Below are 72,089 nucleotides of genomic sequence, written 5' to 3' on the forward strand. Positions count from 1 at the left end.
GGCCACTGGTCAAACCACAGCCAAATTTTTGGTGAAGGTAAGATTCGGGCACGTGTTCTGCGTTACAGAGTTTCCTATTCTGGTGGAGTGAGAAGGATCCTTGCCGAGGGTTAGGCCCAACGTGGAGATGCGCTCCGCCAGCTTTTGTCCGCGTTTCTCCTGTTTACGGTAGTCCCAGAGAGGACTGGAGGCAATGAAGTCCCGAACTACCTTATTCTCATCTATGCCGCTTACCCCAATATTGCGGACAAAATCATCAGTGAATTCGCCCTCAAATCTTCACACAGTACGGTGCCCCTCGTCGGAAACCTGCGTTTGAACTGACATGACACCTGTTACGGGGCCGTCACCTTCCGAAGCAACGACACTGACGACGTGCTCCGTGAGTGCTTCTACTGGCGCGACGGAGAAATCCTTCATATCCGGAAATTGGGCGCTTCAAAGCGCGGCTCGACGTCCCTGCAAATTGAAGCCAAAAGATGTGTACTACGGTGCGTTACTGATTCCGCTCCCAGCTTACAAGAAAACTGTGCCTGCCTGTAGCATGTCTGGTGCTATCCGACACCATCGGGATGCGTGCCCAGGTCCCAAAAGCCCAACACCCGTCGCGGTGGCTCAGTGGTTACGGCGCTCGGCTGCTGACTCGAATGACGCGCGTTCGATACCGGCCGCGGAGGCCGAATTTCGATGAAGGCGAAATTCTAGAGGCCCGTGTACTGTGCCATGTCAGTGCACGTTACAGAACCCGAGGTGGTCAAAATTTCCGGAGCCTTTCACTACGGCGTCTCTCATAGCCTGAGTTGCTTTGGGACGTTGAACCCCAGTAAAAAAAGGAAGCCGAACTGTGCGGACTTAGCGCCTCTGCCGCTCAGCTAGTCGACGATGTGCGTGCGCCGCATCAGTGTGCGCCACGGCTCTCATTGTGCGTCGGTGCTCACGTCACCGGGGACTGTCCGTGCAAAGTCAGGTACCATGAACCTCCACCACCGCCTGGGGCTCCACCACCAGGGCCAAAAAAAGAAGGGCAAGAAAAAGAAATCGAAACGCTGCGAGAAGCGCCCCTACGACGTCTCCCCACTCAACTCGCCTCCAACCCGGGACCCGCCGCCAGGCGCGGGCGCCAAGGAGATGGCTCAGCGCTGGCTAAACCATCGTGGACCCACCCCCAAGGTGACAGACGGGAGACAGGGCCCACCTGCACCCTCTCAAGGACTAGGGGGTGACACCAACAAGCCATGAAACCCAGGGGATCAGCAGTCATCGGCAGCTGAAGTAGATCATGGGCCACAGGTAAGCGGTACGGGCAGGGTAGCCCTTTTCTCACCCCCCCCCCCCTTCCCAAAACGCCATCCAAAACGCCAGAACAGCTTGAAATCTGGCCACTACGTCAACAAGTCGAATATCTAAAACGCACATTGCCATTGACCTAACAACGCCAAATGAAATCCGGCACACCCTCTCAGGCAGCTGAGGAAATGGACAGCGCCCCCGCGGAGCAGGTGGCTCCTCTACCAGATCAGGGCACAATCGAAGCGAAGTTGAGCACCGCGATGGAAGCCCAGATCACGGCACGCTTTAGCGCCCTGTAGGCGGAACACACAGCTACCTCTCAAAAGGTATTGGACAGGCTTCCTAGCCTCATAGCGGCTGAGATCACAAAACCACTTAGAAAGGCTCGCAAGTCAGGTTCTGTTAAGCCCCTCTGAACGAACAGCGCGAGCAGCAAAATTGCCAGACTTCAAACCCGCTCTGAGGACGAGGATTTGACAATAGAAGACGGAGTTCCACACAAGGCAATGGTCGGTCAGGCAGGTGGTGCCATCGGCTCCCCTCTCTTCAAAGGTGGTACGCAAAATCTAAGCGAGCACACTGGCGGGCGACACTAGCAAACGCCAGTACTCGCACACAAATTCGGCCTCAACCACAATTCTTCAGTTCAACTGTCGGGGTTTCCGCGCTCACACTAAACGTGCCGCTCTCCGACTCCACGGAACAACACTCGCAGAACTGCCCGTAGTAGTAGCCCTCCAGGAGCCGGGAGAGAGTGCCATATTGACCTTTTGTACGATCTCTCAGCCGGACGCGCAGACCGCACTCGGCGTGTATGAAAATTCTACGGCTACCCCTGTCGATCTCGCGTTTAAAGCGACCTATTCATATGTTATAGCGACCCTCTTTCCGTTTAAGAAACAGGACCCCTCACTACATGTACTCAACATATACAGCTCACCCAAACTCCGTTATGCAACATACAATGACATATTTAGCAAAGCCCTCATAGCGGCGGAGCGGCGGTGGCAACGTCAGTCCGGGGCCAAGGTCCCAGGGTTCTCCCTGACGCGTGCTAGCGGCACTTCGTACTCCCGCTTTTTCCGACAATTTGCCGTGCGGCTCGCTACAGGGCTTCCCCCACTAGACGATTAATTGGTACGTGGAGGAGGCACGGGCATCAGCAATGTGCAAAGGGGTGAAACAAAGCGCTGGCCAATGGTCGAAAGAGCAATGCAGGGCCGAGCTTTAGGTAGGCTTTCGGTAAGTGCTCCCGCCCTCTGTTCTATCTCCAATAAAATAAAAGAAACGGAATTGCATATGCTTAGTTTTAAAATTGGGCTGTCATGTTTGTGCTGAGTTGTTGCGCTGGTTTCAGCGGAAGGGCGAGGCATCACGTAGTCTTCGTGTTACAAGAGGGGAGAAACTGTCGCGGAATCCAGATTATGAAATATATCGGAACTATTTGGCGCAGTAGCGCGTAAATGAAGTTGAGTGCCGCGTAGAAATCTGCTCAAGCAGCCGAAAGCCTGGAAATGTAGCCTCCCGGTTTCCACAGGTATGTTAGACAGCGGATAAACGCCAAAAAGGCATAACTGTAATAATCAAATGGTACCAACGTCCAATGTGGCCCTTGGCTGCGGTATATCGCTAATTTTATCCTCTTACTGAGCGCATTTCAACGATATTGGCATTTTTTTTTTACCTAAGCCTAAAGTTCAAAAATTAAATTCAATGCATTCCTTGTGTTCAAAATTAAACACCCAACCTCCAGATTGAAGGGCGCTAAGCGTAATGCAGTGGTTATTTCTTGCCAGTGTCTCCTGTTTTTAGCGGCGGTGCAAGAAAGTAGCTGAGATCACTTGTCTTGGAATCAATTAAGAGCCGTACCTTTTGAAATGAATTATCGTAAGCCCTTCGTCTGGCGTGCCTTGTCCACACCGGACGTCGCTGTTGAGCTGTGATGTCTTTTGGTCAACGCGGTAGCCGGTGATGAGAGGAAGCAAACAAAAACGGGTACTCACAGAGCAACTGCTTCCGCGAGGTTTTTTGTGAGTGGGTCGCACCGGCTTCAGCGGCTATGAGACTGGTCTAAATATTCTAAATACCTCTATTCCCTCTATCAAGGGCACTTTTCCCCAAACCAGTTTTCTAGCTGCTGGAGCCAATACGGGCCGCAAGAAAAGTGGTCGTGCGTTGGCGAGGCTGTCACATTCGGTTCGTGCGCTGGTATTCGGCCATGTCGCAGGCGCTCGGTGTCGTGCTGAAGGCTTCCTCAACCGATATCTGAGGCGTACTAAGCGCTAGGTAGATAGTCCTTGGTCTACACGGTGGCCCATAGGTCTGTGTGCATAGGTCTCTGCGCATGCGTAGTCCTCGCCGCGGAGTCCGGCGACGAATCTAGAAAGCTGAGGCATTACGAGCCGGTGCTGTGACAAACCGCAGGGGAGCGGCGAAATTCTTTGTGTTCGGACTCTTAATTATAAAAGGTTACAGCTATACGGTAAAATCAAGTGCACCTAATTAAAGATATTCATTTTTTTCAGTAAAATTTATATGAAATTTGTTTGCCAATGTTTTGGGACTAGTTTACAGATGTACAAAATTCGTGCATCTCCATGCAAGTCGGCATATCTGAAAAGAACGGCACTGGCGAACTCAAGTAGGGCGGAGCAAATGGGTCGTTCTGCTGCTTCTATTGGCTGACTATCCAACAGAATATTGACTATTCGAGGGAGGTCTCAAGAAATCTGCCGGCTGAGATTTTTTGTTAGACTTTGCGATCGCCTAAAACATTTCTCTTGTCTTTGAGCGTTGGGCAATGCAGAATCAAAAAATCGCAAATTGCGACAGTCCTCGCAATAAAGATAACGCCAAGATCAACCGTACAGCTGTACTGGCCACACTACGTCTGCGAAGCTGCAGCAAGAGTAGACTAGTGAATGGTTTTCAAAAAGCACATTGCACTAAGACGCAACATGGTGTAAGCCTGGCGCGTGGCGCAGAACTTACAGCAGTGCTTATGTTTCTTGCAGTTGCGCAGTGTCCCCAGGACAAGAACAGCGGCTTATAATATTCGCCCTCCTGCTATTTATCAAGCACGCCAACCTGACCTATTGTTCATGCATGTACGCGCTTTTTTATATCTTACATTGACATGTGCAGCCTTCGATTTCACAGTGAATTGCTTAACTGGGTCATCAGAAACGTAACAGCGATTAGCCCGTGTTTCAAGCACTATCCTTAAAAGATCTGCGCAGTTTCAGTCTCTAGCTAAGTGGTTTTGGTTCTTTTTATTAAAAACGACAGACAGTGCTTAGGCAGAAAGCCAACGACCCTTGTGCTGATGTCGGCAATAATATACACGCTTGCGCAAGGTGTAGAATTAGTAGATATTTACCTTGCGCGTAGTCTGATGACGACACTCCTTCCCTCGCCTTCCGCACCGCCGGAAAGCCAAGCAACCATGAGCTGCTCACTTCTTTTCAATAAAATGTGTTTACTCAAACCTCACTCTCTAGTATTTCAGAGATAAAAGAAGCCTCTCTGCCACCAACGTCCTACTTTCTTTTTTACTTGAAAGAACGCTTTAAAACTCACGCGCCTAGCTTATGCATAACAGATGTCGGTGCGCACTTCGTCCGCGGGGCTATAGTTCTTCCAGAAGGCGCTTACGGCAGCTCAAGAAGACGGATTCATTATTCGGTAATGCAATGACTTCCAAATTAAACGTTTCGATTGCCTCTTAGACTGATTATAAAAGTAGCTTCGCACAGCCGTGAAGCGGGGCGTGCGTTTGATTTGATTCTTTCATCGGAACAAAATTATCTTAAGGTACTTTCGTGCTGTACTGCGACAGCACTAGTGGTGCCGTTTGGAGCAAATTACGGCCTCATCTTTGCGAATCTCGGAGAATGAGGCCTCCACCTTCCAGAAGCCAGGCACACCAGCCACTGCCCCACATCTCCTCTTTAGCTAGAGGGTATAGCTGTTCATTTCTTATTGATAACCGTAATTTGTTTATGCCTTGTTTCACAGATTCGTCTCTTGCCGCTCACCTCGTCCCGACCGAAATGCCCTCACGCGAGAACTTCCAGAATGTCACCCTCAGAATTACCGGACACCATGTAAGTACTATCCATGTTTAACCAGACTTATTTCTTCGCACATAACTCGTAAAAATGAGCTTGTGTTTTGGGTCGAAGATTGAAAAATGTGATGCCGCATATTTTTTAAAACTCAATTAGCACGAAAATCCAACCAGCAAATTGTCAGTTACTCACGCATTTCATTGTTAGCACACGTAACTCACATGAAGCCTGCCCTCGTATTAGCTTTTCCAAGATAAATGTAAGAGTGGGGAGAGACTGCCTTGACTTTAAATTTACATGGCCGTTTTCAGTACCCACTTGCAGAAAACATGTAATTTAGGGGGGTTGAAATTGTAAATACTGGAACATCATCGAACGTCGAGAGTGGAAGCAGGGTGAGAATGTGTGTGAGGGAGTATGAGGGTTATCGCACAGCTTCCACCCTCGACGTTCGAAGACGTTCCACGTCGCACCAGCGGTAACTCAAGACGTACTACGTCCGCCGCTTATGCACGTGGGTGGCACTTATGAACACTCTCAAGGTTAGATCGCTTGTAAACATAAATACCCCGAAAGCAGAAGATCTTACAGCCGTCGCCATAGCTCAGTTGGTCGAGCACCGGACGCATAATTCGGAGGTCGTGGGTTCGGTTCACACCGGCGGCAGGTGGTTGTGTTTTCTTCTGGTTTTCTAATCAATTATATTTAAACGATAATATATTCAGTAGTATTGTCCATTTATCAACCCCACAAAATAAATAAATATAAATAAAATTCCCTGTGTTGGTTTCTGTGGCTGTTGGCTTCTCTCATGACGAGAAACCATTTGACTCAGTCGAAGCCACACATAGTCATTTAGACATTGCGTACCATGGGCGTAGAAGATCCAAATTGTAGGGTCGAGCAAAATATATCTGTTCCATAGCAACCATATTTGTTCACAGCAAAAGTGATAACTTATCAATCAAGAAGAGTGTCAGCGAAGGAGCCACTGTGCTGAAAGAGCTGCCTCAATGAGCTGGACCGAGAATACTTGCGGATAAAAGTACATGTGAAATACCTTAGTTACCGGCCATTAGCCGATGACATCGCCTTGCTGAGTAACCAAAGGGAAGATTTCCAAAGCATGATCGAGGTCTTCGACACGCAAAACAGAATTGTTTATCTGAGAATTAATTAGCAGAAATCTGAAGTAATTAGTTCTGCGCGTGGTGTTAGAGAGCGAATAGCCCTGGTCGTGCAGTTTATCGTAGCTCTAACACCGGCTTATAAGGTGGGCAACAGTGCCCAGTTCAGTCGACAGGAGCGTCTGAACTGCTTCAATTTCAAAGCTTTATTATACGTGCTGCATCAAGTGAGCTTTTAATATATTAAGGTCATTCCCTCTTTCATGCTAACTTCTTTGAAGTAAGCTTCATATTTGCGTTCCACTTTTGTGACCAAGGGCCGAAGTGTTCGGCGCGAAGAGCTCGCACAGCAGGATGACCGAATATACATTTGCGTCGTTCCGTTTGAAGTGGGAAAAGTTCTGACGTTCACTTCGTGGTTAATAGTAATTGGCCATCAGGAATAAAAATACACGGTGCTATCTCGCTGAGTGTTATCCTCGGAATCACATAGTGACAAAAGACACGGAGAAGGGAGTGAAATAGTGTGGAGTGGACGAGTATGCAGTTATTTGTCGCTTTTCATTTCCAGAGACATCATGGTGGGTTATTAGGAACGACCTACTAGAGGCCTCGAGATTAATTTCGACCACTCGGGGTCCCTTTTTAGACCTGCAATTGCAGATCACACGGAGGTGTTTCAATTTCTGTTCATTCGAGGTGGTCTGCCGTAGCCACGATCCGATTCCACCGCCGAACACCATAGCCGTGGAAGCACCGCCGCGGCTTGCCTCGTGGTTTCCGTACCCCTAGTTTGTTGGGCCGGTCAGATTGAAGGCGCTGTTAATGCGCACCACTTTCACATCTCACATATTGTGGGTGCTTTGCAGGTGGTAGGACGTTAGCCATTCCTCCACCGTTGGGAAGGCCGTTCATCCCAGATGGCTTGTTTTGGTACTGTTGGAGTGACACATAATATATGACCGGTGGCATCGCTGGCCTCGCTTGTTGGTTGCTGTCTTCATTTATTGCGGCCCTCTGACAAAGCGTAGCTGCACATTTTGCACGATTGTAACGTACTTTCCACCTTCACCATTTTCAGAATGAAGTCTATGGGGGCAGTTTCAAAGGGAAGACAATTCAAGCTGACTTTCGTGTCCAGCTGCGTCATAGTACATGAGAAAATACGTCTTAATTCCAGCTTATAGAATTGTCAGCAGATAAACTTGCTACGGGAAGCCTTCATGAAAGAAAAAGAGTAGATCGCCCACTGTGACTTATATCACGAGGAGCATAGGCCTGCTATGGTTTTTTCACCTGCTGCCTTCCTGCCCACAGATGCCACCCATGTCGACCGTGGTGATGCAGGCCGACGGCAGTCCGAAGTTTGAAGGCATAGCGGGATTCGTGCTTGACCTGCTCGTCGAGGCAATGCGATTCAAGTAAGGACTCTCCCGTTCTGTTGTTCATGGCACCCACAAAGCAGCGCCAGCTGCCACACTGTGTGTTTATCATTCTTATGTCTTGCACCAAGAGAGCACACATTATCAATGTGAAGACAAACTCAAATATATCGTGGAGATATATTGCAAGTTAAGCCAACTTAAGCTGTGATTAAGCTATGATGAAGCCCAAAACTTGAATAAATTAAATTAAAGAATGTTCGCAATTTTGTCTTCATTCCCTGTTAGATACATGTGAACATATACATATAGATACATATGCAGTTCCTGAAGGAGTGATTTACGTGTCATGGACGCAAAAATGTAGGTTTGCGTTTTTAGTTTTTTTTCCACTGGTAACTATGTTTACGGAATGTAAATATCGTGTAACTATTGCATAACTTAGTTTTTTTTTCTCTTGTCCTTGTGCAGTGATGAAGTTTTAATCTTTGTATTATTGTGTTCCTGTTATCACACGGCGCTATTGTCTTTGTTTTAAAAACATTGCAGTTAAGCCGCAGCCAAGAAAAAGGGGGATGCGGTTTTGTCTAGTTCTATCTGACAACTTTTCCTGCTCCTCCTCTGTATCTAAAAGACAGAAAGAAAGAAATTAAGAACTTCAAATAAAGAATGCATTGCTTCGAATAATAGAAATAGTGAAAAAAGCCCGGTTATGGAACCGCAAGCTTTGTTATGCGTGGTTATGCTGTGTTGTTAAGCCAGCTTAGACTCATCTTCTTTCTTCGTCGCCCAAGCCGAAGTCGTGGCGGAGACTCATCTTCTTTCTTCGTCGCCCAAGCCGAAGTCGTGGCGGAAGCAGACGCAGCAGCAGCTGCCTCAGAAAGTCTTTCCTGCTGCCTTTCGGCATCCTTGAACCGCTGCTGAGCCAGTAGACACTTCCGTTATTTTCGATATGTGCCGTAAGCTTGGAACTCCTCTACCTCTAGCTAATTACTTAACATGATTGCCGTCAGCCGGATGACCAGACTCAGCCCGTCGTCTACATGACCATCCCGACGGCGTAGACTGGCCTGGCCGACTGGCTTCAATCATAGGCAGAAACTGCGAGGCCGCAGTGTGTATGCTCGCGAGATCGGCGCCGTTTCCCTTTCAAGCGAACGACGAGTCATGGGGTTAGTCACGTGGACACAGCTGGCGAGGCGGCGTTGGATGGAGTGGCGGTGTTGGTGGTGAAAACATTTATTAAGAAGGGACAGGAGGTATGTTTGGATCAGCCCGTAAGGGACCGATCCTTACAAACACTAGGTGGAGGTTCCTAGTATGGGACCCCAGTGGCGGTGGCCGCCGCCCGGGCGCGCCCGACTGAGGCCTGTTGGGCCTGTAAGTCGTGACAGCCGAGCAGGGTCGCCTCCCAGTCCTCCCGGGTTGGGTTGGGGATGGAGGGTATAGCCGGTTTGGAGCAGCCAGTCACGTGGTACATCACGTGGCTGACACACCACTACTCCTAGGCTTGACGGTGAAATGTGCCGAGCCGATGGCCTTGGCTCGACAAGGCTAGTACAGCTTTCGCTTTAAAAAATTTTTCGGCTGAGAAACTTATACGGTCAACGCATTTCAATTCATTCATCTTGTGCTGATCAACAGCCTCATTGTTCTCGGAAGTCGACACTTGCCAAAATGCTCTCATTGTTCTCATTTCGGTGCTTATTCTTCCGGTACTTGCAGTGTGACAGAGCGCATTTGAAAAATGTTGGGAATTATTCTGTGTTCGCACAGACAATGCGAACTTCCAGATGTCGTGCGTTATGAACTCAAATGGGGCAAAGGAAGCTGGGAGCCGCTAGTTGGTGAGCTATTTTAAAAACAAAGGCGTCATCGAAATGCTGACAGTTGTTTCCATAAAAAGATGGCGCTTATGAGCGTCTTTTGAAGCACATGAAGGTTGCTTGTGAGGGATATCTTAGTAATAGGCATCTTTTATTTTATATAATACTGATTTTCGAATAGTTAAGGGAATGTAAACCTACGAACGCTAAAGAGTTATGAGTTTATTATTGCAAACTTGAAAAGTCGACATATGCAAGAATAGGTCTGCGTGTTCTAATCATTACTGAAAAGGGTCCAATGAAGCTCGAAGCCAACTCATACCCAGTAATTCGTGGTTAAGCTTCCGATTATTTTGCGCAAACTTAGTAGGAAAATATAACAATTTCACAGGGCACTCTTGGACATTCATTTTGGAGTAATCTCTTTTCGCTTCCGTAATGACGTCACCATCATTTCATCCTGCTACTATTAGCTGGTAGCTGCTTCATTTTAAAGCAGTGGCGCTAGGAACACTGGCTGTATGGCTATCACATTAAATTATTATCTGTGCACGGCAGCATTAGAATGGCAACTAAAATTCAGCGCTTTTGCAGAGAAAAACGTGCAGAAAGGTCGGATGAAGATATATCTGCGCAGTTTTTCTTTGAAGCAATGAAAGGGTTGTGCATTGCAGATCCCTTATTATAGTTTTCCTACAGTGCAAAGAAAGCTGAGAGCAAGACAAAATAAAGCAGGCTGCAGTTACTGATTACTTAGCATACGAAACGTAACTCTTAAGCAGTCGGAATACTATCTCCTATTTATTTCAGCTATGGAGCCTTTTCCTAAACAAAATGCTCCGGCATGCCAGAAGCATATTTGAAGCGGTTCTCGGGAAGGTCACGTCAGGCCACAGTACGGCACGCAGCCCTTCTCCTGCCTACCTCGTTGACCCGCGGTGAAAGCGACAGACCCCACGCGCAGACAAACCAAGGCCCAACGCTGCAGCTATACTCAACCATAATATCCGCGGCACTACTCAGCCGCGAAAGTGTGCGCTTCCTGGACTACTTCGTTTCCATCAACACCATCAGTTAGCTTTTATGCGCCCTCTCTTAATAGCTTTGTGCTTTGTTAGTCCCAAGCTGAGGCGCACATGGACGCAACATTGATATCTGAGCCACTTCCAAGCTGGCGGGAGTCACCGCTGGGGAGAGATGATTTTAAAGAGCCGTGTCACGCAGTGTTACGGCGCTACTCCCGGCAACACGATCTTCGCTCCCGCTCCTTTGCGCCAAATTGACCACCCTCCAACCAGAAAATCTTTGGAAAACCGCTTCATTGCATCCTACTACTTCGCCCAGTTCCCAGTCGTCTTTTGCCTATTTATCAGAGCGCAGCCGCTAAATGGATTTGAAGCCTTAAAACGTAGCATTGTGCGAACACATCATACACCGTTGCCGTGTGCAGGTACGTGACCAAGCTCCCGCCTGACTACAGCTGGGGTGGGCGGGATGCCCAAGGGAGGTGGATCGGCCAGTTCGGCATGGTGGTCCGCAATGTAGGTATACCTCTATGTTTTGCCTTTCTCCCTCATTGAGCCTTCGTATTTGTCTTTATATAAGGGTTGCAAAAACTGCACGGCGCATACAGGACCAATTAAGACTGTTGTTCAGTTCGTGGCAAAAAGGTTGGCTTAGATATAAGGTCGACGGTTTAAAAAAAAATGCCCTAATTGTTTGCTCAACCCTTGAAGCTATTTAATTAAGCTTGTTACAAGATGCCGCCCTTCCTGCCTTTTTCACGCACAGTCCGCTGCCTATTTATGCCTTTCAAAGTGAAATCCATTAACCAAAAACTAGCTTTGCGGCAGGCTTTAAAGATTGATGACAAGCTGATATGATTGAAATTTTCTTGCTAAAATTTCGGTTCTCCTTGCGTTCAAGAAAAACTCTTACTCTTGTAAGGTAGTTTGTAAGTGTCTGTACTTCAAGAAAAGTTGCCCAAAAAGTGAACGTTATCTAGAAATGAGCTGGTTAATTTTATTTTGAGAATACTTTAGGTGTACACTCACGGTCAATCAATGAAGGTTTTCTTATTTCGCCCTCGAGACAGGCTTAATACTCGGAAACAAAGCAGTAGTGATTGGTTTTATCATTATTTTAAGGAACATTTTGGGCTTCCTGGCAAGGAAGATTTGTTTATAATAATTCCTAATGAGAGAACATATAGTTTGGTGCAGTACGTGTGCTGGCATGTGCTAATATCCGTCGGAAAAACTCTGGTGAGACGTCTCACAGTTGCGTTGAAAACGGTCGTTGAATGCACTAAAAAGTGGCTGTTGGAATAATAGGTTGTCTGCTTAGGAGCGAGGACAAAATTCTGAAATACTCTTTCTACACCTGGGGCTGCCGTGGTGGCTCAGTGGTTATGGCGCTCAGCGGTTTCGATCCCGGCCGCGGCAGTCGAATTCCGATTGAGGCAAAATTCGAGAGGCCCGTGTACTGTGCGATGTCAGTGCACGTTAAAGAACTCCAGGTGGTCGAAATTTCCGGAACCCCTCACTACGGCGCCCCTCATAGCCTGAGTCGCCTTGGGTCTTCAAACTGCCATAAACCATAAAATGTTGGCCTTCATTTCGGTGACGGTTCCTTTGAGGTGCCTTAAGAAGGCATTCTTCGCAAATTAGTCTACATTCCATGAGCCTTTCCCCTCGGCACCGAACCGAAAGTCGGCTGGAAATAGCGTTTCGTATCGAGGTATTGTTCATGTGGCTAAGTGCCACATCGCAAAGCCCAATTGGCATCACCTTCTGGTTTCGTTTCAAGGCGCTCTTTTTCTTAGCAATCGCTGCAAAGTTACCTATGCTGTGTTCGCAACGGTAGCACAAAAACGCTGCAGTGCTTCATAAGCTTCATATCCCAAGATATATTATTAGTGAAACGGCTGGTGGTAATTTTCAGTCTCAAATAGCACCCGTTTGCGCAACGGTCATTAATTCAAAAGCGTGAATATTCTCTTTAAAGTTGGTTTTATGATATCGAGAAAAGAAAATACGTTTTCGTCACTTCTTCAGTTTTGGGGACAAACGATGTAAACGATGCCTCCCTGGATTCACGCCTAATGCGATGGCCAAGAAACACGCCTGGTCGGCGTGATTTTTAAATGCTTTCCGTTCCTCGCACTAGCGAACTCCTTTTGGCGAACTCAACACCTCTTCATGCGCCCCTTCAATGTAGCCTGCTTCAGTTCCCACGCAGTAAACTCTAGCTCGATGGTTCATCTTTCCGAGGAGGGTTCCAGGACAGGTGATTGATTGCGCCAACTGCGCTACATGCTAGAGGAAGGGAGCGGGAGACAGCTCGAGAGTCAGCTCGCAACGAAGAATGTAGCGCACGCAGGAAAGCATGGCGGAGTGAAGCCAACCGTTTAGAACGGTAGAATTCGATTAAAATGAGACAACAGAGCAAACGCAGCGTGGGTGATTGTAGCGAGTATGTTCTACAGGACATTGGAATGAACACTACTGATGAGAGTAGTTTATGATTCTGGCGATACTACTAATATAACTCTCAAAGCGAGCATATCACATTTCAGAATGGAAAGTACTGAACTGTAATATATTTCTTTCAGTTCGGTGAGGTTACGCGCGACGTATGTATTTCAGAGGTGCTAAAGGTGCAATTGCAGTATATCACATCATTATTACCTAACAGATCACAATACACGAGTAAAGCAGGGCGTGCTCAGCACATCCTGGTGTTGGTTAACCAATGTGTATTGCCTAGCTACTTTAAAGAAGATATATATTCACCTGTATATTATGTTAAGGCCTGGGTGACTTGAGCCGTTTCTTAATGTATTGGATTAAAGTAAAAAAAAAATGCAGGGGCCTCACCACATTTAAACAGGCACTACTCTCTCTCTTCCTTTACCTACTGTCCTACTTTTTCTTGAGAGGACTGATTTCAAACACGGTTGCATGCAAATTAATGGCTTTGAAGAAGGCTTTTGTCACAGGCTATCCTCTACAAGAGCAGACCTCCAAGTCCAGCTTGCTGCAACTTTTTCTAGTGGTACACGCTGCATTACAGATGAGCTTTGTACCTTTCAGTTTACACTCCCGCTGCAGCAACTTTCCAAGAAACATATTTGAAGTAAGCAATCCCGCGTGTCTGTCACTGCAACTCCATTATAAAAGGGATCCATTATAAAAGAGATCACGCAAGCGCCGGCCAATCGGTACCGGCTCTGCGAATGGGGCTGATGTAGACAATGAAGGCACGTGGTGATGCGTTTGCTGCGGGCGATATATGCCCGCATCGGCCATGTGCCGATGGTTTAAAACCAATGCCCGTACGTGTCCAGCGAGCACACCAACGGGTATTGCCGTTCTACCCCTAAAGCAGACTAAATCAGAGCGCCATCAGCCGTGCCTCCCAATATAAGAAGACAAGTGCGTTATCAGCCTCCAAGTTCGCGCCTTTGGTTTTCCCTTCCGCATGTTGAACTCTCCACCGAAGAATGGGAATGTGGAATGATGGGAAGCCTGGAGTGGCGCAGGAAACGAGAGTGCAATGCACAAGGATGAAGCCGCAAGCCGGCTACGGCACTGCACTAGTCACAGTCATCAATATTTGACGTGTCCACCGGGGATAACAGCAAAAAAAAGGAAAGAAACCAGCCATTTGCTACTTCTGCAGCTCTTTTCCAGGCGCCAAGAGGCCAGGAAAGACGACCCTGGGCAGCTAACCGGAGCCGGTGTGGCGAGTGAACTCGCTGGAGCAGGAATTTAAAGCGTTTCCTAATTTTACAGCGAAATTTTGACAGAGGGACCTCACTCGCCATAGACTTCAGAAGACGCAAACAGCACAGGGGAACAACCGAGGAGCAGCAGCTGGCAGTACAGACTCCGTCAAAAATTTACAGTCCAAGTGGTTTGGTTCTAACCGTTTCAGCGCGGCTCCCTAGAACATCTAGCAGGCCAAAGATTGGGATTATTCAAAACACAAAGCCATTCCTTTTTCGAGAGATTACGGTCGCGGAGGATGCATCACGAGGCTCGCTGCAAGCCTCGCAAGCAAACCCCTTGTGCTGTATACTTTGACTGGGGCTGTACATTACCGCAGAACTAGCATTCAAAGTCCGTTCATGGCAGACGCGTGAGCTTCGGATCAGCTTCAGGGTGTAGCTGATCCGACGTTTTCTTTCCGTTTTCTTGGGCGCTAAAGGAAGGTTCTGAAAGGGAAAAAGCTAGCTACACCTGAGGGGGAACGCCAAACTTCTAAACTTTGTGCCCAAACCAAACATCGCCGCCAGACGACGCTGCATATTTCCGGCACTATCGCGAGCGTTAGAGGGAAGCATACAGACTTGCTGCCTCTTTAAGCAGTTGAATTACGAATGGCATCAGTGATTAGATTTCCCTTATTGAAATTGTAATATGAGCTACAGCCGGCCAAATCGTTAGCTAGCGTGCGGGACGGCCGCTTTTTCTGCGTTCCTGCGCTTTACGAGGAAGCAAACTTGCGGAAAGTTCAATACTCAGCACTGGCTTAGTCAGCCTGTGCTTAGATAAGATACTTTCTCAAGTTTGCTCCGTCATAAGCTGCAGGAGCACGGAAAAAAGCCGCCGTCACGCACGCCAGCTAAAGATTTGGCCGGCTGTACTTGCTATCAGTACACAAAAGCCTCCGTGAACTAAGTGACGGTTAGCCACCGAGTAGGACGCAATTTTACTTGAGTATTCGAGGTCTGCGAAACTCACAATGGCTAGTGCAAATACAGGCCCTTAAGACAAGACTATCAGCTCAGATGAATTTTTCACTGTCCTATAACCACTCATATGCGTGACCACGGGATGATCAATGCTGGTGCGCAGGAGTCTGACTTGCTGGTGGGTCCCGTCGCCCCGTCCTATGACCGATCATCGGCGCTGGATCCGCTACCACAGTTCTTCTACACCGGAAGCATACACTGCGGCGGCCTAACTGAGCCATACGTCGCCAACGTGTTTGGCTACGTAAACTCGTTCGACGTAGAGGTAAGAACCGGCGGAAAAAATTATCGCGAAACTTGGACGCCTGTTGTTTAAAAATTCAGGGGGGCACTTTGTTGACCTAAAGTGCGGTGAGGCGAAAGCCTTAAGTGCCGTTTTGCTGCTTGTCTCACTGATGTGTGGATGAGGTGTTAAGCTTTGCCTCTAAGAGTGGAACGCGACAGCGTCTTGCAGTGCTGCCAGGGAGTCCACAGAACGCCATCCCTCGTGTGGCTCTACGCCTTGCTCGTCGGTAAATTGGTTTTTGAGAAAAGGAAATGTATCTGTCTCGCAAATCTCGGTGGACGCCTGAACCTCACCGTAAGGGAAGGGAGTAAGATGGGAGCGAACGAAGACATAGGATTCACTAAACGCGCCTTTGTTCATTCCGAACCATCGAGCTGGCATGGCGGAGTGGTTAGCGTGCTCGTGTCGCACTCCGGAGATCGTGGTTCGATTCCTCAACTCGACGAATTTACTACTCAGTTTTATTTATTTATATGGCCTGACTAGACAGGTTAATTAGGATAACTGGTTAATTAACTAATTAGGTAAACTCAGTCCCACTTATTCGGAGCATCGCTATACCATCCCTTTAATTCGTTACATGGTTACTAGCTAAAGTACAATTTGCCCCGTTTGAAATTCGCGCACTGTGACGTCACGACCATTTCGACCAATTGAAAAGCGTGACATTTCTGTCGACAACTTCTGCTTACAACGATCAGGCATTAAAGGCTTCCGCCTTAAAACTCTGGTACTAATGCTTGATACATGAAGGCTATTTTAGCCGACGTGCTAACGATAGCAACCACAGAGAAGGGTACCGCCTATTTTAATAGGGTGGTTATATTAGCGCGATCGCGTTAAGGTTCGCGTTTAGCGCAGTAACTGGCGGAGGTGTTGGCGAGTCGAGAAACTCGAGTTGGTCGAGAGCGTTTTGCCATCACAAGCACATTATGACGCGCGTGTAATTCAAGCATGCTACAACGATCCCACAGTAAAACAGCGATGAAGTCCCTATGCACTTCCTCATTGGTCGACAGGGTCATGACTCCATTTCACTACTATCGCTTAGTGAGAGAGAAAGCCAATTGCGATGAATATAAACCTGATATAAACAGGACTCGGACTCCTACCCCTTGGGCCCTGAGTAAGGCGTGCAACCCCTTGACCTTGAGAACTTTTTTTTCTTTCATTGTATTTATTCTACATGGTTACGTACAGAAAGGATTATATATATATATATATATATATAAGAAGGGGGTGAAGATCGGATGGATCCGGTAGAACATAAACGTAATTCGGTTGACACACGGTAGAAAAACAACTTTATTGACACACGGTAAATTGACACACGGTAAACGGTAAAAGTTGTTTTTCTACCGTGTGTCAACCGAATTACGTTTATGTTCTACCGGATCCATCCGATCTGCACCCCCTTCTTATCTATATATATGAGTGTGTGTGTGTGGGTATACGCAAAAAAAAAACAACAGAGCACCTTGGTAGGCGCTACATGGCACAAACTTGACAGAAAACATAACAGAACTAAAAGGCCGGCGGCGATGTTATGCAGCGCATCGGGAGAGGAAACCAATCCGTTAAAAAGTCCAATCTTTCAAAGTGTCCGTTGCCTCGTGGTGGAGCAGCGCAAAGGAGGGGACACAAGAAACAAGGAAGGACGAACACAGGCGCTGGCTATCAACTGAAGTTTTATTTCGAAATACAGAGAATATATAGCAATCATGAGGGGGTGCAACATAGATAAAAGGGTTGCTCGGTCACCGGAATCCAGAAGACAGTCACGTCAGTAGATAAAACATATTGGTAAATGTGGTGGCGGTGAAAGGCGATAAAGAGAAGCGGAGGGTGTATAGGGCGAAGGCGCGAAATAACGGTTGATCGGTAATGAAAGATGAGGTCGCCCAAAAGGGGCTAAAAGCTACAGATAATCAATAACGGAAATGATGGCATTTAAAAACATATAAAATCGTTAAGAATAATTAAAAAACACTTTAAAAACATTAATAACTGGTAGGCTGCGAGGTGTGAAGGGCCGGCAATCAACAAACACATTAAGGCCTCACAGAAGATGAATTTTTAAACGAGGCAAAAAAAGGAGGCTAAAAGCACGAAGCAACTAAAAGAGGAGTAAGGCCTGCGACGAATAAAAACTAACCCCATGTCACAATTAAAAACCCGGAATAAACAATAAAAACATGATGGGCTAAAATCAAACAACGCAAAGACTCACAACGCATGCCCTGCTGTTCTCAGAAAATCCAATTCTTTCTGAGATAAACTAATGGAAGATGTGCTGACACAGTGGTCTTTCACACGACGGATGTGGCAAGCCTCAATTATTTCTCTCGACGTACGATCTCGTCCTTTCCCAATGATTGCACATTGGTCAAATATTGGGGCGCAAGTTTTGCTTTCACATTTTATACAGTGCTTGGCCAGATTTCCAGTGACGGCTATACTACCTACACTGTTATTATTTTCTTGAAGTCTGACATCGATGCGTCTTCCCGTTTGACCAATGTATTCCTTCCCGCAGGATAAGGGCACAGAGTACACAACACCAGAGGCACAAGGAACATGGGGATTACTGTGCGTTTGCCCACAACCACGGTGAACTTGCTGGTTGTTAACTCTCCCACAGAGAGAGGCGAGCTTGTTGGGCGCAGAAAAAACCACGTCGACGCCTGCGCGTTTCCCAACTTTCTTAAGACTGTGGCTAACATTGTGCAGATAGGGCACAACTACAACATTTCTGCGGTAATCGTCCTTCCGGGTGGGCAAATGTTTTTTCTTTATGCTGCCTGCAACTGATATCAGGAGAGGTAAAGGATAGCCCGCCGCGAGGAGCCGACCCACCTGCCCGTGAAGACAGTCATGAAGCCGATGTTCGCAGGTTGCAACAGTTCGCAGGATGCAACAGTACCAACTAGCCCAGCAACTTGCTCGTCCGTTACCTGCAGCAACATTCTGCTAAAATGAATTCTGGGCGAAACAACAGGTTCAACGTTGCGGTCTGGCATGCGCGGTTTTAAAAGCTATGAAGTCCAATAAGAAGAATCATATCATAGGTTTTCGAGTCAGGTTGGGAAAAAACGAGGTAGCGCACACTGTAAAGAGCTTAGGAGAAAATATTTCTGTAGTGTCATCTCCAGCACTTCCCAAAACAAAACCGCGCATTTGCAGACTATAAAACATTGTTCAATTGTTTCAGGCGCATCGCACAAGCCGCAGTTTAGAGAAGACACAAAAGTGTTTTTCCTATCAAGCCACGTGTTGTCAGGTAGAGTTTCGATGTGTAAGTTAGAGAAAAATGTTTTCGTGCAAGGAGAAATTGGCCTTTTAAGCATTCGCTTTAAAACGTTATGATCCGTGAGCCCAAAGTAGACAGCACGATACAAGGGGGGAGGGAAGAGCGTAGTTATCAAATGCCTGTAGAGAGTTTTGCGCGAAACGTAGTATAAGTACTCGTTCGAAAACCGAATTGTCAAAAACGGCACGGAGGCATAAGCTTTCTGCATAAAGCCTAGTAAACAGGGGCGCTCAGTAGAATTTGAAGGAACTGCTAAGTTCGGAAGTAGATTCATGAAGTTAACCTGCAAGAATGTTCTAATAATCGGATCGGAACAATCACGAAACAACTGTCTCACACACTGTCTCACGCACAGGCGCTCTAGACCCAGTCCTCTTGCACAAACAGGCTTGAAAAGGTTATCACGCCGCGTGGGGTCAAATTTAGACGACCAAATAAACGTCGCAAATATACGATAGAAACGCATGATGTAATGTCTGGCGCAGTGGGCGACCTGAAGTACGTAATAAATTGTTGTTGCCAGAAAGGTGTTGTAAACCTGAGCTCAACCAAAAATTGAAAGCTGATGCGGGACAAAAGTCTGAGCATAAAGCTCAATGGCCGGAACCCGCTCTCTCTAGTAATGCGCACTTGATTTGAAGGCATGAAGTGGAACACCAAAATATTTAGGAGGCACACAAGACCAGCGTACAGGGGCGGAGTAGAGCCCCATGAACGAAACCAGAACGTTTGGAGCGATTCATTTGAGCACCAGAAACGATGCCAAACCGATCTATCTTGGGCAACAAATCGGCTTCTCATGCAGAAAAATGCCAGATCATCAGCATATGGTAGCAATTTTACTTCATTACCCAAAACAGGGAACCCATGGATGTTACTGTTATGCAAAACACTCAAGCAAAGCGGTTCCTGGTAAAGAGAAAAAAACACAGGAGACATCAGACAGTCATGCTTCACGGAAGAGCGGATTGGCACTGGGGTTCGAAAGCTGTCCGTTAATAATTAATCATGTTGAACAGTTGCTGTAGCAAAGATGTACCCCCTTAAGTACAGTCTGCCCCACGTTTGCTCGGTCTAGAAGTGAAAACATAAATAAATTGCGAACACGGTCAAATGCTTTCGCGAGGCCGATCTGAAGCTGAGCAAACTGCTTATGAGAGCTGAAGGAATGTTCAAGAATTGTACACGCAGTGTGAACATTACATTGAATCTCACACGTCTTGTGAGATCCAACGAGTACTGACATTGCGAATTGCGGGCGATTTGATAAGACTTTAGCAAAAATTATGTAATCCACATTTGCCAATTTATGGGCCTATAACCTTCTACGGAGCGCAGTTTTCTTTCGTCAGTATTTTTCGAAATTAGCACTGTGTAACTTTGAGACCCTTCATTTTTGGTTGTTTTACTTCTAGCTTTTAGTGCAGAATGTCCAACTTCAAACATGTGTTATGTACAGTGCTAAGAAAAAAAATTGCTTGGCTTACTCAAGCACACAAGGCTGGTAGCGTTTAGCAAGGGGCGAAGACAAGGGCCACTACGAATTAAGTAAGAAATGAAAAACATATGCAGGCGTTTCAGATTTTTTCGCACGTAGTGAAATACTCTGAGCGTTTCCCATGGACAACATTAGGTTTAAAAAGTAACTTTTGCATGCAGCGTATAGACGTAATCGTTTCAACGTCACCATGGCTTCAGGCAAATGCTTAAGTTCTACTGAATCCGGCGGCACCTAAACAAAGCTTAAAAAAAACCGTGCGGCTGGTTTCGTTTCAAGCTTTTCAAAGACACTGGACTAAACTGAATACACTAAGCATCGATTACATCATTTGCATAAGCGGCTGTGTAAAAGTTAGCTCTTTAATTGATATTTATATGCGTCAATGACAGAGTATTGAGTGTCTGTATCGGAAGCGGATGTCGATTCTCTATCTTGTATCAGCATTGAAAACACAATTGTAGTGGTTATGGGATACTGACCTCAAAGTTAGTTGTTTGAAGCATGCTGCCCAGCTCTGCGGCCCCATTTATAAACTCAATTTCCCGTTGCCCGTTTCGACTCAGTTCGGTCCTCTGTCACGGGTCATTCAGATATAGCCGCGGCTTTCAAGTGTCTGTGCCAAGCGTCGAGGCCTTTGAGTTGTTGGCTAGCGGAACCCACCATCTGCTGCAGGTCACAGCCAACGGCAGCCAGTGTTCAGATCCGGTCGCCTTCTGTTGATAATGCTGCGACGCACTTCAGCACTGGCTGCATATTGCATCTAATTTCAGCTATTGGTAAGGTCCAGATGCGAACAACCCAATGGTCGGGTCGCTTGTCACAGATATTTCAAACCCGCGAGCATATATGCCTGACTGACCACTAACAGGGATCTGAATGGCCGTGAAATGAAAAACTGAAAATAGGCAGCCTTCGGAATACGGCCCCTGGTCTATGTCGTCACTTATAACCCAACGGTGTGAGACGGCATGCCGTTGGTGGAAAACTTTCAACGCTTGGTAAAATTTTTCTTCGTTTTCAGGAATACGCCTTTTATTAATGGAGAGGTGAGTTCCTTTTCTAGCTATATATTCTTCGAAAATAGACTTTTTATCACATAAAGTCGCTCCACATTTTCAACCTTCGTTAGAGCCCATACTTTGAACTGTCAACGAACATTGAACAAACGTTAGGCTAAGCACGAAGACGTCGCTGGTTTTGAAGTGCGGGATATCACTTAGATGTGGTTAAATTGCGTGGTTTCTTAATCTGCGCGATTTTATATAAGAAAAATTTGACTTCTTCAATTAAAAGAGCATACAATGCAAGGCTTGCAACGCTAGCTAAGGGCTGTCGCAGATTCCAGGTAACGCGTTTAAAATCCTTACAATCCCGATAGCACACTACGGTGCCTTCCTGCTAAAGCTAATAATGAAATCCTTATGGTGGAAAAATTAGAGAATTTCTTCGCCAAATTCACCCTGACAAAAAATGCATTCTAGCTCATTGCGTATTTTCACGATTGCACTTCCTTTTCCAAGTCCTTAGTGATAATGATGCACTACCGTCCACGTGTATGATGCTAAGCTTGTGGTCACCTCACGATCTGTCTTGATGCAAAGTTTCTGCTTTAGACACAAAACCTTCGCGTGCTTTTAGTTTTATTTGAAATGGAAGACTGTGTCCATGTGCAAAAGAGCGAGTTTTATTGTTCAATTTTTTGGCAGCCACACTTAGAAGAGGCTGCCTTTCAGTTTTACAGAAGGACAGTATAAGCTGGAGGATAAAGAAACAGCCTGTGTAAAACAAGTGATAATAGTGCTGTAAGACAAAAGGAATAATGGCTAGCTCACATCATGCTAACAGCTCAATTCTCTGCTCCCTTCTTTTTCTTATTTTCCAAAACATTTCTAAGCATAAGACGTGGAATAGGCCCCAGTTCGTTTTTTTTTTCAGCTTTAGGAATGACAAAAAAAAAGCAAAAAACGTGAAAAAGAAGTCAGGTATTAACGCATATAGAACCATGTCACTAGTAAACGAACGAACAATTTATAACCCGTGCGTCCTCGTCTGATAAAACAACTTTCACAGTCAAAAATAGATAAAGGAGCGATAGTATATTCGTCAGATTTTTGTAGCTAGGATAAAGTTCGACCCTCTTGCAAAGAAGCACATGCCTTTGACAATATTATATCATCAGCCTGACTACGCCCACTGCACGGCAACGACCTTTTCCGTACCTCTTATAATAACCCTGTATAATAACGCTGTACGAGCTGCAGCCACAGTATCCCTGCAAACGTCTTAATGACATCCGCCCATTTAACTTTCTGCCGCCCACTACTGCACTTGCCTTCTCTTAGAATTCACTCGTTAGTCTTAAGGACCAGCAGTTACCTTGCCTTCGCATTACACGCCCTGCTCAAGCCCATTTCTTCGTCTTAATTTCAACAAAGATGCAATTAACCCGCGTCTGTTCCCTACTTACTCCATCTGCTTCCGGCCTATTAACGATAGACCTATCATATTTCTTCCAATATCTCGCTCCGTTGTCCCTAACAATAAGCTCAGCCCTTTTCGTTAGCCTCCACGTTTCTATACCATAGGTGTGTACCGGTAAGAAACAAAAGTTGTATACTTTCTCTTGAGGAATCGTGGTTAACAGCTATTCACGATCGGAGAGAACCTGCCATATGCGCTGCACCCCATTCTTTTTCTTCTAGCTATTCATGATCCAACTCATCGGTCACTACCTGTCTTAAGTAGAATTCCCTTACCCCTTCAGGCGCCCGGTACCAATTGCGAACTGGTGTTCGATTTTTAGACTGTCGAGTATTACTTTGGTTGTCTGCACGTTCATTTTAAGACCTACCGTTTTCCTCTGCCTGCCTAACTTGTTTACCATGCTTTGCAGTTCATCTTCTGACTGACTTAGCAAGGCAATGCCATCAGCGATTTGCAGATTACTTAGGAATTCTCCATCATATGCGCATTTCGAAAACAAACAGTAGACATTTCATTATGAGCCTCAAGAGCTGCAAGAGTGTCCACGTATCACGATTTTAAATGCCTGGCCTACCCTCGGTATGAGAACAACATCGAAGCCTTTTTCGCCCTCTTCGAGGTACTAGACCTCTGTGAACGTAATATCGAAGACAGAAGTGCCCAGAACGCGCAACCTTTCGCTCAGATCCAGCGGTGCGGCACGAGTTTGTCCTAGTGGTTCGGGAATGGCAGATCCAATTGCGCTCTAGGGGGTGGTCATAGGGAAGCGTCTGGTGTGGTTTCCTTGGGCTTAGTGCTAAGAGGAGCCCACTAGACCCGTCAACAAGCTGGCATTCTACCCGACTTATGCCCCCACTATAATGAGGCGTCGGCAACCGGCATTTCTTTAAGTTATAAACCACTACTGTACAGGGTCAAACACAACCAAGAATCTTGTGGTGTGCCTGACCATGAGAGTCCAGCAATAAAATAAATATTGCCACATTTGGGTTTCGAACCCACGGCCGCGCGAACAGATAAGCTGCGCTGGCCGCTGCAGGAGAGCACTATTCTTTATTATTATTATTAAGAATTGCTAAGAATTATTGTTTCAGCTTAACAGTCTATTTTTGAAAATGCCTTAAAATTTCTCGCGAAGTACCGCTATATTTTCTCCATGCACAAAAACGATACCAAAACAATATGAGATAAATTGATACAAGAAAAAGAGCCGCCTAAAAAATAGTTTCCAGGCACTCTTGGAGAATGGACAGGCAACTGGGTTAGAAAAAGGAAGAAGCCGAAAAAAAAGACTTGAAGGGAAGCAACAATTATATTCGAATGGATGTCCTGCATGGCGCAAAATGCAGCCGGGTATACGAAACCGTAGGTCTTAGCGATTTCAAGTGCAATTGAACGCACCTGGTGACTGGAGGTGAAGCAACGTTTAAAAATGAATAAATCTTGCGCATGCACGCTGTTGGGATCCAGGAAGCGTGGTTGCCAAGGGGAAGGGACGAGGAAGTCGAAAGCGTGGTTACGAAGAAGATAGGAAAAACTTTGTACGAAGTATTTACCTGAAGGTCAAACTAGGATCAATATGAGAAGAGGAAAACGATGGAGGCAAGAGAGCTCCAAAAAGAGCCGCGTAGCACACAAACCACTGCTCGTTGTAGTTTGTCTCCTGCCTAGGTCCCTCGATAGGGACAACAATTTCTTCGCAAGTGTCCAACAAGCTGGATGCAGCTGAAGTCTTGAGGGGAAAGGAGTCAAGTAGCACCCCTGGAATCAGGCTACTCGGAAGGATGCGTGGCCCTGATAATGTCGTCGTCTTCTGTCTACAGGAAAATATCACAATCTTCTCCTGCCACCGCCCGTGCGAGCAAAAGGAATAAGGCGTTTGTCCACCCCCGGCGTCGTCTGCCTCGCTGCCAAAGTGGCTCCCCGAAGAGATTGGGGCATGCTCAGATGCTTCATGCAATGAAGACTTCCTTCTTAAGTCTTCTTGTCTTCCTTCCCGTGCGGAGGAAGACTTAATGCCGCAGTTCGGAGGCAAGAACTGCGTGTTTCACGATCTCGTTAAGTCTTCCTCCTGGTAACGTGATAGAAGTACTTATTAATGAAGGCATCCCCGTTCTCGCGCTCGTTGGCACGGGTGCTGCCGTTTCGGTGATTAATGAGGCCCTTCGCAGGAAAATCCATAAGGTAACGACGCCTCTAGCTTACTTTTCGCTCCGGGCTGCCAACTCTCAGTGCATCCACCCCAACGCAACCTGCACGGTCCGAGTTCCTATCAACGACTTCGCCTATACTTTACAGTTTCTGGCGCTCAACGCCTGCTGTCGCGATGTCATACTTGGCTGCGACTTCCTCTCTACCCATCGCGCAGGGATTGTGCCCGTGCTAAACTTGCGCTTTCTACTGTGTGTAACGTTGCCTGTGCGCTCCACTAAGCTTCTCGTAGCTGCCGACAATGATATAGCTCCATTCTCTTCTGCCCTCGTTCCCCCCTGACCTAACTCTGGACTCAGCAGCCCTGTTCTCTTCACACCCACCGCAGCCGCCAACCGCCATCACTCTCTTCTGCTTCCTTTCTCCTTTCTCACAATTTCCTTAGGGAATTGTGTCATCTATGCCTCCAGCCAATTTTCTTGCCCGGCGTCTACTTTTGGTGGTGAAGGCCTCGGCTCTGTTCAAGAAATTGACCCTGCTCTTGCTTACGAGTTCTCCGGTCATCGTGCCTATCCCAAGGTTAGGTTGCGGCCCTTTCCCGTTGTGCGACTTCGCTCGATTCGCGTCCTGTCGGCGTCTTTCATAGTACCATCGCGACCGACCGAGCTTCCGCCCGCTCATCGTGACCAGCTCTTGACACTTCTCCAACGCTTTCGCACTTCCTTCGACCTTTTCCAGCCTTCCTTGGGCCGCGCGTTTGCCGTCTCTCACGAAAATGGCACCGGTACGCACGCCCCCTTGCGCCAGCGACCGACCCGCGTCTCGCCCACTGAGCCCCGCGTCATCCGTGACAATGTCGACGCCATCCTTTAGCGCTGCTTTACAGAGAGCTCTCATAGCGCTTGGGCCCCTCATGTTGTCCTGGTGACGAAACAATATGGCTCCTTCAGGTTTTGTGTGGATTACCGCCGTCTCAACGAGATCACTCGCAAGGATGTTTATCCTCTATCCTGAATCAATGACGCACTCGATTGCTTGCAGGTAGCGGAGTGTTTTTCTTCCTTAGACTTTCGCTCCGGCTACTGGCAACTCAGGATGGCTGCTGCTGACCGGTAGATAACCGCCTTTTGGACCACGGACGGCTTGTATGAATTTAATGTGATGACATTCGGTCGATGCAATCCCCCGCCACATTGGAGAACGTCTTGTCATCATTGGGCGTCGTGTTCGGCCCTGAGGTTTGCGGCCGGCTGTTCTGTGTCGCCACTGGTCATCCTTACCTCTGCTGACTGTGCTCCCTTTAAGTTCCCTTTGGCCGGTTCGCTCGCTGGGCTTTGCGTCTTTAGGAGCTCCTTTATCGCTTGCAATGAAAGCACCCTAACGCCGACTTCCTTTCCCGTTTCCCGCTCCCATGCGATTCAACCTCGGCCTTCGAATGTACCTACAATTTCTCGTCATTCGACATTCCTGATATGCTCTCCGAACACACGAAGGAACCTTGGATCACGTCGCTCCTCACCTCCTTGTCTAATCCCTCACCGAATACTTTGTTCTGGACCCTTCGCCACGAATCGTTCGTGATGGCTTCTTATACCGCCGTAACTACTTCTCCAACGAGCGGAAGTGGCTGTTGGTGATCTCTCGACACCTCCCTGCTGCCACACGTGCCTTTTTCCACGCAGAACCACAATGCGGCCCCGCCGGAGTGCTCGAAACCTATGTTCGCATGCTTCTTCATACGTCATACTGCCTTCATACCGCTTCATACGTCAGTGCATTAGGTCATGTACACCCTGCCAACGTCGCAAGAATCCTCCCCGCCACGACGCCGCTCCGTTGTAATCGTTGCCCGGCCCTGACCGACCCTTTGACCGCGTCGGTATTGAATTTTATGGCTCGCTTTCAACCACTTCTGCTAAAAACCGCTGGGTAATCGCGACCGTCGACCATCCCACACGGTACATTGAAACGTCGGCTTTACCGTCTGGTAGCGCTCGCGTTGCTTCATTCATCCTACACAGTCTTCTTCTTCGTTACGGCGCACCCAAATAACTGCTCAGTGACCACGGCCTTAATTTCCTCTCGGTGAAAGCATTGAAAAATCATTCATCCCACTCATCAATCTTACCTTCAGTGACACGCTCGCTATACAAGTTGATAGCGCCCTCTCCAACTAGTAGCAAGAACTTCCTTTAGTCACGTACGCTTCTAATGGGGCCATAGACACGACAGGGTTTTACTCCTGCCTTTCTCTTATATGTCCGGAAGCCTATGTCTACAACGGACCTCATGCTTCCCTATCGCGCTGAGCCTTCCGAGACCACATCACTTGTCTAAGCTCACCTGTATGCCGAATAATGTTGGCAAGTTGCACTCTCTTTCACCACACAGCTCCAGTGGCACCAAAAGCACCATCGGGATACCTCGGACACTCCCGCATCAAATCTTTCCGGTGCACTCGTTTGCTTCTTGGTGCCTCTCTATACTCCCAGCCTCCCCACAAAACTGCTTTCTCGCTGTCACGGACATACTGCGTTCTGGAACAAACTTTTTTCTTGGAATACATAGTCTAGCCACTCGACCCTTCTTCGAACCGCCGTCGGCTGGGCTCGAAGCTGTGCCCGTACAGGGCCTCAACCCTTATTATAATCTGCCCAGTCTTTCCTCCCCGTAAGTCGCCAGGATGCCTCCTTATTCTGCCGGAAAGTAACTGTAATGGGACCGGCCGGCAGCTTCTCAAGCTGCGCAGCGAAGTTGTAGACGAAGTGCTGTCGGGATCCTGAGTGATGTCTTTGAGCGTGTCCGTCGTGACGAAGTGCATACCCGCCGGTATGCACTTCGAATAAACACCTTTACATTGCATTGATAGTATCGCTTCAGTTCTATTCATCTATAAATCTTACGCTAATAGTAAATTGAACTTCTAATTTTGGCTACTTTTTTCTCGAATTGTGCCATTTTTTAAAATGTTGTTCAACGAAATTGTCTGGGACCAAGGTGGCCCCAGCCTAATTACCGGCACTTCTTACGGAGATGAAAGAACTGTCTGGATATTTCGCTATTCGTCATGCTTTATGTCTTTTTAACATATATCAACCACGAAGACAGTGACAATTTTCTCTGCCACAGGTGTGGATCGGCCTCTTCTCGGCGATGCTGTTCGTCAGTTTTTTCGTGGGCCTTATTGACGCAAGATACCGGTGTTCTCATCTGGCTTCCTCCTACTACTTTGCGTTCCTCGACCTCTTCGGCATATTTCTCATGGAAGGTACAGGTTTCCCAGATATTATGCACCAGCACGACACAGTGGACAGCGAATCGCACCATTTTGCTTAGCACACCTCATGGATATTGCGTGATGCATAGAAATCTCGCTAAAGCCATATAATAAGGACCAACAGTGCCTTTTCAAATAAAAGAGGCCGCCGCGGTGGCTCAGTGTTTATGGCACTCGGCCGCTGATCCGAAAGACGCGGGTTCGATCCCGACCATGGCGGTCGAATTTCGATGGAGGCAAAATTCCCGAGGCCCGTGCACTGTGCAATGTCAGTGCACGTTCTAGAACTCCTGGTGGTAGAAATTACGCGGAGACCTTCCCTACGGTGTCCCTGATACTCTTAGTTGCTTTAGGACGCTAAATCGCATAAAACATAAACCATTTTTCAAAAAAAGGAAAATGCGCAGGGAAGGGCACATTTACTGGGGCTGCAAAAATGAGAATTATAATGAAAATCATGAATAAAATGAAGTGTGCGCTTCAAGAGTACCTCTTGCGTACGTTGTCATGAGGCCTATGAAAAGAAAAAAGCTCTCGTTGACAACTCCCTGGACCCAAAGTGGACGAAGCCTGAAATAAATTTAATGGCCAAATCCCATTTGGACAGGAAACGCGAATCTTTATTTGTGCCTTATGTGGCACATTACCAAAAGGAATTGACTGCAGAACGTAACCTGCACAAGATCCATGGGATTGATCCTAAGAATGCTTAATAACGAATCCTTATTCACCGGACATTTGCATTTACAACTATGCAGGAGAGTAAAGTGCCACATATGCAATCAAAATGCCCATTCGATGAGACCCGTGCAATCATATGACTGAAGCTTTTTGGGCCTTTCTGTTCTGTAGACGTCTGAATAGCGCAAGCGATATTCCTGAACTGAAAATGCTTCTTAGAAAGTACCCCATACAGGTAACTGCCGCGAAATAAAGTGGCGTTCGTCCTGGGGAATGCTCCAAGTGCTAATTAAACCACATTCGTCGGATGGGGCACCTTTGTGCAGCCACTGGACGTATCACCATAGGCTCCGCCAAGCGCTGGCTCATCGGAACCTGGTGGCTGGCAGTTTTTGTGCTGGCCGCGGGCTTCATGGGACATATGAAAGCCAGCCTGACGATGAAGGACCCGAGCCCGCGCATGGACACCGTGCGCAGCATCTTGGAACGCAAGGAAGTACTGCCTGTCATAATACGGGGCACCACCTTCGAGGAGCGCTTCCGGGTAATGTGCGCCTGTGCTTCGTTGGCCACTGTCCACCACAGCGCGAGTGCTTGACATAAAATATCAGCACCAATTTACTCGCGGGAGTGCATAAATAGGAAATTAAATCGAGGGCAGGACATGTGTGGAGTGGGTCAGGGAGAAAACATGAATTTTTGAGCTCGTACTTGAAATCAGGAGGCAGAAAGGACTATGGTCAAGGCGTGGCTGAGAGACGGCACGGAGATATATGTTTCTTCACAAAGCAAAGAGAGCATGGGAGGGAGAAGTGTGCGGATGCTAGCGAACGTTTCGAAAAGAGCGCTTGCGTTGTTCCGGGTAAAGCTTTTATCATTTGACGTGTTTAAATAGGGCTTTACTCCGAGGCATAAACCGTGGTTAGGGGAAGGAGGGTGTGAAGAGGGAAGGATGTCAAGATGTGGAGCGTGAATTTGAAAATGTTGTCCAGGAAGAGTGGCTGCTAAAGACGGTTAACATATAATCGTCATCAGGACTATGCTTCTGCTGGGCAAAGACCTCTCTCGTGTCTCTCAAATTAACCGTGTCTTTTGCCAGGTGTGGCAACCGTATGCCCGCAAACTTTCTAATTTCATCAGCACACCTAACTCAGAAAAAGAATCCCATGGTGTGGATCGTGCAGATACAGCAAAATGTGGGCTTGAAGGGCTCTGTCTCCCCGAATAGACAGCTGGTACAGGTGGCATTGTATAGCCGGTTTGGTCGACCGCAAAAAACATGCGTGCAAAAACAAAAACATGGGCTGAAAATAACAATGAAAAAAAGCGAAGTGTGTGTAGGAACAGCTAAAGGAAAACGGGGGGGGGGGGGGGGGGGGGTGGAATGAAGTGCGATATCCAAGAGTTCCAGAGATACGGTAGCTGGAGGCGGGAAGCAGAAGTTAAAGTAGGTAAGGGAAGTAGGTACGTGAATGTGCGAGGGCGCTGTTTTGGAGTCTATTTAGTTACTTTAATGATGATAAATATGACGTGCATGCAGGAGCTTCCAAGCAGCATTATAACAGCATAAACACATCCCGCGAGGAGCGAGTAAGCTCTATCCGCCGAGATATAGACTTCGTTTTCTGTATAACGGGTGCGTATCTTTTCATGCACTCCGGCAAACCATTTTTAAGACGTTAGGTAGATCAAGAAGCTCAAGACAGTCCGTGAGTGTGACAGAGACGGGCGATTGACACATTTTTTGGTTTTACGGCGACTGTTTGCGAGGTGTAGCTGCTGATGCCAATGTGATCATGCAAAGCTAGTTTGTCGTCGTCGTCGAGGCGCTAGTCAAAGTGTTTCTGTGCAGGGGGCACACTTCAGGGTTCCGACCACGTGTACACGAGCACGTGACTACCCCGTGCAGAGAGCCCATGTTTGCGCCAGGTGCTATCTTAACTTAATGAGCATAAACAGAAAGATGGGTCCCAGGAAAGCCTAGTTTATAGCCGGGTATCAACAAGCCCAGCGGGTTAGGAGAAAAAGAGAGCTATTTTCCGCATTAAATTGGCGTGACAGGCATTCAATTTTTTTTGTCCCAGTCAAAGGAGAACGCTACATGGCGGTTCAAGTAAGCGAACGTGCGTAGCGTCGGTTCCGCAAATTTTCAACAAATTCAACAGGACCAAATCATTCTCCCAACCGGATTTTATAAGGAATGAAAAGATATCAAGTTGGATGGAACTTTCAAGCGCTAAGACTATTTTTCGGCTCAATACCGTCTTTGAAAGTTACAAAGCGGCTACCAGCCCGCTAACCCTAACGGGGCACCCAGCTCGACATGGGGAGAGCACGGGTCGCTAGACCTATCGACGACACGTACCGACGCCTAGCATCGACGCCGCTTCGAAGACGGACCATATGCCGGGGCCCAACCAAGTCAAGGGTGCGTCGCTACAACCTCCAAACGTCATTCTCAACGAATTCCAAGAGATGGATGAAGACGACTTCGGTGCCGCCTGCTGCTGAAGTGCGGATGGAATCCAGTCCGACTCCTCGTTAGAGACAGCCGGGTACAACAGTGACGCCTGCTGGGAGCTTGCACAAAGCAAGCGCCAGAGAAAACTTCAGTGGCGAAGGCAGCGCAAAGGCACGGGAAACGGCCCGGCCGCCGAACCACACGACGGAAAATTGCCGGGTGATGCGACTGGCTGCAACAAGACTGGACCGAGGGAGCAGAGCAGGTCTAGGCGAAGAATGCCGCCACTCCCCAGAGACGAAAACAAGATCATTATTCGACCTAAGAAAGGACTTACGGTGAAATCACTCACCACCCACGAAGTAGCGCGCGCCATTGTCATGGCATGCGTCCTGCAATGCAAGGACGAGGACCTACTTGTAAGGCTTCCAACCAGGTCCAACATCATTATTGTTAGCATGCCGCACGAGGAAACGCATCACCTTGTGTGGTACATTATCCGGCTAAAATTTGACGGAAAGGCTTACGATGTTAACGCTTACGTATGCAGATGCAGAAGACGTCCTCCGCGGGGTAATCCACGGTGTAGACCCAGGTACGTCTCCCAAAGAATTCAAAGTATACCTACCAGTCAGAACTCGAGAAGTGACCATACTCAATGCAAGAATGCTCAGAAAATCCAAGACAGCAGCGCTCAGGTTCGACGGCCTAGTCTTTCCTAAATTTGTCATCTACTACGGAAGTTAAGTACCAGCCTACCAGTACCGCCCCACGAGGCAAGTGTGTTACGTGTGCTTCCAGCAACGACACCGCTCCGCCGTGTGCCCCACACCGAACATTATTGTGTGCTGACTGTGCGGGGTGCAAAACCTACCCAAAGACCACGTCTGCGCGCCCAAGTGCGTAATATGCGGCGCGGCACATCGCACCGGACCCAGGAAGTGCCGGTACAGATTGAAGAAAGCCAGGCCAAAACCAACAGGAGAAAGTGGATGGAGCGACCAACGCAGGCGACCACCCAAGCGATGGGTCAGCTCACAGGGATAGACATCGAATAGCCGATCGAGGTCCAACTCCTTCTCGCCTCTGCCACCAGCTGGCCAACAGGAGTGTAAGAAGCAAGAGTAAAAGAAAAAAAAGCTTTCCCAGAAAAGCGGCTGCAAGGTAAGCTGGGCTTCTACCACTGCCTCGCACTCTATAGGAAAGGGTAGTAACACAAACTTATTGCCACGTTTCCACAAGCAGCCGCTGGGCGGCTCCTTGTGGAAACGCGTTGAAACGCGCGGACAAAGACAATCGCGTCACAGAACCGAAAGACGTGAACAGCGACGCGCTCTGACGCGAGCTAGAACTCTCTCGAATCGAACAAAAACGAGGTCGAACGCAATGTTGAGGAACTAACAAAAACACTAAAGGAACAACAGCGGGAACTCGACACGTCTAGAGCCCTTCTAAAACGACAACGACAGGAATACAGCGAGGAAGACCTTGAAACAGGATGCAACAGATGATGCGATGGATGAGGCAGGATATGATGGAGCAAATCCAGTCGCAAATGCAACAGATGCTACCACAATTCCAAGGGCAGACCTCAGAGATCAGAAGCGTTTTTCGAAAACAAAGATATGCCGAAATCATTAGGGAAAGAACGTACAACCGTCCAGCGGTAACGGCTTTCTCTAGAGAACAAGACAACAGCAGTAACGCGTAAACGTGATGAACGCGTATCAGCAAGAACAAGAATACTTAGACATTTGGAAATGGAACTGCAGATGCTACCGCAAAAATCAGGCTCTCATAAAACAATGTAAAAGCCCACAACTCACACCCCCTGATGTAATTGTGTTCCAAGAGACTGCAATCGAGCCCACCTTGAAGGGGTACGAGGATTACGAGAGTCAAAACGAAGGAAAAGCGGCCATGCTAGTCAGCAGAGCCATCACCTCCATCAGGCACGTTACCGTCGCCGACACCGACATAGAGCACGCGCTTGTAGAAATCATTCCCAAAAACTGTAATGGAGGGAGCACGTTATTACTAAACGTATTCAGCCCGCCGACAGAAAGAAAAGGCTAATTCTTCGAACTGTTTCATGGAGCGCACAAGCTGACCAAAGAAAGTGCGCTCATCATTGTAGCAGATTTCAACGCCATGGACAGGAGTTGGGGATACCAGAAACAAGACATCATGGGAAGAACCTTAGCAGAGGTCTAATCCCAGATCCCGCGACCCCCACGAGAATCAAGACGAGCGTGAGCACGGACACATGCCCGTACCTCACCTTCGTAAGGAAAAGTAGGGAGTCATAGTGGGAAATCATGATGCAAAACCTAGGCAGCGTTCACTGTATCCTCGGGACACGAATAACATCGGGGACGATAAGACGCCAGATTGCGCAAGCGAAAATAACAGACTGTAACCTGTTTCGCGAGGCTTGCAACGAATCTGAAGGCTGTATCCAATCACTGGAGAAATGGAGCGGCATGCGGAGAAAAACGCGAGAAAAATGCTCGAAAAGTGCAAGAACAACAGCAACGCTCGAAGTAGACGCCCACCTCCTCAGGCTATGGGATGCGAAACGTAGTCTCCCCAAAAGGTGGCGGAAGCAAAAACACAACAGGAAAGTAAAACTAAAGAAAGCAGAAATTGCAGCAAAATCTGAAGAATAAGCGGCACAACATAGCATAGTGGGCGAGTTGGTATTGCATCTTTAAGGAACGAAACAGAGCAACTAATACAAAGGACCAAGAAAAGAGACACGAACACGCGCTGACTTTTATTTATTTATTTGGGAATACTGCAGAGTCAGCTGACTCCAAGCAGGAGTGGACACAAAAAAAAACAATTACAAGAATCAAGAATACATTACAAGAATACAAGAATACACTAATACAAGAATACACGAATACAAGAAACAATATAAGAATACAAGTACAAGTACAACTTCACCCCAGCATTTTTAGGTTTTTAATGAACTCTTGCGCACTGGGACTGTCGACAATATTCTTAGGTAATTTATTCCAAGCGCGTATGGTTCTCGGAAAAAATGAATACTTAAAGGTATCGTTTAGGGGGCTATATTCACGAATCATTTTCCCGTTATCAAAACGCGAGCTTGTGCGTAGTGTGTGAGGGGTAATGAAATTATGATTGTTGATGTCTATTATATTGTTATATATTAAATATAAGTATTTTAATCTGCATTCGGAACGCCTCGCTCGTAGTGTCTCGAGACCAAGATAATCAATCATTTCTGTCACGCTGTCAGTGCGTTTATATTTATTACAAATGAATCTGGCCGCGGTTCTTTGAACCCTTTCTAATTTGGAAATATTTTTCTTTGTATAAGGGTCCCATAGACACGAGGCATATCCCAGACATGGCCGAACCAACGCTTTATAGGCTGCTAGTTTCACGTGCATGGGGGCTTTTGAAAGCTTGCGTCTAATAAACCAGAGAGATTTAAAGGCTTTGGTCCAGACTGTATTAAAATGAAAATCCCAACTCAGATTGTGTGTAATAGTAACTCCGAGGTATTTAACAGGCGGCGATTCCTTACGTGCAGTGCCATTTACAGAATAAGAATGTTGTAAAACGGTTTTGTTCCTGGATATGCGCAGGACTAAGCACTTATCAGCATTTAAAAACATGTTCCAATTTGCGCACCAACCTGAAACGTCAGCAAGGGCTTTGTTAAGTTTAATTTGGTCAGTTGCACATTTAACAGAGGTGTAAAGAACGCAGTCATCTGCGAAAAGCTTTATCTTAACATCACTGTGTATGGCTTTTACGATATCATTAACATAAATAAGGAATAAAATCGGTCCCAGAACCGAGCCTTGTGGTACCCCTGATGTCACCTGCAGTGCCTCCGAGCAGTACTTGTCAACTTGGACGTACTGATACCTGTTTTCTAGGTAAGCCCTAATGAACTCGATAAGTCTGCTATTTATTCCCATGTCGTAAAGTTTGTGTAATAATTTATTATGTGGCACTTTATCAAATGCTTTCGCATAGACTAAAAATATAGCATCAATCTGTTCTTTGTTATTAATCGCGAGTGAAAAATCATGGCATGCACTAAGGAGCTGCGTTACAGTCGACAAACCACGCCGAAACCCGTGCTGTGCGTCTGATAACAGTTTGTTTTCTTCGAGAAATACGATCAAGTGTCGGCAGATTATATGTTCCAATATTTTGCAACCGGTTGAGGTCAAGGAAATTGGACGGTAATTGGATACACTCAGGCGATCAGTTGACTTGAATATGGGAATGATACGAGCACCCCTCCAGTCTGCCGGAAGAGAACACTGCGCTATTGACGCGTTAAAAATGAGGAACAAGTAATGCGAAATCCATTCCGCGTAACGGTGCAGGAAAACTGTAGGAATGTTATCGGGGCCGCCCGATTTTTTAGCGTCAAGGTTAAGGAGCAAGTTTAAAATACCTTCCCGACTCACAATGACATGAGGCATAGAAGAAAAATACCCAGCAGGCTCGGTAACAAGATGACTATCCTTCTGGGCGTATACGGATTGAAAGTACCTGTTAAATTCATCGGCAACTGGTTTTGCCTCTGAGACTGGGCAGCCGTCAATCATCAACGAAATACTATTGGATTTGGTGCCACCTATATACCTCCAAAATTTCCCTGCTGCTTCTTTCATGAAATTGCCTAAAGTTGTAGTGAAGAAAGTGTCCTTAGCCTTTTTGACCTCAGTTTTCAGTGCTGCGCTTAGAGTGTTAATAGCAGGGTCTCGAGACCGACCTGATCGTCTCATTCTCTTAAGCTTTCTTTTCATGTGTATGATCTGTCTCGTAACCCAGGGGTTTTGTTTCTTTTTCTTAATCCTGTCAGGAACAAACATGGCAATACAATGAAGGCAAATTTGCTTGAATTTACACCACAAAACATTCACATCTACGTCAACATTAAAACCGTCCAAATTCATTTCTAAACAGTCCAGGATGCTCTCATCGTCTGCCCTGTTGAAATCTTTCACAACAATCACAGGCTTGCTTTTTCCACAAAACCTTTCAAAGGAAAAGGTGCCAAATACTAAGTTGTGATCAGAGAGCCCGTTCATCACATCAACAGTGTCACATTTGACAGCGGAACTTATAAACAATAAATCAAGAATATGCCTAGTGGTTGCAGTTATTCTGGTAGGGTCAGTAACAATTTGAGCTAGACCACATGAAAATGCAGTGTTCAAAAGAATCTCTGAGTGCCTAACATTCATGCCCATCGTATTCATGGTTGACCAGTCGATGTTCGGCAAATTGAAATCCCCAGCTAAGAAAAACTTAACGTGCTCACCCCGAAAACGCTCTACATAATCATAGAGTTGCTCGAGAAATGCAAGATCTGCCGTAGGAGGGCGGTATACAACACCGAGAGCTATAGAGTTACCGTAATAATCAATTTTACAAAAGATGCTTTCGTGTTTAGGAATAGCTGGCAAAATGTCACATTAATGTTTTCCTTAACTACAATAGTAACTCCACCCCCTCGGGATTGTCTGTCACATCTAAATATTTTATACGTTGGGGGGATGATTTCATTATCGAGCACACCGGCGTGCAACCAGGTCTCCGTCAGCAGCGTGACATGCGGGTCAAGGTCATAGAGCAGCGCTTCAAATCCGACACTTTTATTCACGATACTCTGCACATTTAAAGAAAGTAACCTTAGTTGACAAGTGTTATTTCCTGGTCATTTGGGTGCCCCGTTTGCGGCCATTCGCCGGGTTCTCACTCGATTTTGAGGCAAAGCCTGGTTTTCGTTATCTTGTGCAATGCGGTCGTCTGAATCTCCACCGGGACCCACAACTCCCGTCTTTCGTTTTTTTCCTCATTCCACACGCACGTCACCTTGTTGAGAACGAGCTTATCGTACTTCAGATACGCTTTATCTTCAGGCGTGAGAGTGTCTTTAACAGACGACCATAGCTGCTTTCTTATTTTTTGGATTCTGAATGAATAATCCTCCGACAACGAATAATCAGTGCCCTTTAGTTTCTTTGCATTTCTCAGGAGCTCCATTTTTTCATTGAAATCAAAAAACCGCATTATCACTGGGCGCGTTTTGTCTGGCCCCCTTCTTCCCAATCTGTGTATGCGCTCAAGACTGTTTACTTTTCCCAGTTTCGTTTCAAATATTTCTGTCAAAACAACATCCCTGAGCGATACCACAGTTTCGGATGCAGATTCAGCGATTCCGTAAACGATTAAGTTATTGCGCCGATTTCTGTTCTCAAGATCATCGATTTTTTTTTAGTAGAACTTCAGTCTGCTCATTGAACTTCGAAACCCGACGCTCACATTCTTCCACCCTTTCTACGGTCTCTGAAAACGACAGCAGCTTCTGCTCAATAGAAGCGAGCCTTCTGTTAGTTTCAGCAACATGACTTTCCAAGCTTTCCCGTATAGTCTTAAGTTCATTTGAGGCCTCCTGTTGATTGGCAAGAATAGCTGCCAGCTGTTCAGAAACCGCAGGGCCAGGGCCAGGGTTCATTTCTACATCCCCACTTAACAGAAGAACAATAAAGCACAAAGAGTCAAAACAACTCGCGACACATTCACACAACACCCTTACAACTGACTGTTTTAATCGGAAAACCACATATAAATAATCCCTAATCGCTGCGTCACATCCTCACGTCGTCATCGCAAACTACTGACATAAAAAGAAAGAAAAAACCCTTGGCGAAAAGTAAGCATCTATAGGCTCCCACGCTTTTCCAAAAGATATATCTCGCGCTTAGACAAGGCCATCGAAGTGCTGCTCACACATGAGTCAACTTCTGTGCAGATATGATACGCCTCTACTACTTCCCGTACTAGTTGGTCTTTATGGCGATACAGCACAACAGTGTTGTCAAAGTACGGAGTGGATAGGCAGGATTTGCAATGTGCAGCCAGTTTTGACGAACCGGAGCCACGCAAAGAATTAGCGTGTTCCAAAAGGCGTTCGTTGAGGCACCTGCCTGTTTGGCCCCCGTAGAAATGGCCACACGAGAACGGAATCCTGTAGACGACTCCAACTCTGCACTGCACAAACTGAGTGGCATGACGGACTCCGCACCCTTCTGTGGCGTTGCCGTTTTCTTTCTTGCGTTTCACGGACGCCGGAACCTTGCTCAGCTTATTAGGCGCTGAAAACAGGACCTTGCCCCCAAACTTCTCCGCTATCTTCTTCCATCTGTGGGACAGCCGATGCACATATGGGACCACCACCCCTTTGTTCTTACTTCCAGTGTCATTTTCAGCCTGCGCTGCAGAGCTTCGATGCGCAGCCGCACCGGATGTGCTCGAGCCCCGCGGAGCGCGGCCACGCTGCGCCGTGTTCGTACTTAGAGTGGACGACCCTGTACACCGACGATATAACAGTCTGGACAACCACGGACTCCCTCGAAGAGAAGAAAGAAAGGCTACAGGAAGCGGCCTCCTGTGTAGAGCAATACCTCGGAGAAAGACGGCTCGCATGCTCGACTGAGAAATCGGAACTGCTGCGAGTCTGGAGAGGCAAGGAAAACCGGACCGTCCCAACCAGCGAGGACCTGAAACTCAAGGTCTACATGGAAGGGACGCCAATGCCAGAAAGGAGAACAGTATGAATCTTAGACAGATGGATTCAATCCAACCAGCGCAGTACTCGCACTTTCACCCTTCTCAAAGCAACAACGTTACAGATCGCACTCATGATCACCCGCGTCTCCAAATGGAAACATGGCATTCGTAAAGAGGACACACTAAAACTAGTCAGAAACATGGTAGTTAGCCAAAGCACGTACAGCCTACCCTACCCGTGCCTCAAAAAAAGCGAAATACAACAAGCGGATACCCTGCTACGCAATACGTATGAGACAGCGCTTCGACTACGGCGCAACAGGTCTACTGAAAAACGTATGGCCCCAGGATTGCAAAACACCTTCGCGGACCTGCGAGAGCAGAGGCTTGAGTCGCAAAACCTCAGGCTGTTGCAGAGAGCGACTGCAAGAGCGCTCTTACATAGACTCGGATACTGCGAGCAGATGCGAGAAATGATGAGGGCGGAAACGATCCCCGACGAGCTTCGCAAGTCCCACAAAGTAGCGCCAATACTAGGGAACATGGACTCCAACCTCCACCGAGGCAGAAGAGAAGCGAGGGCTGATTTCATCGAGAAAACATACCATCCCCAAGACACGACTGTGTTTCCAGACGCATCCTGGAGAGGAGGAGACACCAAAATCGCAGTGGCCGCGGTGGTCGATTCATCTCTAGGCGAAATGACTAGCGCCTCTATGCGAGACTGCGCAGCTTCACAGGCCGAGGAAGTAGCCGTTGCCCTATCGGTGGCGGAGGGCTATAGAACCGGGAAGTCGCTAACAGTACTCACGGACTCTCAAAAAGTCTGCCGAAATTACATGAATGACAGGATAGGTCATCACGCTGTCCGTATACTCCTCGTGCGAGCGACAGGTTTAAAAATCACGAAGAAGAAAATGACAAGATCCCACACAAAATTGTGTGGGTACCGGGGCAAATCTGGGTGGCAGGAAATTAAGAGGCCGAGAGGATAGCTCGAGGATACACTACTTTCCGAGCATCCGACGAGACCGCGGAACTGGCGCCAGCACCCAAGGAACACTCGGCCATACAAGAAAACTATAGAGGCAGAAGAAGGCGGTGTCCCCTGCCGCACAAATCTCTCAACACAGAGGAAGCTGTCACTTAGAGATAATTACAGACAAGCTCTTTCCAAAACCTACATATACTAAACAAAATGTACCCTACGATATACGCGGACAAATGTCCCTGGTGCGAAGAAAAACCCACTCTATATCACATGACATGGGCCTGCCGAAGTGTAGACGTGGTCCACAAAATGCAAAACCCGGGTGCAGAGCAATGGGAGACTCTGCTGCCCAGCGACTGCTGTGAAGACCACCAAGGTCTAGTACAGCGAGCTCAACGGGCGGCAGTGGCCTGCGGAGCCCTGGGCTGAGGGCAACCGATCATTGATTAGAGGTGAACGACGTCCACAGGGAAGACTTCTGGGGATACAACCAAGGAGAGAACGTCTCTGAAGATGTCCAAAAACCGAAGAAAAAAGCACTAGAGTTAAAGTTTTTCCTTCCTTCAAAGTCGAATAACTCAATGATAAATAAACAAAAATGCTTCGTGACAACCTACTGTTTACACTTGCTTATCTGGAACGTGAACAACTTCCTTGCTTTGGATTTTTGAGCTCACAAGGAACGGCTTGGCGTTATTACGGGAATTAGCGCAAGTCTCGAAGCAGGAAAAGAATGGAAGTACTAAAGAGGCTAAAGGCTGTTGTACCCTAAACTCGTCACGAGGAGGTCAAATACCGGAAAGGGCTTACAGGCTGCGTTTGCTGACTCTCGTGTCTCTAGAATCTCGTGTAGAGTCTTGTGTAAAATCTGGATATGTCGTGTGTGTAGACTGACGAAAATAATGTTGAACGATTTCTCGAAGAATGAAAATACAGATATAGAATCTAATTCATTTGAAAATCGGGGAAAGAAATTTATATACAACTGGAATGTCAACATGATTTTTTATCCTTTAGAACCGTTTTTTCTTTTTTTGCACTTACTTTTTCATTGCTATTTATACCTGATGTTTTTCAACCATCTTAGGCGAGAGTCTAAATTTGTGCACACTTATATACGTTATGTGAAAAATTTCATTACTTTTGTGTCTTATCTTTAGATGTATGGACATCTTGCATTGGTGTATGTTTCACTGTCGCTTTGTACTTTGCTTTACGCTCTTTTTTTTCCACTGCAACAGTAGCTGGAGATTGTTTTAGGCATGTAGGCATGTAGTAGGCATGTAGTATTTGTCTTCTTTCCTTTTTTTCCCGTGCTTTTTTCCAGGCTTCATCAGGCTTTTTGTCTGTACTCCAAACATCCTTGAGATGTTGAATATTGCATCGTATTGTATATTATTGCAAATCAGAATACAGACAACAGGATCCTCACATTGTAGGGTTATGCGAAAACCCTCAAGTACAAAACGCTTCGCGCTCGTCGGCATTCTCTGTGATGACGCAGATTAGTGTAGTGGACGTCCTAGTACGGTATTATCTTCACATTTGAGGAGGCTTCCCATAAGAAATTCCAAAGTACCATTTCAGTTTGATGGCCACTTGACGCCGTAAGCTTTCAATGAAGGCCATGTAGGGAAGCAATTAAGCCAAGATAATGCAGTTAGCACGATATCTATTGCGAACAACAGCCGTGAGTAGAGCACTTGAGGAAGGCTGCCAGCAGCCTGCAGCTAAGCGCATACACTCATATGGAAAGCGTTCAGAACGATACCCACCCCTAATAATTTATTCTTGTTCGCAGCACTCTGATGACATCAACCAACGCATACTCTGGGCGAAGGCAAACCGTCTTGGTGGCATCATGGGCGTCAAGGAGGTGTTCACCAAAAAGATATTTGACGATGTGCTGCTGCAGAAGAAGGTACACAGTGGAGCCAATTATGACGTGGTCTTTAAAAATGCGACCCAAGTATTTGTTCAGAATATCAGAGACATTTTATAACTGAAAATATTTCAAGCCCAAGTGAATGCCTGTAGCTTGAACAGCATTCGCCGAGAAGACTTCATATCATTCAATATAGCACAGGTTTCAGGGCCGAGCTTCATATTGCTATAGACGGTGTATTCCTGTGAAGCACCTTTACAACTTTACGTTTTAAGGCAAAGTTCCTGTGCTTCCCCTTCCAGCAGTGGCGAGGCCATCGCGTCGTGGTGACTGGACCAAACCATGTACACAACCAGGCCTGCGCCTATAGAGTTAACTATGTCGTGGTCACGTGGGACACAGGGTCGAAAAAAGGCGCCGTCAGTCACCATGAAACGCCGCTTAACATTACGTCCTGAAATTGCCGAAACTGCACGGCATGCTGCAGGCCTGCGTAATAGCAGTTGCAAGATGTGATAGATCCGGGAGCAACGTGGGAGCAACAGTCGCCTAGTGGCAGGGCCATACATGCAACCGAGTCGGAGCGTTGTATTTTGGCCTTGGCACGTATGTGCCGATCGTTGGGCTCTGAACGCTGCAGGAAAAGCTCGAGTATTGCGCTCTGGACGCTACATGTGCGTGCCGAGCGTTCTGCTCTGGACGCTGCCCGTATGCGGGAGAGAAGCGACAGAAACGTGACGCTCTTCTAAGTGACAAGCGCTCTCAGGACGCTGCCCGCAAACGCGTTGCACAACTCGGATGCTCATATTCATGCCAACACATTTCTCACTCATTAAAGCAGCTGCGGTAAACCCCCTTAAATATAAACACAATAATTATTGACTAGTGCGTGGCGACAGCAATAAAAGCATATCCCGCATTCGCAAAAGCACAAATTGTACGATCTCGCATTGAGTGAAATCGGCACTATATTCCTCACAAATATTAAAGGAACAACTGATGCTCCATTAGCCCCGAAGTAATTTACAAATCTTCGGCTTATTCACGCTCTTTGCCTCGTCAGCAGGGAGAAAGTAGCGGTGACTGTTCCATCCAATTTTTGCAAACTGTTAGCATTACCCAGTTTTGAAGAACCTCAGTTCAATGCCCTGTCATCGCAGAAAACCTGTGCCTCTCACTGCCAGGGCCCAATTTTAGATATGTGCCATATCAGTGCCGCTTCTCTAGATGTGATGCAAATGATCAGCATTATTCGATAGGTCGAAAGTAAAAGCTCGGTGATCACTACAAGATCGAAGAAAAGGTATCGAAAGCAAATACCTGAAGAAAAGAAGAAAAAATGTTTGAACCGCTCGTGCGAGTGGCGCGGAGCGCTAACACTGATAAAAGCACTAGCAGATTTAAATTTGCGAAATTCTTGTTGGCTAGTTGGTAATTAATTGTAATATAAAGGCGCCAAAATCCACACACAAGACAAGAGAATGAGACAGAGCGCCACTGACAACCAGTTTCTTTTGCAGAACCCACATACATATATGCACTCAGCTAGCCCTTTGGCGAGGAACCTTGTTGCTTATTATTATATACTCCTTGCGCAGGTGCTGGCTGAGTGTACATATGCATGTGGGTTCTGCAAAATACACGAGTTGTGAGTGGCGCTCTGTCCCATTCTCTTGTCTTGGGCGTGTGTGTGGGTTTTGGCGCCCTTATATTACAATTACATTAAATTAGCGCTTGTTACGAAAGGCAACGCTTGAAAAATCAAAACAACAGGCCTTGCCATAGGGCGCGGGAGATGCAGAAACACCTCCTTATGTGTTGTTGCAAACTGGTACCGCTGCCGCTCTTATTTTACTGACGTCACGGGCACACAACAGCCTCGCGAGAAATATCGCGGCACCCAGGGAGCCCTTATTGGAAATTTCTATTCGTCTTTTCAAAGGATACGGTCAGAAAGTTTCAGAAACTGAGATATGATAGTTTGAGTTCTGCATAGAAATGTATATTTCAGCATGTTTTATTGCAAAGCAATAAGTGAACCCCACATTTCGTGATTTTTAGCTCTGGCTAAATAGCGGGCTCAATAGTTTCGTTTGCTGAAAAAAGAACTTTGAATGACCCGTTAAGAAAGCACACGAGCAGCAACGTTTTTCGTTTCTTCCGTAAAACATCTGTAACATCGAAGAGGTAGGCTGTTGGTGGCCACTGGTGGAGAACTGATGAGAATGGTCAAGCATTTAATTGCACCAGAAAATTTTCGAGCGAAGTTTATCACCAACGGCGCAGCTGCTCAAATATGACGTCAATGAGCAGACGTGCGATGGAGCTGACCGAGAAACTGAGCGCAGCAACTTGCTTTTGCAATAACTGCTGATATGGTTCTAAGGATTGATTATGTAAGTAAAGATTTCCTTTGGATTAGTAAGTGCTAGACTTCTTCGCGCTTTTGCGAGTCAACGAGTTTCAGCTGCAGTGCTACTGAATATATTCTGACGCAAAAGCACCTGCAAAGAAAAACTTGCGTCAGTTTTCAGTAACGTAGGTAAACAAAAGGTTGGTCTTCTCTGTAGACAAACCAGCAAGCATTGATTTTATGGTGGGCGTGGCGCTAGTATTACGGCGCACACATACCTGTAACACACTCTGTACGGGAGTGCTGTGCGTATGTCTGCCATTTTGGCCCTCAAAACATAGAAGTTATGAGGCAAAGTCTCTATTCGTCTCAGTGGTAGGCATCGGTAGGAGCTTCTTTAGCAATAGCAGCAGGTTCAGCTGGCTTGTGTTTAGCTGTCCACCTCCATTTATTGGGAATAATTAACTATATCAGTGACTACTTGGCGCCTTCACGGTTAAGATCAATTGATCATTGGCCGATAAATGAGTAGATACCCCACAATGAGAAAAGCAGGCCCTGGTCGAAGACAAGAGACACTTACGACGCATATTGGCCCATTATTTAGCGTAACAAAACAAGAAATTTAGTCAAAGGGGAAGGAAAGCGCGAGCCACTTTTGTGCCGGCTAATTGAAGACACTTCCGCTGAAGCCGTAACTCCGTACGCCTTACACTGTGAATGTAGCTGAAGGAGGAATTGACGCTGGCCTCTGTAGTAAAGAACAAGATCTAACTGCAAGAAGGTTTTGAAAGGAGAAGAGGAAGACATCTCGCTCTCTCGCTCTTTCACACTCACTCCCTATCCCTCCTGAATTTCTGACCAGCGCGGCCGTTGCAACCGCTACGCATACTTTGCGTGTTGCGCGAATTTCTTCAGTTGCGTTATCTCGGACACTCTTGCCTGCTTTCTGGCGCCAGTCACATACATTTTAGTATGGGTTTCCTTCATGCGTAAGCAATGTTGTGGCTGCGACAGCTACTGTGGTGTTTGCTTTTGTGCTCGTGACCGCAGAAGTTGCGAAGAGTGCAGCGACAGCCGCACGGATACGGCCCCAACTGCTACTTGCGCTTGCTATCTCGGGAGACCCCAATCATTTCGACACCGCAGATCATGAACAATGGTTTAGTCAGTGCTGTTGACGAAGCAGCCATCGGATTTGGTCCGCGATGAGGTCGCATAGGACCCGATAACACAGTTGTATGTTAACTAAGTTTTATTGTCGGCGTATATATCAGCACGGGCAGTGAAGGCGATTGCTTGATAATGGTTGGTTTTCACGCGTGTACAAAATACTAAACAATTTCTTCCAGTTACATAAGATCTTAAGGTACCCCGTGATGCATTAAATTGCACGCACAGACAGATCTTTCTGTTTTACGTCAACATTGCACAGGACTGATCACACATGTATGGCGTGAATGATGCACGAAATGTACAGAAAATTTAAGCTGTGCCATTTGAGATAAGCATAACACCTCTGGTGGGTTGGAGCACGTTAACTGTATTGTACAGAATTCTGTAACGGAAACATGTAGTGTATTTTGCTTAACATGTATTTTAGGATGAAAGTAACGGGAAGGATACATGTGTGAACAACACCATGAAAAATATGTTCTCTTTTCTCCATGCATTGGTCCAGCACTGTGGTTACCATTGTTGACCAGCAGCGCAACCAATTTTAACATGCCATGACAACAAAGAAAGGATGTACCAAAACCAAAGCGGAGCACGCCCGTGCACAGCAGGCGGGGAACGATTCCCCTAGCGAATACCACTTTGTTCTAGTACAGCCGCGCAGGAGATTCCATGCGAACACCCGTTGCGCTCCCGTGTTTCACTCGTCCATTGTAATGGAGATAACTCCTACGCCATTGGCTATGAACGGAACTGAAAAAGGAATTGCCGCGACTGTCTGTAATTCGTGGCCGCTAGGAGATATATGAAGTTTCACCCCCTTGGTCAGACAGGTGACTTGCGAGCGAGACTAATAGGTATCCTTGGTAGGCGAGTGCACCAAGACAACCATATTTGTAACGTACACTAATCCAAAACTGTGGAAGTGGCAAAATACTGTACAAATATTTTTTAATAAACTACACAATCGCGAAGCTACAACTGAGTGTTGAAGAGTGTAGCAGTGCCCTTATTATTTAGTAAATCTCTGGATTCCTTGTTTTGGCAATAAATGCAAACAACGTAATTGCTGCTAACTTGCAATATATTGGGTTCGTAAGTGCCACAAGTGACATTTTTCGAAAGCGCTGAAACAACATGGGCAAAGAAGGAACAGACAGGAGCAAGCGCTACTTCCAGCTCTTTATTTCATGAACCGCAAGTGTTTTATACAGTGGTCAAATGCTACAATGACACGGCAGAAGACTGTACGTGCACGATGAAAAAGTATAGCTGCCGATAGTGACAGAAACCAGAAGTCATGTGCAAGATTACGTTGATACACTGAGGAATGCCAGTTATTTTTTTGACAATGAAATAGAAGGAGCGCTGACACAAGTGCTTCCCAGTGATGCTATTTGCTGTGCTTCTTCTCATTCAAATTTCTTCAAATTTCTTCTCATTTGATAAAATTGCTAGCTAGAAAAATAAATTTTTGAACTTGGTTTTAAGCAAATAATAACAGCATTATAACTGGCGCCACGTTAGCTGAGCCCTCCGGTGAATGATGCAGTCTTAATAATAATTCCTTTCTGAACAATAACAGCCGCCTTGCCATATGACTGCATGTAAGTAAAGTTTTAAATCCATACCACTACTTAGAGGGATTGCAAGCTCGTACAGACCGGTGAATCTGGCAGCAGCACCCTGACAAGGAGCTCTTGCACAACGGTACAGCGTAAAGTACCGAAAACTTCTCTCGCGCTTGTACCATTGTACAGTCGTGCAAGAAAGAGGTAGGGAAGAAAGCGCAGCACATTATGGGCTGGCTTGCTCGGTGGTCGTCTGCAAGTTGCCGTCACAGGGCCATTTGTAGATCTACATTAGGGGATGCTTATTATCCCGGCAGGAATCTAATGAAAAGCTTGGCTTTCAGCACTACGCAACACATGTATTCGCGGCAGGGCCAGAAAACTGGTTGCGAGAGGTACTGTGGGGTGCAGACGGTCTGAAGTTATAGCATATTCCACAAAATCATCCAAAAACGCAAATACTCACAACAGGAGGCGCCCACTAGGCGGCCCACGGTGCAACGATCAAAGAAACCAATTAGGCCTCTTAGTGCAAACGATTCGGAAGACCAGTTTAATGGTGTGCACCGGCCGGTCGCGTGTGTAATCTGATTTTAAGGCTTTCGAAGCATGAAGGCACAAGTGAGGTGCGCTAAATACACATCTTCTGTGCGCGTATCCTTCAACTGCGGCCTAAAGCACACAAGCTAAAATATTCGCGTTTAATCTGTTGATCAAGTACAGAGGGCAAAACGCATGTCTAGAACACGCTCTGAGCGTGTTTCGGGCGTAACACGCGATAACTAGCCATAAGATTTGGTTAAAAATGGTCTGGATTGAAACATGTGCTATTAAACTCATAGAATTTCATCGTCATTTTTGGCTTTCTTGGTCGCAGCGGCTTTAGGAGCTCCGGAACACACAGTTTGGTTGTTCTAGGCATGCGTTTTGCCCTCTGTACATACTAAGCGCGCTCATGACTCCAGCGTCAATTCCAGGAAGAATGTATTGCAGTTATTAGCGCTCATCATCATACAATTATTTCTGTGAGCTAGGCCAGAATAGTCTTGCAAAGAGATAAATTCGTGAAAAGACTCTCCTTATGTTTTCATAAAAGTTTGCCTTGCCATCTTTTACGTGGAGCAGGTGGTGTTCCTAGAGCCGACCCTGCTTTATACCGCCCTGGAGAAACTGTACGCTAAAGAGCGTCCGAAAGGACAGTTCTACGAGGCGACGGAGATTACCATGAATCTCACTATGGGCATGTGGATCAACAAAGGCTTCCCTCCGGCTCTTCGAAAGGCACTTCACAAACGGTAATTGAACTTTGGGTGTTTTCCTGCTAAATGTGGTGCCCTGGTGACTTTAAACTTGCCCGCTCATGTGTGCGGTGCGGTCTCATTGTCAATGTCGCCTCGGCAGCTAGCCTGCTCTGTGTGTACAGATGTCGTTGCTAAAGTAATGCCGCTTATTGCTCTTGGTTTACCTGAGAAGCCATTAGGGGATGCTGATTATGAAGAAGCACGGATCGCAATTTCCCTCGGCGCGCTTTATACTTTCTGGTTTTCGGAAAAAGGAGTACTCACTGAATACGACACTTGAAAACGAGGAAGATACTTTCGATATTGCAAAGCAATGATGAAAGGTAGCTCATGCAAAGCGAGGAGATATCTGGCGGGTGGCCTGGCATGACGTGCACTCGTAATCCGGTTTCAGACTGGTTCCATTTGGCAAATAAAACTGAAGTTGAATTCCTAGAAGTTATGACTAAAATAATGAAACCATGTTCCATATACAGCAACAAGTGAAATAATGGAAATAGGATTGAAAGTAAATAGGTTGTTTGATGTGGTACAATGTTTCATATACGCCTATTTGGCATTGAAGAAGCGTAGATTGTTGGGCCAGTTGGTGCATGGTAAGCAGAAAACTAGCCGAAAAGACGCGTTCACGAGGAAGACAAGTACACAGAACAACGCTTGAAACACAACTTAAATATTCTTTACTTGGTGAATCGCCAACAACAGAAAAGGGTGCACATGCGAGAGAGCAGCCACAAATGCTATCAAAACAACCAGAAAACCTTAACACCGTATTTCATGGCTACCTTTTTAACGTTATGTGAGACTTTAAGCAGGTATGGCATAAGACCTGCTGTAATGCCATACTTGCATAAAGTCTCACACAGCGTTAAAAAGGTGGCCATGAAATACCGTGTTAAGGTTGTCTTTCCTGCGCCTTTTCTGTTTAAATCGAGTGTTCTATACAAACTGTAACGTTCCTAGCAATTCAAAACTTTTTCTGCAATTGATTAGTTGTAACCGTTGCTTTTTTTCCAGAGAAAAGTTGTAACCGACCGCATAGCATTGAGAACCTCAACCTAATACCGAACACTGGTGCTAGCAGGGTCGTTGCCTTCGCGAGCGAGAACGATTCCGCTGTGAAAAATCATTACGCGGGTTCATTTGCGGATAAAAAACGCGTGACCATTATCTTCTACGGCAGTTCTCGTCCCGTGAAATATCACGAGACCGCTCTGTAGGGACCCTCAGTCCTTGTCAGGTGGCGCCGCAACTTACTTCTACTACGGTCCCTAGAAATTCCACTAAACTGACTGGGTGGCGTGCACGAAGAGCTCGGAAGAGGGGTTATAGATCAAGAACGCGTGCAAGGGAAAGATTCTGTAAAAACCAGTAATACTGATAGAATGTTTTGTATTATCAGAAGGAATAGCATTGGATTACAAAGACTTCTATCATGAAGAAATAACATCGCAGCAAAGACGAGGACGTAAGGCGCTGTGTATGTGCCGTTTCGTTTTCGCTACTCTTTCACTTTTGTTTTTTTGAATTTAAGCTATCTTCGTTTATCTTCGCCCCTCGGTACTATTAAGGTTATATCGTGAAAGCACGTAACAATTTAAGCATGAAAGCAGGAGCACGGAACAAGCCATCCACGAAACAAACATATGTCTACCCACCGAGTGAGCTTACACTCCAATATCAAGTTGCAAATTACAAAAATACTTATTCGGCTTCCTCGGTGCAGTACTTTTCTTGTCGATAGTATTGGACATGGGATACTCAGGGTCGTGCCTCCGTTTTATGGAGAGAGGTGACGTTATTAGATTCCTCCAATGAGGGTAGGTTGGTATAAGACGCTTTTCCCAAGAATTTCACCCCAGAAGAGCTGGGCACCACGCCGGGGCAAACCTTGTACCAAAACCGGCGGGTACCCAGCGGCATTGACGGCTTAACCAAGTACTTCCCGAACTCGTGTCGATTCTCTGCCTCTACTTGACCGCATCGGCACTCTAGTGACGCAGGCATCCTGTTAGTTCTTTTGATGGGTTCAAGCCATGGTCCGCCCTTGTGTTCGGGTTTCCTGGGAGCACAGCACGGTCGCTGCGTTGACTCAGGGGCTATAGTGATCGGCTGCTGACTCGAAAGATGTGGGTTAGGTCCTGGCCGCGGCGGTCGCATTTCGATGGAGGTTAAATGCTAGATGCCCGTTTACTGTGCGATGTTACTGCACCTTAAAGAAACAGTCCAGATTATCCGGAGCCCACTACAACGGCGGTCCTCGAGCTTGAATCGCTTGGGGCGCTAAATCTCCTAAACCATAAACCACAGCTTGGGAAGGTAACCTGCGCCTTGGAATCCCGCCGCTGTGAGCAATCTTCGGCCGAGTCTCGTGCCTGATGATTGTTTAATTTATTCGCTTACTGCCTGCATCTCATGATATCGTTTCAAGCCATCGCTTGGGCACAAAGTCAGAGGAAACTCGCAAAAAAAAATTAACGTGACAGTACGGCCGTTGGCTTAGTCGAGAGAAACTCGGCAATACAAGGCCGCGTTCCGGGCGACTATTTTAAGAATATAGCGAGCTCTTTCAGAAGTTCATAGCACATTGGCCGCGTTCCACAGCAGTCAAACACGTGAAGCAAGTGCCCGCAACCTACCACAAGCAACCAAACCCGAGGAAAACAAAGGCACAAATGAATGTTAGCAGGCCAAATCTCGACGGTGTGAAGTACACTTCAGCGTAACTGGCTGCAATGGAAGTTAAGCCAACTAAAAGCAAGTAAAAAGAATGTCCCGGCATGCGAGAGGAGCTTTTCATCATCAGTCGCTCTCTGTTTTAGTGCAGGCTACTAGGGATGCAAACTCCAGCAGCTGATACGTGTGCGCGGGCTTGTGCCCAAATCTTCATCCGTTCTGCTACCACCCTTGCCTGCAGCGTATACAATGAGAGAATATTCAGTGTACCTGCTGATCTGTTCACAAGCAATCGTAGCAAAATTAGCGATAACCTTCAAGACAATTGCAGTGTGTAACAATGTCAAGCAATTAAATTTCTCTACTTCATGGCTGCCGGAGTAAATTTGTGTAAGGACAATAAAAGTAATCGATTACTTATCAGTAATTGCTCAATTCCGTTTTTGGAGCTGTAGCTTACGACTGTAATCAGTAACAATTAGGTAGAGTAAATGTATTTGTAATCGGTTAGTTACTTTTCGTAACATGTATAAAACTGGTAAAAACCTACGAGTCACCACGTCATGAGCGTCATTTCCGGCGAATGTCAATCATTTTTCGGACTTGAACTGCGCTTCCTGTCTTCGACGTTGGTTTAATAACCAGTCTTCGACGTTGGTTATTAAAAGGAATAGTCTATTTTATCTAGAATATACTCAAAAGACACGTATTTATCCGAAGCATCCTTTCTTTGAGGAAACAGTCAGTAGCACTTTAAACTGAATGAATCACGTGCTGTGGAATGCAGGGGCGTTATCGCCGCGCAAAAACACAAATCTCCGGTAGTTCATCGAAGGCACACAATACGCCGCGCCAATGGTGCACAAAATAGGAAAGCGGCGCAAACTCTATGTACACACGCTATAGTAGTCACCTCTTAGGAGTCTTCACTGCACTCGTCTCAACCCAGTCGTCGCTGGTTTTCACTTCAGTACAGCGAATAGGTCTAATATCATCGTTGTTCTGCCTGTACATTCTCTGGAATTTTTAGCCGAAAGGCAGAACCACACTACTTGCGAATACGCATGGAGCAATCTTTCCGCCAGCAGAGCCCTCTGTTTCCCGCCACAGCGCTACTGAAATGCAGAAAAGGATAATTATGCAGAGAGTATGTGTTGGAAACAACCAACTAAAAAAATGGCAGCGGAATAGCTCAACTAGGCTAGGATATTGTTAGCAAAAACAGTTTTGTCTAAGACATTTCGGTAGCGACGTCGCATTTCGGCTGGCGCAGCGAGCGGAGGCGAGTGCTACGACGAGGCAAGCGGTGTGACGTCATACCAAACGGCGGCGGAGGCTCCGCGGCGAGGCGCGCAGTGTGCCATCATGCCAGATGGCGCGGCGAGCGCGCGGCGTCCACCAGCTGTGGCGGTTGCTAGGCAACGGCTCAAGCTCGGTCTCTGTGGCTCCTCGCAGCACCGCCGCAGTGAAATCCGAAGTTCGTGGACAATGTAGCTATCGCTACAAAACGCCCCTTCTTGCGTTGGCATCGCCGAGGCGAGGCTTTTAATTCTACTTACCCTCAGACCATTGGCTCCCAGAAGTCCGGCGTCCAGTTGACACGTGTCCAACGCCAGAAGAAAAAAAAGTCTGCTCTGAAGACACTCAGCCTGTCCACCTCTCACAAGGAGCCACCTTTCTCTATCTGGAACGTGATATGAAGTAAATGGAAACGGGTTCCATGTAGCCGTATGGATGAAAAACGACGAGCTTGGTACTGCAATGATATCAAAGCGTTCCAGACATTTTTCACTTCAAATGGAGAAGAGGTTAATAATATTTGTGTCCCACATAAAAAGAGCTGCGAAAAGCCGTGTTCAGATAAAATATGTAAGACGGTGGTTATAACTGCTGTTTATGTAGAACCAGAAGATTTTTGGAACCAGGAATGAGAGTGAATTTCCGGTGTGACCGAATTTTAATAACAACGATGTTTTGTAGCTCGTAGCTGTACAGTCGAAACCGCTGATTCCTGTGTTTTTTTTTTATTTTAGTCGAAGTTTATGGCAGTCTCTCCCGCACTGCCTTTTATAATTTTTATGACCGCGAATTGCCCCATCTACATTTCAAATCCCTAGGAAAAGACTGTGAAGCAGCGTCACTAATAAAATAAAAAATCATCATTCACATGTCTCTCAGAAAACACTCTAGCTCTAACGATTAAGCGTTACTGGCATGACACACTTCTACTTGCCTTACACCTTGTGTAAAGGTTATGTTGGAAGGTTTTATAACGAAGTGACTAACGCTTATAATTTGTACACCATAACATAAGCTATAGCTTGTGGAGCGATAGAAAATACGCAGGTAATCAATTGAGGCATGGTCATGGAAAACGCAAGCAGAATACCTGTTTCCTAAGCAGTCTAAGGTAGACAGAAAAGGAGAGAAAGAGAGTGTTCTTGTTGAAACATTCGCTAAACACACTGAGGCTTCTCCCTCCATAGTCCCCTATGTGTGTGCTTTTCTAAGCAGGACGGAGAACCGTAAATATAGCCGAAGGTTTGTTAAGGATCCTCCACCCAGGCTCAGGAGAGCTCGGTTTACTTGGTTAATCGGATCCGACAGGGTTGTTCTCTGTATAGTGTACTTCTTGGCCTGATAACATTCTTAATATGAAGGGGCTGAATGGAAATGCGTAATCTGAGGGCACTTTTTGACGCCAACGTCATTTACTCCGTTAAACGACATACAACCCATTGGACCGTACCTTTGAGCTTTAGTAATGGTGCCTGTTCACCACTCCAAACACTAGCCATGGAGTTGGATGGTGCTGTCAGCTTTTGGGTTTATTTCTTGAATGTGACTAAATAAATTCCATAGCTTCTGTGCACGCATTTTAGCTCTCCATGGAAGCAGTGACTGCAAGAATGCGGCGCACAATCCACCAAATTCCTCTTAACAACACTCACGGTGGCCCCAGAAGCTAAACTTGAAGCGTTCAATAAAGCGCTCCCTCTGGCACACACAGAACCCTCTGGATCATCGAATCTGGTCTGGCGGAGTGGTACCGCCAGGGCATCCTCGAGCGGGCGAAGCGGAGAAGCGAGACCGGCTCAACAACAGGGCAGCACTTCACCTTCCACACCATCCAAGTGGAGGACGTTGCCGGATTGTTCTACCTGCTCCTGGCCTGCTTCGCCATTTGCTTTGTGGCCATTCTGATTGAGTACTTGGCGTTCACCGTCAGCAAGACCCGTTGCTACCGTCGTCGCCAGCGCTGTCGCTGACCCGTTGTTGAGACTGCGAAACGCTAGCTCGCATTCATGCACTTGCATTGGCCCATGCCATGTCTGCACATTTCGAGGTTGTTAATAAAAAAGCAGGCCTACGACAGTACACCACTTCAAAGACAATCTTGTAATGCGTGTAAAACACGTTAACGTGCTTGTTATCGATGCAAGTATTTTTACGTTGTACAGTTTTATTCCAGCTCAAGTAATATAAATACGATGTTTCACACTGCTTCCAGCAATTCACACTTCGCTTCTCCAGCTTTAAAGGCACACTGAGGAGAAATTGAAGTTGGCTTGTATCGAGAGAATACCAGCTCCTGATCCCAAAAATGCAACTCATACTTACAACAAAGCTCTTGTAACGTAGAAAAGAGCAAGAACCAAAATACAGGTATCGCCGCCACAGGCCAAACTCGCAAGTACAAGCGTGATGACGTCATAGTACAAAACAATGTTGCTAGAACCAATGGTTCTAGCAACACTAGGACACGAGAAGCCACGAATCGCTGAGGCGCAGCCAATGCATGCGCAAATCTCCTTGACGTCGCCAGATGGCGCCACGTACCCGGCAGCTACGCGCGCGCCTGCAGCATCGGGACCAATCCAGCGCCTGCTCACTGGCGATAGGCGGGCTCCCGGTATTCCGTTAACGGTAACAAGGTACACGGTATGCTAAAGGTGTCTACTTGCGAGAAGTTCGTTGATGACTTCGAGAACGGGATCCATCGTAACGCTGGCAAAACGCCGGTGCAAACGTAAACGAAGCGACGGTAGCGACGGCCGCAATAGCCGATAGATGCCTTCAACGTGCGGCCGACGGTAGCCTTCTTTGCGGCTGCTGGTAAGCCGCACTGCTGGCCGCCAGAAATCACGGAGTCTGCGTTACGTCATGGGTACGTCATGTTTCACGTCACTTAGTCCTGTGTCGTCATAAGAGAATCCCAAGTTTGAATCAGAGCGGCGGGAAAAACTTTTTCAACTTCGAATCCAAATTTCTTAGAAATAAATGCATATTTCGCTGCCGGCCAAGTGGCAACAAAGCCATGAATTGTCGAACTCTCGGATTTTGCTTAAAAAAATATTAATAGAGCTCTCCTCAGTGTCCCTTTAAGAACTTGTTTTCCTCTCACCTGTCTGCCTGTACACAGTTCATCAAAAGTTTCATGCGATCACAAGGCGCATGCGATTTACCCATTGTTTAAAACTTAATCTTCAGTGCTATCAAAATCGTCGCTGAGGCTGTGCCCCGAAATGGTGGCGCACTGGCAATAAACAACACGCTTCCAGCGGTGAACATATATTGTATTAGACGGTATAGGAAAATAACAAGCCTTGAAAGGAGCAGTCCTCTTCTTCAGTTGTTCAATGACTTCTCACTGGTGAAAATAATATGCAAATAAAGACACTTTGTTGAAGCGTATTGTCTAAGCAGAACCGTGACTCAGTCTTCCAATCTACCTAGAACAAAACTATTGATAACGCAGTGTTCCTCACGAGCCAAACTGGTGATATTGTTGCTAAACATAGCGACATGCCGAACTACCCTGCCCCCAAAATCAGTGAGCAAACCCGAGGGGGTAGCTTATTTTCTTTTCACAATTCTTTCATTTCTTACTGCATGTTTTATGGGGCTCCATCCAAAGAATCTAGAAGTAAATGTATGAAGTTCTTTGCTACCAGCCAGACATTTGGAAAATTGTGAGCCTTACAAATGCCCTGGAGGCACGTACGAATCTTGTGCCATGTGCGCGCCTTGCTCCTCTGACACAATTAGTAAACAGATGAGATGATCTGAAAGGGCTGTCTGCTTGCATTTGCGGTCGCTTATCTCTCTGGTGGCCAGGTCTGACTCCTCAGAGCGAAGGACTTGTCTGAAAACATTGAGGAGTTCTACTTTCGGCAACAGCACCCTGACACACCACGCACCTGCTGGAAAGCGGTAATTTACCCGCTCGGCTTAGGTCTGGCCTTTGTGTGTGGTAGACAAGCGTGTTCAAGATTTTGTGACACCTGCATGTGTTGATCTCCTAGGCTAAGTACATGCTGCAAATATCTCATTCTGTGCTGTTCTACGGAAGGAACTCCTGAACGGCCACATCATATTTCTCACTGTCGTAAAAATAAACTGACCAACACTATAAAACTGCACGCCGTTTAGCACACCTCCGAAACAATTCACATTGAAGGTAAGAAAAGCGAAAGAACAATATGCATTAAATCACCCATCATTTTCCCCTGAAAATGTTTCGCTCCAGCTCATGAAAATCTCGATTGTGGGCATTTAAGCAATACTCTTTCTTCACTTTCTTGAGTCGTACAAACAGCTAACCAGAAAAAAAATCACAGGGCACTTAAGACTGTTACATGCTGTGAAGGCAAAAGAATGAGTGTGTCTTCATGGGCGTTGGACCTCGATACAGGTTGTGCGCCGAGAAATGAAAAGAAGATGCCAATCCGAACGCTTATTCCACGAGCGCTGAATCCACAAAGGTCCGAATGGAACTCTCGGACACTCGTTTGCAGTGGAATGAAGTTAGCGAAATCAGGCGTTCGTTTTGGAGTGCTGTTATTTTGTTTGGTTTCGGTAGGATTATTACCTTCACGTGGTGCCAGGACTTGATGAGGATAACCTCTTTCTAGGACTTGTTGAGGTATTGCGTAATTTGGGTGATTATTTGTTCGTGCAGTTTACTGAGCATGGAGTACTTCATGCATCGGGAAGCCCCTCGAGCATGTTGTGTTAGCGAGACTCACAAGGCATATGGCGGACAACAGTCTATGCCAACATAGCATGGTAGGATTCGGCCCCCATCTAACCGAATAATAAGACGCCATGATGCAACTCGCACACGTTTTCGACGCGCTTCTTCCGAGCCTCACCAAGGCAGTCTTAGTTTCGGATCTTTGTACAGCTTTTGACTATATTGAAGATCACACGATCCTGACTGCCCTATCCCACTGACCGCACAGCTGAGATACACTTCGGTGCTTTCTCTTCCCGTCCTACACTCTTCAGTGTATCGGCACCCCTCAAGGGTCTGTCCTCTCCCTCTTCCTGTTTGACATCATGCACCCTCAATCCCTCTCACGAAAATTGACAATTATTCCCCATCTAAATCACACTCCTTATGCCGATGACATCACACTGTAGACTACCCACGGCAGGGACGGTTGCACAGAGAACACCTGAGAGGAAGAAGCCACCCTCACCCAAAATTACACAAGGAGCATCGGACTGTCTTACTCGCAGAGAAATGTCAACTGCTCCTCATCCGGCCTAAGAACCGCCGCTCCTCCCACTCCAGTATTGCCATTGAAATTAAAGGGGACCCAGTACCGGACGTTGGCAACCACCGTGTTTTAGGCCTGCACATTCATAACGATAAAAAAAACACCACCATCCACAAGAAACTAAAGCAGGTTACAGGCGCGATATCGCACCTCATTCGCAGAGTTCCAGGCAGCCATAGGGGCATGAAGGAGCCCGACCTCTGTCGCCTCATCCATGTCTTTGTCCTAAGCCGTGTGCTCTACATTAGCCCATACTTAAAACTATCCAAACACGACATAAATTCTTTCGATGCCTTGATCCGCAAGGCATTCAAAGTCACACTCCTCTTCCCCTCAACGCATCCACAAACAGATAACTAGGCTTGGGCGTCCACACAACAAAGTCGGCGGCATCCAACGACAGGCCCAACACATCAGGCTGACGCAAACCTAAGCGATTCAAAGATTAGTGGCTCACAAGCACGGTGGTCACGTAAGTTTGCAAGTTCAGCATTAAAATTTGCATTCACAGAAAACACAGAACTTATATGTAGATGACACCATTAAGTTTGACAGATTGCTTAAAGAAATATAAGGTATAGAAAACGAGTGTGGTGGCAACGGCCACCACTACATCCATCCGCCCATCATTCCGTCCGTCTGTCGATCCGTCCACCAAGACACCCATCCACCCTCCCATATACTTAAGCACGAGAGAGTAGACATCCGCAAGGCGCAAGAACGTAAGTCTGAGGAGACGTCAATTTCTCGGTGGCATGGCGCCTAGGTGCTCGGCAGGCTAACGTAGTGTCGTATTCGAAAGATAAATGTTTGTCGAGATGGAAGCTAGGAGCGTCGGCACTTCTATGTGAAAGGTCACGTCTTCGGCGGCCTTGGAATGGTGGTCGTTATGTGTAGTATAACCGCCAGCACGTGATGAGCTGACAAAGTGTTAAGCTGACAGCATGCCATCGAAGAAAAGTGTGAGAGGCATAGACAAGTCCACGGTTGCCAGTGTTTTGCTGACAACTAGTGGGCTTTCCTTCTCCGTAGAGCATCACGAGGCCGCCGGCACAGATTGGCCGACCGTTTCCCAGGCTATGCGGATGGCTGGAGATTTTCCTTGTGCTGTAATCCATGATCGGCCACTCATCGCAGTCGACATCGGGAAAGATACCTGGCTTTTTGAGGCCGAGAAGCATGTCTATATTAAAAACGTAACCATCCAACACTTCTACACACTCATCTGGCAGTATTCTCGCAAGAAGCCGAATCATGATGTTGGTTTGGTTTGATTTGGTTTATGGGGTTTAACGTCCTAAAGCGAGTCAGGCTATGTGAGACGCCGTAGTGAAGGGCTTCGGAAATTTCGACCACCTAGGGTGCTTTAACGTGCCCTAACATCGCGCAGTACATGGGCCTCTAGAATTTCGCCTCCATCGAAATTCGACCACAGAGACCGGAATCGAACACACGTTTTTCTGGTCAACAGCCGAGCACCATAACCTAAGCCACCGCGGTGGCCACCTTTGCTTTTTAGACGACTGCCAGGGAAATCGCTGGGGCTTAGAATCCTCTTACGTGCTTACTGAATCGTTTTGCTTTTATGGGGCTTAACGTCCCAAATTGACTCAAGCGACTCAGGACGCCACAGTGCAGTGCATCGGATAATTTCGACCACCCGGGGTTCTATAAACTGCAGTGAGTTTGCAACGAAAATGGGCCTCTAGTATATCACCTCCATCGAAATGTGACCGCCGTAGCTCGGTTCGGCTTCTTTCGAGTTAGCAGCCAAGCGCCATAACCACTGAGCCACAGCGACCCCTAGATGCCTACTGAATTCCCTTTAAAGAATAGGACGAAAGTTTGCAAAGGAAGAGCTGTCATGCTTTCGACCGCATCTTCATCTTAAACGCGTATTTTCTCAATCCACTCTGCACAGGCTGTGACGAAAGTTCTTTTAAAGGCAAGCTGGAAAACTCGACGTTTATCTAATAGTTGATGAGCGAAATATCTTGCAAGTTCTGTGCGTTGCATGTGAGATGTGAGGAATAAAAATTAGGAAAGAAAACCACATGTCACCCTAAAGTCTGCTGACTTCTTATTTTATTGTTTGAGCTACAGAAAGATTGGAGTGAAAGCTGCTGAAATGCCTGCCACAAGTAGCATCTTACATAATCTCAGAAAAGATATGGAAATCAAGCTTCACCACTAATAGTCGCCTTCACCATCGGGGCACAGATCCCGGCTGTGCGCTGGAACAGTGACTCCGCAAACGTCAACGAAGTGGTCGATGCAAACTTGCGGCACGTTGTCCTTGACTTCGAGCCGAGCCCACAGAGTGCACTCTGTAAACAAAGCGCAGGGGCTTGCTTTTACACGACATGCGTAACAAAACGTCTGCAATGCGTGTTGCTTTTTTGTACTTTGTTTATGAGGCGATTTCAAAAATGCCGCTGTTTTTGCTCCACCCCTGTGGTAATCACTTTATCTATGTCCCCTCCCTGTAGTAGGGATCTTCAGAGAGATACGAGGGGGCATCCAAAAGAAACCGAACTTATATTTGTTTGAACTTATTTGTTGACATTTTAAGCACAGACCTTCAATCTCCTTCAAACTATTCCCCACTTGCAATGATACGCTTGTCGAATCTTTCATTCCATTTTTTCAAAACATTGTTTAAATTCATCTTTTGTGATGCTTGACAGTGCCTCCATCGTTTTTTTCTTCACCTCAGCAGTATCAGCGAAACGCTTTCCATTCATCTGTCTTTTCATTCTAGGAAACAAAGAAAGTAGCATGGGGCAAGGTCGGGAGATTATGAGGGTTGAAGAACAGGGGTCATGCTATTTTTGGTCCAAAATTGTCGTAGAGACAGGGCTGTGTGAGCAGGGGCATTCCACCACACACGGTTGCCCAATCTTTTCAAAACATCCAAGTAGAAAGCCTGGCTAACTGTCTGATCCTGCGGAACAAATTCTCAATGGACGACTCCTGTCATGTCGAAAAAACAAATCAGCATTGTTTGGCTTGGTTTCACCTGACGAGCTTTCTCGAAGCGAGGTGCATTTGAAGTTTTCCATTGGCATGATTGTTGCTTTGATTCAGGATTCGATTCAGGAACACTTGAGTTGTCCCCATAGCATCGTCCTTATACGTCTTTCTTAATATTTCAAGAGTTTCCATTCAATTTTTTCCGAGCAAAAATCAGAATTCCACCAGCGCACGCTGTTCACGAAAATCAGCCATTGTAAAATCAACATTCACACAAAACAGTCGTCGCTCTAAAACTTCGCCTAAACTAGTCTGACCTCCCCTTCAACGACAGCACTCGGCTTACTGACTCTGGAATGTTCGTTCTATGCGCTCGTAGTGGCAAAACGCGGTACCACAGAAGCTTTGCCGACCAAAAAATTTAGTTCGGATTCTTTTGGGTACCCCCTCGTATGTATTGTCGCGTATAAAAACAAACGCCGACAGCGCTGGTCCTGGGCTCTCCGATGTTTGCATTTTTGTTGCGGAAGTAACACTACTCTAGGTGTGAGCGATTTCGAGGAGCCCCGGAGAGCCCCAACTGCGCATGTGCGAGGAGCCAATGTGAGACAGTTACTGCTTAATTTCCTTTCCTCAAATACGTTTTTCATTTTCTTAATTACGGCCCCTGTTTCTTCTTTAACTTCCACTTCCTGCCTTCCTCTACAAACGGATGACGGGAAATCACTGTCCCATACAAACCACCCCGTCACGCAAATATGACACACAAACTCATTAACTGGGATGCCTTTCGCGCTGCACGCACCGCCCTCCCAGACACTCCCATCGCAGACATCGATGCATGGGTGCAATCACTCAAGCATGACGTTCACCACAACACGCGACACATTGAAACTACAACCGAAACACCGACCCTTGACACACGCCTAGCCCACCTCTGGGAGGCTTATCACAGCATCCTGGAACGCTGGAAAGGCAACAAACACAACAGAACGCTTAAAAAGCGGCTGGCCGCGCTGCAGACACAAATCCAACAGCACTCTAAGGAGCTCTGTCGATCGAACTGGGGACAGATGTGTGACGGCATCGCCGGAAACCTGTCCAGCAAACGTGCATGGCAACTCCTCCGACACCTCATTGACCCCACACGCACCAAATCAGCAGCACAGCACCACGTGACACGCCTCACACATGAACACATTGAGGATCCCGACACCCTTCTAGACACACTTCAAACCATGTACACATCTCCAGGCGGCCCCATACCTCTACCGCACTACACAGGACAAGCAAATCCAACACTCGACACCGACATCACGGAGACGGAAGTCAGAGCGGCCCTCCTGACTTTCCGCGCCAACTCCGCACCTGGTGCAGACCAAATCACAAACTCCATGCTCCGTAATCTGGATGACCAATCGATCACCCACATTACGAAATACTTCAACCAGTGCTGGAGGGAGGGTAACCTCCCGCAGTCCTGGCGCCACGCGAAGGTAATATTTATACCAAAACCCAACAAACCACTCACCATTCAAAACCTTCGCCCGATTTCGCTAACCTCATGCCTCGGGAAGCTCCTCGAGCATGTTGTGTTAGCGAGACTCACAAGCCACATGGCGGACAACAATCTCTACCCGCATAGCATGGTGGGATTCCGCCCTCATCTATCCGCACAGGATGCCATGCTGCAACTCATACACGACCTTTTTGACCCGCTTCTTCCAGGTCACACCAAGGCAGTCTTAGCTTTGGATCTCTCCAAAGCTTTTGATCGCATTGAACATCAGGCGATCATGACTGCTCTATCCCCATTGAATGTGGGTGTGCGCACGTATGCCTACATTCAAGCATTCCTGACTGACCGCACGGCTGAGATACACTTCGGGCCTCTGTCTTCCACCTCCTACACACTTCAGAGTATCGGCACCCCTCAAGGGTCCGTCCTTTCCCCCTTTCTCTTTAACATAACCCTCATACCCCTCGCCCGGAAATTGGCAACTATTCCCCACCTCAAGCACACTCTTTATGCCGACGATATCACCCTGTGGACCACCCACGGCAGTGACGGCGACATAGAGAACACCTTACAGGAAGCAGCCACCCTCACCCAAAATTACGCACGGACCATCGGACTGTCTTGCTCCCCAGAGAAGTCCGAACTGCTCCTCATCCGGCCTAAGAACCACCGCTGTCCCCGCTCCCCCATTGCCATTGAATTGAATGGTTACCCGGTACCTGAGGTTGGCACCCTCCGTGTATTGGGCTTGCACATCCAGAACGATGGCAAAAACACCACTACCCTCAAGAAACTCAAGCAGGTTGCAGGCGCGATATCGCACCTCATCCGCAGGGTTTCGGGACATCATAGAGGCATGAAGGAGCGCGACCTATGTCGCCTCATTCATGCCTTTGTCCTCGGCCGTGTACTGTACACTACCCCATACTTACAACTATCCAAACATGACATAAACGCTTTGGATGCTTTGATTCGCAAGGCATTCAAAGTAGCACTTCATCTTCCCCTCAACACACCCACAGACAGATTACTAGGCCTGGGCCTCCACAACACGATCGGGGAACTGGTGGAGGCCCACCGACAGGCCCAATACATCAGGCTCACAAAAACTTCCACAGGTCGGTATATCCTGGACTCCCTGGGAATCAAAATACCGGCCAACGACCCAACCCTTCTCGCCATCCCACGATCCCTTCACCGAGAGCTTCTCATCAGGCCGCTCCCGAGGAATATGCACCCGTCCCACCATGAGCAGCGCCGCAGAGCCCGTGCGAAGGCACTCCATCGAGCGTACGGCCCCCAGCCGGACGCCGTATGGGTGGACGCTGCCTGCACGGGTGATGAAGCGACAGCAGCTGCGGTGGACTCCTCTTCATCCACCCTCCTCACACTACCTCTCCCTCCAGATACGTCCCCAGAGGCTGCAGAGGAAGCCGCCATTGCACTTGCTATAACCCGCACGGAAGCCCGGTATATTTTAACTGACTCTAAAACTGCGATCCTAAATTTTGCTCGAGGCCGAGTTCATGTCCCTGCTTTTGGCATAGTGGACTCGCCCGATGCACCCCCGCCCCGCCAAGTGGAGCTGATATGGGTGCCTGCGCACTCCGGGAATCCCGGAAACGAGGCCGCCAACCTTTTAGCCCGAGGTTCTTTAAACCGGGCTCAGGTGGCCTCGGATCGGGGATTCACGAAGGATCGCATGCACTCATTCAGTGAGCTGACCCAGGCATACAGAGCCTCTCGCCAGCTCTACCCCCCGCCCCACCCCTCCCTAGATAACAGACACGCAACACTCTGGCGCAGATTACAAACACATACTCTCCCCTCGCCCCTTACCATAACCCACTATCATCCCTCCTTCCCCACTCCTGCTTGCGCCCTATGCCCAGAACCCTTCGCTTCTTCCCTCCACATCCTTTCCCTCTGCCCGGCGGACCCTCCCCCGCGGGACCTAGAGAACCTCAAGACCTGGGAGGACTGGGAGACCCTGCTGCATTCGGAGGACCCGGCCGTGCAGACCATCGCCACCGGCCGTGCTGCCAGTGTTATGGACCTCAGGAACATAAACACTTGAGTGCAGTGGGGTCGTGCGGGGACCCTGGGGCGTGCCCCGAATTCCTTTGTAAATAAAGTTTTCTCTCTCTCTCTCTCTCTGTCCACCGAGATTAGTGAGACAGTTACTGCGTAATTTCCTTTCCTCAAATACAATTTTCATTTTCTTCATTACGGCCCCTCTTTTTCTTTCTGCTTTCACTCTCACTTCCTTCCTTCCTGTACGGTGCGTTTCAGATGTCCACCGACATGACAGAAAATTACTGCGGCATTTCCTTTCCTCAAAACGCGTTGCATTCAAAGGGCAAGGCATCGCGCCGAACGGGTGGTGGCGTTCTGTTCCGTCAACTCCCTGGCAGCGCTACAAGAGGCTGTCGCGTTCCACTCCTAAAGGCGAATCTTAAGCGTCATTAATCAGCAGTTATTCAGTAATTAGTCATTAATTAGTAATTTGTCTTTACTTAGTAACTAGTCATTAATTATGTGTGACGTCATCAGTGCCATAGCGTCGACCAAAGTTGTGCGGAAAACGCTTCCGCCTCTACGCTAAGTCAAAGTGCCCCCTGAGATCGCCGCCACTGCGATTGCCGCGCTGAATTCTACTCGGGATGGCCATTGGTGAAGCCACAGCTAATTTTTTATGATTTCTTCGCACTTGTACCTCCGTAGTAAGAAAAAAGTGCTGCAACTGTACATGATATCATAGAACGTGTACATACCACGATGTTTTCCTGTTTCGTTATTTTATCTGCTGTTCAATTTAAAAATTGAACTTCAGCGCCAAATTTTCTAGAGGGTCCTTTTTCTGGACACTGAGAAAAGTATCTTACGATTTCCGTCACCATGTATCTCCAAGTTCGCCACGACGCAGTTCTGGTAGTCTGTGTAGTAGATAATACCTTCCCTGGGACTGGGATCTGAAAGATTCAAAAGTGTTACATCGTTTAGGCCGCACCACTCGAGGGCTTTCTGCTAATCATTTTCGCATATAAATTAGTGCAAATTTATTTCCTTATTATGTAAGAGTACACACTGTGTAGAACAACAAACACTTGTACTTTCCAAATGCATACGAGTTAGCAATGAGGTGTCTGATTGCGGGTTTCATCACTACCTAGGTCAGTAGAATGACGCCAGTTAGCATAGAAAAAAAGTGCCTTTTATGTGACACCACAAGTGGATAGAGAGCGAAAGATTGTGCAAACATGGTCCCAGGGCGTTATCACGAGCACTCTACAAGATAAAGACGGGGGCGTTCCTATTCATAATTTAAGGGGGGTTGCAGCATTGATCAATATAAATAACCATGCTTTTGCTCTCCGAAGCTTGGAGATTTCTCACGCTCCTTTGTAGCCTGCAGTATTACAGGATGCCATATGAAGCCATGAATCACTTGAAAAGTGGGAGAGAGAGCTAGCGCATTTGAACCGCTGCTTAGCAAAATCGTGGTTTGAGCTAGTTGCTACATCTTCAAAACTTCACCAGCGCTGCGACGAGGAACAAGAACAGAGAAGGAACCTGCGCTTGTCATTTTCCTTCCTTCTCTGTTCTTGTTCCTCGTCGCAGCGCTGGCGAAGTTTTGAATCGCTGCTTAACAACAACAAAAAACAGCTCTTGAATCTTTGTGGTAAGTTGCGTCCTGGTTTCCAGGTGATAAAGATTGTTAACATCATTTGGTATGGATGATCTGAAAAGAAAGAGGTGGAGGTGTAGAAGACCCAGTTCATAGTGTTGGAACATACCCGTGGAGGTAAGATCAGGGAAATCTAAAGTTCTTGGCTAAAAATAGCCGTCTCCATTATAGCCTGCAGTTAGAAGTGAAAGTCAACTCGTAAAGAAGCGCGCTGTTTGCGGTTATCCTGGCACGGCCGTATGACATGAAGGCATTGGCTTGGGCTCCAAGACATATGGGTGGCCTCCACTGCTCACACCGCGCACCACTCTTCCGTCGAGAGCTGTCGGCAGTAGCCTCTAGGCTCGGAAAGGAAACTGTAGAACAGTAATCAAAGCGAAGCTCCCGCACGTACTACTTCACCAATCATAAGATGAAGGCGAATGCGGCTCCTCCTCTGAACGTTGCTTCATCCGATAGCTAGGCCATATCTTATACGCCGCTGCGTAAGACAAAAACATTTCCAAAAGCTAAAACAGGGGACTTATATGGAATCTCTTCCATTTGCATGAGAAGATTCCATAAACACGATATTCATATCCGAAGTGTTAGCACCCAAACTCTGAAGAATTTTTTTACACAACAAGAGTGATGGATATGCTCGCTATAATTGTATAATGATGTTTTTCTTTTCTCAGGTGTATTATGCTGGTCTTGATGTGATGGGGATATCTTATTGTTGTGTAAAATGCGATCTTTTTTCTTTTCAGACAAGAAGGTCTTGACTCACTTTCTATGTGTGTATAATGTTCTCGTGACTATGCTGCTATACATGTAAATGTGCAACTGCTGTATGCCTTGTAAATTGGGGCTCGAACCACGTTAAGCGATATGTTTTCACTTTTGTTCGAGTCCCTTTCCGCCTCGACGGAATAAAGTTCAATTTCAATTTCAATTTCAAAAATACTGAGAAAAAAACGCAGCGGTTTAGCGACGACATTTCGAAAGAGGCGAAACACGAAGATCAGCGGGCGGTCGGCGCAATCTTGACGCTTGCTGCACCTATTTATTGCGCGCATGACTCTCAGAAATAGTTGTTCTTCCACTTCGTGATGTTGTTCTCTTTGGGTGCTCCCTGGAAAGATTTCGAGAGCACCTGTTTTCACTCCATGTGTCGTGTGAAATGCTATCAATTCTTCTTTTCCAGCAGTTTGGCTTCCCGTGGTTGATAGAAGACATCATCTAGCGGTCCCCCTCTGATACAGGATAGACGCAGCACCCAATTCCAGCCCCCCCCGCGAGCTTTGCACGCGCTGCATTAGGATGCAACTCGTTCCTCATAGCGTGATTAACATGAAGCCGATGTGAATGCGTCCGCATCGCGCAGCAACTGCACAAAAACGAAATACGTTGATTGGTTTTGTGGTTTTATGGGGGTTTAACGTCCCAAAGCGACTTAGGCTATGAGAGACGCTGTAGTGAAGGGCTCCGGAAATTTCGACCACCTGGGGTTCTTTAAAATGCACTGACATCGCACAGTACACGGGTCTGTAGAAGTTCGCTTCGATCGAAATTCCACCGCCGCGGCCGGGACCGAACACACGTCTTTCGGGTCAGTAGCCGAGCATTATAACCACTGAGACACCTTTAATACGTTGAAGTTCAGAATGTAGAAACTTGAAACAAAAGCCTTTTCACGCGGCCAAGGTATATCTATCATTTTGAATGAGCCCAAAACTGTGTTCTAGTATAGTAACAGTGGCTATTTCTCATAAAAAAAAATAGCGTTGGGAGCGGAGCGCTGCTCTTCAAATCACATGTAGTTGTTGGTCAAATGTTTAGGGGAATCCCCCAGGGTGGAGTAGATTTGTATGTAAAAAGGGAGTAATTACTCATTGACACCCACCCGAGCGCAGCCATACGGCTACAAAGGAAAGCTATACAGCTTTCTCAGAAACTTCGTAGTTAAAGAAAAATTCGTCCTGGTCCGGGGTTCGAACCCGGGACCACCGCTTCACTGGAGCAGTGGCTCAACCAATTGAGCAAACCGGGATGGCAAGCTTATGGTACGGCGAGAGCGAATTGATCAATAACTCGAAGTGGGAACTGTGTTGGTCAAATATTTAGGGGAATCCCCCAAGGTGGAGTAGATTTGTAATAAGGGAGTAATTACTCATTGACATACACAAGAGCGCAGCCATACGGCTACAAAGGAAAGCTATACAGCTTTCTCAGAAACTTCGTACTTAAAGAAAAATGCGTCCTGGTCCGGGCTTCGAACCGCGACCACCGCTTCACCTGAGCAGTCGCTCTACCAATTGAGCTAACCGGGACGGCAAGCTTATGGTAGGGCGAGAGCGAATTGATCAATAACTCGAAGTGGGAACTGCGTTGTGTCACTGTGTTGGTCAGTTCCCACTTCGAGTTATTGATCAATTCCCTCTCGCCCTACCATAAGCTTGCCGTACCGGTTAGCTCAATTGGTAGAGCGACTGCTCTGGTGAAGCGGTGGTCCCGGGTTCGAACCCTGAACCAGGACGAATTTCCCTTTAACTACGAAGTTTCTGAGAAAGCTGTATAGCTTTCCTTTGTAGCCGTATGGCTGCGCTCGGGTGGATGTCAATGAGTAATTACTCCCTTGCTACATGTAGTGGTTAAGATGTCACAAAGAATGTTATGAGTGGTTTCCTGATAGGATAAACACCACGTTTTCTACCCAAGTAGAGATGTGAAGGCCTGAAAAAAACACTGCAATTTTGGAAAAAAAAACGTTTTTTTTTTTCGTTTTTTTCAGACGAGGAAAAATGAAAAATAAAGATTTAAAATTTCACAACGCAATTTCAAGGTTTTATGATTGCTTGCTTTTAGTTTAAGTTTTTGCTTTGAAAACTATTACAGCGTGCATCGTTGAACGATTGGAAAATAGTCGACATCGCCGGTGCCAGGTAGTGCTTTCAAAACGTTCGTGCGGCGAGTGCGCGGGTTGAAGGCCAGGTCACATATAAGATCCAGGCTTGACTTAAAAACACAGTAATACTTGAACGTACGGCTGAAGTAGAACAAAATAGCTGAAAATTGTACAGAGCTACACATATGGCATAAATAACATAGGCTGCTGTGAACGTAAGCGTTTTAGCCAAATACAAGCCTAGCTTCTTCATTTCCAACATAGCAGAGTACAGGACATTCACAGGAATTCGGTCCAGGACAGGGGTCTTCAGCGAAGCACGTGGCCCCATCTACCTGGTGGCAAGGCCTTTACCCCAACCAGTCGCTAACTCGTCTGGCTTGCCGACTACTGCAGATTCCACCATCATCCGCCAGCTGCGAACGAAACTTGTCCCGTTTCGGAAACGTCCATACAAGGATTCGCAGCAGGCTTTCAGGGAAACACGTTCGAAAGCTTGTGTATGTGTAGTCGAACCTAGCTGTGTACACAACTTCAATCGATGCTGCTGCGCGTAGTGCCGCATCCAGCGACAGTGACTCTGAGTCCGATATGGAGTGACTTATAGATCAGTTTTCATGTTCCTTTTCTCGGTGCAATAGAACAAGAAGTTCGTTCCACAAATATGATATTTATATCTCCATATTCGCCTGAAGAGCAAATCATCATTTATCTTCTCGGTGCAACAGAACAAGAAGTTCGTTTCACAATATGACATCTATAACTGCATATTGGACTGAACTTCGAAGCATTATTATTGATCATTGTGCTGTTGCAAATAAATCTGTTTCTGTCACGTTTCGCAAAATTTCCAATTTTTCATAAAAAAAACCTGAAAAAAACGGGTTTTTTCATTCCATTCAAAATTTCTTGAAATTTTACATCTCTATACCCAAGGCGTTAAGAATTAACGCGCTCGCTTGGGAAGATTCTAGAAATGGCTTAAAGAACACAGTTCATGGCGGTCTTTTGTCGCAAGTTAACGCTGTAAAGTTGGTCTAGAGTTGATAGGTTATATGCATTGCGGAATATTGTTCTCTTACTCGCCGCTAATTATGACAGACGTATATTTACTCTTCCTCATGGTGCGGTATGGAAGTTGATACTCTGCTTAAATTTAGTGCAGATGTCTGGGTTTTTAACAGACGAATGCAAGTCGGACCATAACGCAAGCGTGTTCACGCCTTCAGTCTGCCTTATTCACTGCGCGCTTAGATAACAGCAGCATGCCTCAGCTGGCTTTTATTATTTAATTATTAATTAGAAGCTTTGCAATTCAAGTTTCAGCATTCGGACTGCAACCACCCTAAGTTGAAACTGAACTTCGCAATAAATAATGCACACGTACATAACATAGAAGCCGTTTATCGTTATCGCATCATAAGACGAGATTCTGTTACGAAGGTGTGTTCGATCGCAAACTCGTGCATCGAGTGTATCTCTTTCAGTGCAAAATGTTTGGATGAAATATTCGTAGGCTACAATTTCTTTCTTTATTCTTCAGCCCATAGCTTCGGTGTTAGCCGAATGAGCTAAAGAATTCTTCAGGTGGCCTTCACAGTGACAAAGGCAGCTAAACTTGCAAGTAAGGTTAAGACCTCGCAGCAATCTGTGAAAGGAAAATGATCAGGAATGCTTTAAATCTACAGAAAACTAAGTTATTGATATTTTGATTCATTGACAAGGAAGTAATTAATTTGGCTAGGATACATATTCGCAGTGAAGATCACCTATTCATATTGAAGGCATGAATCGTATTTTGTTATCGAAGTCCAACATAGGCGATTTCAGAAAAGGAAATCTACTGCTTTAATTTTCTCACGGCTATCACGGCACTGCACTGAATAGAACTCCTTGGGTGGACCTTATCCATAAAGTGCAAATAAGTTCGATGATAAGACTGAGAAAACAGTTCATAAGATTATATTGACACCGCCATTCGTCGTCATCGCTCTCATGAAAACACGACCGCCCGGAATGCGTGCGAGCTCGCCTTGAGAAAAGAAAGAAGCCGAAGTGTGGGGCAAGTGAATGCTCAGCTTTAGGGCTGGTACCGACGTCCCTAAAGTCTCTGCAGTCGCCTACTTTGACGTACCCAACCGTACTGAACCACGCGTGACAATATTGCTTTGCTGTTATTATGTAAAGGTGCTGAAAAATTTCGATATAGGCTGCACTGCCAGCATAACCCTTCTTAAGTAAAGAAAAAAAAATGAATTCAAGAAGGGTGCCAGGCAGGCAGGCAGGCGCGATCTTGAGATTGATGTTCACCGCTCGTTTTGACGATGTATTCAGAAATAGGATTCACAAGAGATGTGGATAAACGTTAATAAAGGATAACATAGTAATCCTATATCCATTGGAAATTGCATTGCTAAGTAGCTAGCGGGCAGAATAGCAGAGGTTCATCGCGAACGTGGACAGGAAAAGAAGAAGGTGGGCCTAAAAATTATGGAGAAACCTAAACAAATGTTCGAGAGTCGAGGAATTTCTCAGTGGTCTGATAGGCATTTAAGCTTAGTAATCCGTCAGAGGATACAGCTACTTAGGCCAGGTAGTAACAGCTTACCAGGACCACGAGAGTTCAATAACAGGACAAATAAAAATGATGTGCAGGGCATCTGCCCTACAGTCTCAGGTCATGAACAGTACCTTATCAGTATCCTTCAAGAAGGAAGTATGCAAATTTTCATGGCATCAGTGCTTGCTTATGGGGCGGAAATGTGGAGGGGGAAAAAGAAGCTTTACATTAACGGGACTCTGACAGGGGCTCCGAATCAAGTTGCGGTATGCCTAGAATGTTAAAGGACGCCATTTCACAAATATTCTCCAGCAAGACTTTTTTAATGCGTTTTGTGGAAGCTGAGTTATCTCTCAAAATTTGAATCTACGTGTCTTCGCGCCTTGCTGTCACCTGTCGTCACTTTTTGCACGCTGAAATATCGGAGCTTCTCTACCGGCTCCACCCACTCGGTCCGTCCGCTGGCTGCCAAGGAGCGGGAGGAATAGGGGGGGGGGGGGGGGGGGGCGAGCATGCGACCGCGCCATGGTAGCTTCGCACGTCAGGAAGAGACGTCAGGGAGAACCAAAGGCAGCCCTCCGCTGTTGACGTAACGCTCCTGGCGAAAACTCGACACCTGCGGTGGCGAGCTTTGGCGTGAAGATTTTGCCTGAAGATTTCCCCTGAAGATTTTTAACAAATATAGGCAAGCGTCAGGCCGTGACGTCAAGGAGATGCGGCGGCGCTGGCGCCTGAAGTAACTTTCGTTGCACGGGCAAAAGGCGGTG

General features: G+C 46.8%; 3 protein-coding genes across 3 annotated transcripts in view; 2 read left to right on the forward strand and 1 right to left on the reverse strand.

Annotated features, from left to right (window-relative positions):
- The first annotated feature begins 5,342 nt into the window (after positions 1–5,342).
- LOC149360582 (putative glutamate receptor) lies at positions 5,343–29,741 on the forward strand. Its single transcript, XM_089567877.1, has 6 exons — positions 5,343–5,396; positions 7,805–7,908; positions 11,146–11,236; positions 15,557–15,718; positions 28,315–28,453; positions 29,491–29,741. The coding sequence occupies exons 1-6, from the start codon at positions 5,343–5,345 to the stop codon at positions 29,739–29,741; spliced, it is 801 nt and encodes a 266-aa protein (XP_089424003.1).
- A 12,281-nt stretch (positions 29,742–42,022) lies between these two features.
- On the forward strand, positions 42,023–54,398 carry LOC149360583 (uncharacterized). Its single transcript, XM_089567878.1, has 3 exons — positions 42,023–42,088; positions 48,278–48,447; positions 54,140–54,398. The coding sequence occupies exons 1-3, from the start codon at positions 42,029–42,031 to the stop codon at positions 54,396–54,398; spliced, it is 489 nt and encodes a 162-aa protein (XP_089424004.1). The 5' UTR covers positions 42,023–42,028.
- A 5,487-nt stretch (positions 54,399–59,885) lies between these two features.
- The window catches only part of LOC149360584 (uncharacterized), a 17,546-nt gene continuing 5,342 nt past the window's right edge, over positions 59,886–72,089 (reverse strand). The window contains exons 4-5 of the mRNA XM_089569332.1: positions 65,073–65,159; positions 59,886–60,022 (exon numbers count right to left, since the gene is read on the reverse strand). Coding sequence (XP_089425458.1) covers positions 59,886–60,022; positions 65,073–65,159 — 224 coding nt within the window. The remainder of the gene's footprint in view (positions 60,023–65,072; positions 65,160–72,089) is intronic.

This window comes from Amblyomma mixtum, chromosome 2 (genome assembly GCF_055824585.1).
Source record: "Amblyomma mixtum isolate Tamu chromosome 2, ASM5582458v1, whole genome shotgun sequence".
In the NCBI taxonomy this organism is placed as follows: Eukaryota; Metazoa; Arthropoda; class Arachnida; order Ixodida; family Ixodidae; genus Amblyomma; species Amblyomma mixtum.

Bases quoted from the DNA above. Each gene is read 5' to 3' on its own strand.
- LOC149360583 (XM_089567878.1), top strand. From the start codon at position 42,029: ATGGGCGTCAAGGAGGTGTTCACCAAAAAGATATTTGACGATGTGCTG. The intron at 42,089-48,277 runs GTACACAGTGGA...TACGTGGAGCAG, and splicing joins ATGTGCTGCTGCAGAAGAAG to GTGGTGTTCCTAGAGCCGAC. The intron at 48,448-54,139 runs GTAATTGAACTT...TGGCACACACAG, and splicing joins CGAAAGGCACTTCACAAACG to AACCCTCTGGATCATCGAAT.
- LOC149360582 (XM_089567877.1), top strand. From the start codon at position 5,343: ATGCCCTCACGCGAGAACTTCCAGAATGTCACCCTCAGAATTACCGGA. The intron at 5,397-7,804 runs GTAAGTACTATC...TCCTGCCCACAG, and splicing joins TCAGAATTACCGGACACCAT to ATGCCACCCATGTCGACCGT. The intron at 7,909-11,145 runs GTAAGGACTCTC...TGCCGTGTGCAG, and splicing joins GTCGAGGCAATGCGATTCAA to GTACGTGACCAAGCTCCCGC.